The sequence below is a fragment of the Stenella coeruleoalba genome (assembly GCF_951394435.1).
Source record: "Stenella coeruleoalba genome assembly, chromosome: 8".
NCBI lineage: Eukaryota > Metazoa > Chordata > Mammalia > Artiodactyla > Delphinidae > Stenella > Stenella coeruleoalba.
Genome location: NC_137154.1, coordinates 30,100,243 through 30,172,331, shown reverse-complemented (window position 1 = coordinate 30,172,331; position 72,089 = coordinate 30,100,243). Strand labels below are relative to the sequence as shown.

At 42.2% G+C, this 72,089-nt stretch overlaps 1 protein-coding gene across 2 annotated transcripts; it reads right to left on the bottom strand.

Moving 5' to 3' along the window:
• Nucleotides 1–28,350: 28,350 nt before the first annotated feature.
• BDNF (brain derived neurotrophic factor) lies at nucleotides 28,351–63,154 on the bottom strand (the record flags this gene model as incomplete). 2 transcript variants are annotated; one of them, XM_079930220.1, is made up of 2 exons in its annotated part: nucleotides 28,351–29,304; nucleotides 63,089–63,154. In XM_079930220.1, 2 exons carry the CDS (start codon nucleotides 63,152–63,154, stop codon nucleotides 28,537–28,539), a joined length of 834 nt encoding a protein of 277 aa, XP_079786346.1. In that variant the 3' UTR covers nucleotides 28,351–28,536. The 2 variants fall into 2 exon arrangements, with proteins under 2 accessions (XP_079786346.1, XP_079786345.1); XM_079930219.1 differs by lacking the exon at nucleotides 63,089–63,154 and adding an exon at nucleotides 62,271–62,516.
• Nucleotides 63,155–72,089: the final 8,935 nt, after the last annotated feature.

Sequence of the window (72,089 nt, the reverse complement as noted above, 5' to 3'; positions counted from 1 at the left end):
ACATATGCAGCCACAACTTCCTTTTTTCACTCAGTATAGCATGGATATCTTCAACGACGCTGGGTATTGCTCTACTGATGGATATTCAGGTTGCTTCCATTATTCCGTTCTTATAAATAATGCTGTATTATGCACATATATGCATGTCTTTGTTTTATTATTTTTCTGCCATTGCTTCCTAGGAATGAACAGACTGGACTGACCGAATGGTCAATCTATGGTCAAACTATGGGCTCTAGTTGGCTCTGGTGAGTTTATTGGCCACAAGCTGGTTTTAGAGAAGGAGCCCCAGAAATGAATTTCTCAAGTTCCTCATTTTTTTAAGTTTGATAAAGGTGGTGCAGTTGGTGCAAAAATTATTCCAAATAGCTCCTTAGTTTGCCTCCGTGACTGGGATCTCAACATTTGTGTTTGGGCAACAAGAGCCTGGGCTTTACCACAAATCTGCTAAGTGACACAGGCAAGTCACTTCCCACTCTAGGTCTTAGGTCTATTGTTTGCAAAATGGGAATGAGACAAACAGATGATCTCGTAGGGACTTCCTGCAGTGATATCATTTGTATCGTATGTTCTCTGAGTCTATAAACACACGGTCCTAGGGCAGTAACGGACCATCTGTGGGTATATGGCTGTATGGACCCTACTATGCCTCTTCAGTCTCTTACTTGATATTTTAGCAATATTAAATTTATATTAGCTTATGTTTCCCCAGAAGTAGACCCTGGCACAAGGATTCAAGTTTAAGGAGTTTATACTTGGGAAGTTCAGGAAATACCTCTAAAGGGGTACGGAAATTATGCAGTGAAGGCAAGTGGCCGATATAGGGTGTACTAACAGACCAGCTGTCACTGTGGGTGTCTGGAGCTTAATCCCGAAAGAAAGTGCTGGGAAATGGTGTCAAACACATGCCTTAGAGAGCTCTTACCTGAAGGGTAAGGGAGCTGGGGTGTTTATACACCGACTCACACCAACACACCCTAACATGCTAATTCATTAGCTGCACACCTAGCCCACCATGCACAGCAGCGCTGCCTCCCTTGGGTGAGAGAAAAGCCACAAGAGTGCAAGAAGAGTTCTCTGGAACACTACCTCGGGATATGGCCCCAGCACCCACAGCGTCTGCTGCATAACTCTTCTGTGCCTTTGCTCGTGTTCTCCTTTCTTTTTCTGATTCACTTACAACCCTGAGGCTTCCTAGGTTTGCGTCCGGCCTCTGCTACTTACTACCTGTGTGACTTTGGGCAAGTTACTTAAGTTCTCTGTGCTTTACTTTCCTCATTTGTGTGACAGGCAGAGTGATAATCCTTATCTCATAAAACGGTTTTTAGGATTAAATGGTAATGGATGGAAAACACTTAGAGCAGTGCCTACCACATAATGTTTCTTCAGTAAGTGCCAGTTATCATTTTTATTACCCTTCAAAATCCTCTTCAAGTGAAAGTTCCTTGAAGAAATTAGCTCTGAGACCCCAGACGGGGTTAAGGGCTCAGGCCCCTTCTTAACACATTATGGTGGCATTTTCCATATACGAGTGTGTCTTCTCCTATGGACAGAGAGCTCTAGGAGGACACCACGGTAGCTTCCCCAGGCCTGCATCCCCTGCAGCTAGAGCAGGGCTTAGCCTGCCTTTCTGTAAACAGATAATAAACAGAGATTCTGATTTTACTTATTCACAGATAAACTCTTTGCTTTAAGAATCACTCTGGGTAAAATGAAAATTTCACTAAATTGTAGTAGTATGCTTCCTTTATCCTAACACACACCCTCCCACCAGTGCCCCCTTGAAAACACACACACACACACACACACACACACACACACAGACACTGACATGCAAAACACTTTTTAATGTTTCTGAAATCAGGTTGAGTAAGTCTTAACACTGAAATGTTTTATCACGCCATCTACCTTTCTTTCAGAAAATCAGCTGTTACTGAATAAATGGTGGGCTCTCCCATTAAAATTGACGATATTTGTTTTAGGCTTCGAAGCGAAAGCTAACTTTGAAACTTCAGTTCTTCTTCCAGAAGAAAGCAGTTTCTGGAGTGCCTCGCCCAGGCTGTGGCTCTCACACCCCCATCCTTCCCCCAGCACAGCCCCAGGAGCTGATCCGCTGAGCTCACTGAGTTTCAGTCTCACCCTGGACGAGGATGGGCGGGGCAGACTGGGAGGGGGAGGTCCTAAGAGTGGAACCAGCCTTGTTGGAGCCCTGTCGAACAGCAGGATGAGGGTCAAGATGGAGAAGCCAAATCAGATGTCAGGACGAAGGAGCAAGCAACACGGCAGACGGGGGACAAAGTTCAGGAATGGAGAGTAGTAAGGAAGGGGAGAATAAGAACCCAGTGTCGAGGGGCACACCCATCCAGGAAGTCATCCTGTGTGAGGTAACAGCTGCATGGTGTGGGAGTGACTTAGCCTGGGATGGACACCCCAGGACCAAGACCCAGGGTACAGGGGGCACTGGCGGTAGAGGGCCTGGCCCCAGGCACCCAGTGGGTGAAACTGTTTGGGGTGGGGGAGAGGGAGGCATCAATGAACCAAGGGCCTTGGGAAGGTTTAGTCAGGCGCTGAATGTTGCCTCATTCCATTTTGGTTGAAGAGAAAAATGGCTAGAAAAATTTAGCAAATTGGCTTCTAATATCACCAAACCAGAAAAAGAACTTTGTCGAAAAAAACATCAAAAGAAAACCCAAGTGGAGTGAGAGATAAATTAGGAATTTGGGATTAACAGATACACACTACCGTATATAAAATAGATAACCAACGAAGTCCTACTGTATAGCACAGGGAACTATGGTCAATATCTTATAATAACCCATAAGGGAAAATAATCTAAAAAAGAATATATATATATATATATATATATATATATGTGTGTGTGTGTGTGTGTGTGTGTGTGTGTATAACTGGATCATTTTAGCTGTATACCTGAAACACCATAAATCAACTATACTTCAAAAAAAGTTTACAAAGCAAACTCAAATTTCAATCCTGGCTAAAAGAATCTGGGCAAGCAATTCGGACAAGTAATTTCTGTGCACTTAAGTTTTCATCTTGAAATGCAAATAATATCCCTGGGCTGTTGTGAGGAATCACTGAAGTAATAAGATAATGATAGAGATGATTTATTGAATTCTTAATACGTACCAGACCCAGTACAAGGGATTTTCATATACTTTGCCTTATTTCCTATCATAATCCTACAAGATAGATACACTATCATTCTTGTTTTACAGATGCAAATTGAGTCTCAGTATTGCTAAGTAACTTGTGTCATGTCCCATAGCTAGACATTATATATAACCACCATGCATGGAGTACAGTAGATGTTTAACACATGTGAGTTCTCACCTTTCATTCTGCCTGCAATGCTAGCTATAGATGATTTTAAAATCATCTGATTATTAAAGATAAAATCCTTGGAAGAGTGTTCCCCCTCTGCTGGGCTAGGATTTGTTTAACGATCACCATGTCCTTTGTGAATTTGATAACTTCTTAATCTACAGAGGTCACGACCTCATTGTAATGTGTTGAATTCCTCTGCCACCAGTGTCTCTCAAGGGACCTCCATCTGCATTTGTCTGTGGCTGACTCTCAGTGACATTTCCTCCTCCACCTGATTGCCAAGATGATTTGTTTCTCATCTGAGTTTGAGCAGCCTGAGAGAGAATGTCAAAATCCATCAATCCCCTGACAAGCTTGTACATCCAATCCCTCAGGTTTGTGTAAAGGATAATTTCAACTACCCAATTCTTGTGGGAGTGGTGAGGCCACCCAGAAGAGAGCCTGGAGGTTGGAACATTCCTGGAGAGTGCAATCTTGTGCATGGGGGAACATGAGCTCCATGGCATCTGAGTCCTTGTGCTGGAAGATGGGAGCTGAGGAGGTGTCATTCCCCTGGGACTTCCGAAAGCTGCATGTGGGACACAGGAGCCCTTGATCCAATGTGCGTAACCAAGAGCCCCTCTAGGGAGCCCCAGGAACAATCCCTGTGTCAAGTCTTCCTTCCTCCCTCAGTTTGGCCTTCTGTTTGGGGGAAGCCAATGATGCCTGGGGGCTTTGAACTGGTGTCTGAGGTAAGACTCAGTCTGGGATATCAGATTCCTTCTCCTCCCAAGACAAGCCAGCAGCCACGGGCTGAGTGCAGCCTGTTGTGGATTTGCCTTATAATGTATTTGTTGAAAAAAATTGAATTAGTTGCGACATTTAAAATGAGAGACTGCATATGAAACTCCACATTTCTGGCATATCTTGAAAAATCACATCTGATGATCCCAGGCTGGCATTTCCACAGTGAGAGTAGGCTGGATCTAAGCAAGCTTCTTCAGATGGGACAGGCGCTCTCCTACATGCCCTGGTCAGGTCCCCACGTGGCCCTACACACCCTTAGGTTATTTGCCTGGTCCCCTGGGCATTTGGGTTTTGAAAGAGGAAAGGAAAGTAACAATGGGGTTACAAGAGAGTCAGTTTATAACAGGAAAAGTAAAAGGCGCTTTTTAACTATTGCCTTCATACATTGTTATCCCAGTTTTGCAGAAACAGAAACTGGAGATCGGAGAAGTTATTTAACATGGTCAACGTTACGTGGTTGGTAAGTGGTAGAACTGTAATTTGAGGCTGTGTGACCACCAAATCCCACTCTGTCTTTCTACTGCAATGAACTCATTGGGAATCTTCTTCCTACTATGAATAAGATACCTGCACATTCCTGAATCCCCAGGGCACCTGTCAGGCTTCTCAGGGTTAATATTATACCAATGACCATCCTTGATACCAGGAAAATCCAAGTGGGGTCTTGCTTGCCTCCTGACCCAGCTGGCATCCTCTCTGCCCTCTGAATCCCTAATGAGGATGTGTGTAGTGATATTCAAATAGGAGAGGAGAAGCTGCTTTGTAAATCACTGAGGTTACCATTTGCATTAAGGTGAAAAGGTTAAGGTTAAGAAGCTGGATGACTCTCAATCCCACGACTCAGCAGCCGTCTGCACTTCACATCACTGGCCTGAATTTTCAGCCTCATTAAATTCTTTCAGGTCATCTGGTCCCAAACTTTGTGGTTGCCTGAGTGCATATTTATGTCCCAGGAGTGACTGTCATTTCAAACCTAGGCTTTAATGAAGCCCACCTCCCTACCAGCCTTAATTGCTCTTGCAGTACTTCTGGTATTATTTTTAAAAGTCTTCCCTCTCTTAATTATTTCCAAGAGCCCACAGGGGCTGCTGTGTGTGTATCAGACATTTGTCCTTTGGGTTTCTACATGGCATCCGCCTTGTTCTGTCAAAGCTCCTGGGGAGCTACTTTTGCTGGACACCACGGTCTTCCACCTGACACCACGGCCAAGAGGTGTCAAGGTCATATAGGGTTCTGTGCAGTGGTGGTAGAAAAAAATGCCTCTTCTCAAGTTTGGTGTTTTGGTGAGGCTACCAAACTGCCAGTAGCCTCAATTCTTAAAGAGTCTGAGCTTGGTTGGCTTTTATCACAGCGTCCCTCTGTCTCCCTATATACCCTTACGTTGTCTATAGGATCCAGAGGAGATACCCTGGGGAACTAGGCTGGGAGGCATGACACTGAGCTGGGGTCTGCCCCTCTCCTTTGCTGACTAAGACTGTATCGCCAAGACACCAAGACTGTCCGCCTAATGCTGTCTTCCCTTAGACTGAGGTTTATTTTCTTATGCAAACCCTTACTATTATCTTGCCCACACTAGGCATGCCTGGATGTCAGTGATGAATGTGGCTCAGAGTTCAGTTGGAACCCCTGAAATCTTAGGTGGCAGTATTTTATATTATCTCATGTCCTTAGAGCCCAAATCATCTGAAATAGGCTTATCACACAGCCTCAATCCAGACAGAGCTTGGCTTAAGTGTTCCTCTGGGTGCTTGGGTATGCAGTTTCACTGTCCTCTTTCCTAAAGAAGAAATCCTCATGACTCAAAGGAGATTTGGGGTTTGGACTCCCGCACCATGTGAGCTGAGTAACAGGGCTACAGGGCTCCTGTTGCTGCTGTAGTAGGTGGGACTCCTTGATCGAGCTGAGGTGACACGGAGGACGTGGACATGGAACCCAAGGACAGGGTCAGAGCTGGGCCTTAGGAGGGGACTGGGGCAGGAGACCCTCTCACTACTGTCTTCCTCTGCAGACTGGTTTCACCCTCTCTCTATCCACAGACTGCCATCATCCTCAGCTCACAGGAAGGCGTACGGCCATCCCAGAGCTCTCCCGTTTACATGTAATAGCTCTAGAAATAAGCAAAACTTGTCATGTCTTTCCCAATTCCACTTTCAAATTTCCAGAGAGGAGAAGCTGACTCTTTCCACTTAGATCCGTGTTCACCTCTGATCTAGCCAGCTCTGTCCAATCCACGTGTTTGTGTCTATGTGTCAAAGGCAGTCCACCGAGAAGGTCAGTGTGAGCTGGACAGCTATAAACACATCCATTCTACTTGATCATATTTTTTCCATCTCTTACATTCACTTGTATCTTCCTGGAATGGCATGATGGAGGGGAGGAATGGTACTTAAGAGAAGCAGTGAGGTCTAGCAAATAATCTTCGTAGCTAGTAGTTACAGAACATTTCCTGTACACCAGATACCATACTGAGTGTGTCACAGGAATCATCTCACCTAATACATAAAACAAGATCTTATTGGTAGTTACTATCAGCCTCATTGTGTAATGAAGATACCAGGCTTAGGGAGTGAGCTGGACTAAGATCTCTGTGGAGAGCTGGGCTCATACCAAAACTTATGCTTCTAGTCATTTTATTTACTGCCAGGCACACCTGGGTTCAAATCTTGACGTTGCCACTAGCTATGTGATTTTGGACTAATTTCTCTGAGTCTTAGTTTCCTCATCTGTAAATGGACATAAAAATACCTTTCCAATTTAAAATATTTAAGCAAGACCGTCATTCTTTTCCTCCATGTACCTGGGCTTCCCGGCCTCATCCAAGCACACCTGTTCTCTCTTATTCAACCTGATGGTAACCAAAACCTCCAGAGCTTTCCAGCCACTTCCCCGTTCTCCAGGAGACCTCAGATAAAAAACAGTGACAAGACTATTTACAATAGCCAAGACATGGAAACAATGTAAATGTCCATTGATAGATAAATGGATAAAGAAGACGTGGTATATATACCTATATTATATATATATATTATATATATGTATATATATTATATATATGTATATATATACAATGGAATATTACTCAGCCATCAAAAAGAATGAGATAATGTCATTTTCAAGCAACATGGATGGACCTAGAGATAATCATACTAAGCGAAGTAAGTCAGAAAGAGAAAGACAAATACCATATGATATCACTTATATGTGGAACCCAAAATATGACACAAATCAACATATCTACAAAACAAAAACAGACTCACAGATATAGGGAACAGACTTGTGTTGCCAAGGAGGAGGGGAGGTAGGGGAGGTAAGGACTGCGATTATGGGATTAGCAGAGGCAAACTATTATACATAGGATGGACAAACAATAAAGTCCTACTGTATAGCACAGGGAACTATATTCAATATCCTGTGACAAACCATAATAGAAAAAAATATGAAAAACAAATATATATAAAACTGAGTCACTTTGCTGTACAGAAGAAATTAACACAACACTGTAAATCAACTATACTTCAATAAAAGTAAAAAAAGAAAGTGACAAGAAAGCAGTATTTGGAGTCAGAAGGTATGGATTTGAATCTTGTGTCAGCATTATACTAATTTCTTGACTTAAGGCAGGTCTTTTTACAGTGCTGAATCACAGTTTCCCCATCTGTTAAACTAGGAGAATAGAATTCTACACAGATATGGAAGTGGTGGCAGTGATGGTGTGTGTGTCTGTTCTAAGAATTAAATGAAGAAATGCATGTGAAATGTTCTGGAAACTCTAAGCACCACACGCTTGGAAGAGATGATTATTAAGGCAGAAAAATCCTAGAATGACCTTTTGGCCTGTTGCCTGGTTGCTGGGATGTTTCAGGCAGGCCATTGTTTGCCCAATACTTTCATGCTCTTAATTTGTAGCTGGATGTGTTTGCACGTCTTACCTCTTAGGTAGCACAAGGCTTGAGTTTAGGGTGTGTCTTTCAAGTTTCTTTACAGAACTTAGAAATGATGGATGCCTAATAAGTGCTAGCTGTACAGATGGAATTCAGGCTTTCTATGCTTCTGTCTTTCAAGTTTTTGTTGCAGTGTTTTTCAATAGTCTGGAGACTTAACAATGAGGGTGAAAGCCTTTGAAAAATCTCAAAAAGCCCTGTTCAAACGCAAAGGTATTAAATTTGCAGGAGGTGCTATTATTACTAATACCATGCAAATTTATGGATAGTAATGGAAATAATAACTCTACAAGCAAAAAATGCTTTTATTTCTGTTTTGTTCTTTGCATTTGGCAAAAACATCCTATATAGGTCAAATTTATACATTTCTATATCCCCTTAAGGCACATATTGAGATATCAAAGGAAGACAGAAATGTATAACAACACAGAATAGAGCTTAAAATCATTATGTTCAGCCCCAACAATTTACAGATGAGAAGACTATATCTAAGAGACATGAAATGACTTACCTAAGGTCACACAGTGAAAGGTAACCTTGGTATGTCATTATTCTTCCTTGGATGTCCTTGGAAGACATCCTTTGGATGTCTTCAGTATATTGACATTTCCTTGGAAAGAAAACAATTTTTAAAGTGAAATCTTTTCTTCCAAGGGCCAATGCCATGTATCTTAGATTCACCAATGGAGATGGTAGAAATGAGGCAGTGGAGGGAACCTAGAAAAGCCTGTAGGCTCACCACTTGTTTCTCAGTTCACCACAAATACACCATTCAAATAGCCAATCACATTCTAGCCAACAGGCATCTAACCAGGTAACTTTCTTCAAATTAAATATTGAGTCACTTCATTCAAATAATGATTTCTTGAGTATCTCCTTCATGCCAACAGTGTGCTAGGCTCTTTAAGGAAATAAATTTTACTCACAGACAAAAATTGGGAACATTTCTAGAACAGAGGCAATACAGCACAATGGCTGAGAGCATGGGCCATGGAGCTGAATGAGCTACTTACTAGCTATGTGTCCTGGAGCAGGATCCTTAAGCTCTTTGCGTCTCAGGTTCCTCATGTGTAAAGTGGGGCTTAGCTGCTATGAGGTTCCTGAGTTTAATACACAGTAAGTGCTTACAGTGCCTGACATACAGTTAGTGCTATATTAAGTGTAATTTCACATATACTATCTCATTGAGTCTCCTGGCAATTCTATGAAGTAGGTACCATCCACCTTTTACAGAGTAGTAAACTGCAGCTTAGAGGTCAAGTAACCCTCCAAGGTCAAGCAACCCAGAAACTGGGGGCAGAGCCAGGATTCCAACCCAAGTCTGTCTAACAGCTGGGCCTAATCTCATACCCACTGTGCTGTGTGCTGCCCTGAGAAGCAAAACTTGCTCTCAAGAAAGCTGTGTTCAGCTCATACAACTCAACAACAACAACAAAAAACAAACAACCCAACTGAAAAATGGGCAAAAAACAAGAAAAATGGGCAGAGGGTCTAAATAGATATTTCTCCAAAGAAGACATACAGATGGCCAACAGGCACATGAGAAGATGTTCAACATTGCTAATTATTAGAGAAATGCAAATCAAAACTACAATGAGGTACTACCATCATCAAAAAGTCTACAAATAACAGATGCTGAAGAGGGTGTGGAGAAAAGGGAACCCTCCTACACTGTTGGTGGAAATGTAAATTGGTGCAGCCACTATGGAAAACAGTATGGAGGTTCCTTAAAAAACTAAAAATAGAATTACCATATGATCCAGCAATCCCTCTCCTGGGCATATATCCAGACAAAACTCTAATTCAAAAAGATACATGCACCCCTATGTTCATAGCAGCACCATTTGCAATAGCAAAGACGTGGAAGCAACCCAAATGTTCCTCAACAGATGAATGGATAAAGAAGATGGGGTACATATATATATTTTATATATATATATGGAATATTACTCAGCCATAAAAGAGAATGAAATAATGCCGTTTGTAGCAACATGGATGCAACTGGAGATTATCATACTAAGTGAAGTAAGTCAGACAGAGAAGGACAAATACCATATGATATCACTTATATGTGGAATTTAAAATATGACACAAATGAACTTATCTACAAAACGGAAACAGACTCACAATCATAGTGAACAGACCTGTGGTTTCCAAGGGGGAGGAGAGGTGGGGACGGGATGGAGTGGGAGTTTGGGATTAGCAGATGCAAACTATTATATATAGAATGGATAAACAACAAGGTCTTACTGTATAGCCCAGGGAACTTTATTCAATATCCTGTAATAAACCATAATGGAAAAGAATATGGAAAAGGATGTATATATATGTATGACTGTATCACTTTGCTGTACAGTAGGAATTAACATAACATTATAAATCAATTATATTTCAATAAAATAAATTTTTTAAAGAAGAAAGAAAGCTGTGTTCTAGGAGTATAATGGCATGACTGAAAACGCTAAGGGTCCATTGAGGGCTGGAATTAAAGTGGGATGGAGATTTCAGGACAGGGCCTATGGGAGATGGTTTCTAGCTTGGGAAATCAGGAGCAGCGTCAAGGAGGACGTGGCATTGGAGTTGAGTCTTGAAGGATTTATTTATCCAGAGACAGGAGTGAGAAAGGACAAGCAAAGGGCCAGGGGTGGGAAGGGCGATGTATTGGTGGGAACCAGGCAGGCGGGTGTTTCAGGAAAAGTGGATCCTGAGGGCTGTGCAGGAGAGGAGGGAGGCATGGGACCTGAAACCCCAGGTGAGGCCAGATCACCAGGGGCCTCAAGTGTGAAGCTAAAAAGTGTGCTTCTAAAATTGGAGGTCCTTAAAATGGCTCTTGAAAGGACCAAATGAAAAAAAGAACAAAAACAAAAAAATAAGACTCAAGACTTTGAGACTCTGTTATTATTTATCAGTGAGAATTGGCAAAATATGGGCTTACTTATCTAGTTAGCTCTCTTCTGAAAAAAATCACATCAGTTTACAGAAAAAAAAAAGCTTTTTTTTAACCACAAAGGGAGTTGATTTTGCAAACAAATACTTGTTCATGTGAAGAGCTTTCTGTCTGAAACGTGGTACAATTTCCATATTTAAATGAAGATGCTATCGCGGGTATTTTCCCTTGCCTGGATAAAATATACCTAGAACTTAAATTTTATTTGTGAATTCTTTCCCTTCCTCCTTTCCTCCTTTTCTCCCTCCCTTCCTTCTGCTTGCACTGGAGCTTGGCTCACTCCTTTGTCCTGGACAACTGGTATCTTCTCCATCTTTAATTTTGATCTCTCCTTCATGTTTTGAATGTTGTCTTATGTTTAAATTTCACATTCTTTGTGACATGAACTCTCAGCCACTAGCACACCCAACATCCCTGGCATGACCAAGCTGAAAGGGACAGTCAAGAGGATGTAGTCTAACATCAGATTACAGCTGAGAAGACTAAGGCCCAGAGACAGAGCATGTCTTTCTCAAGAACATGGTGCCAGTTCAAGGCAGAGCTGGGCCCTGAGCTTGTCCTCCGTTTCCCATCCAGCGCTCATTTCAGTGCATCATGTGAGCACGTGTGTAAGCAGGGCTCAGGGGGAGAATTTAGTTTCCTAGAAGTGGTTATTTCAGAGTTTCAACAGACTTCTCATGTACCTTTTCAAGACTTAGAAGCCATGGAGTATTTAGAGCTGGAGGGAACTTTAAGATCATCAAATCCAGCATCCTCCTTTTGCAGAGGAGATGACCAAGGCTGAGAGAAGTGAAGGGGGGACTTGCCCAGATCAGGCAGCTGGAGAGGGGCAGAGCAAGGTCAGGGATTCCAATCTGCTGACTCTCAGGCCCATGTTTTCTCTCTGTACATGCTCATCCTTATTTTTCAGAGTCTCCACTTCAAGAACCCATCTCTTGACACTCACATACACTGGAAGGAATTCTGCGGCACAAGGCCTGGAAGAGCTTCAAGTGGAATGTATCCAAACCAGGAGGAAGCCGTTCCTTTGGTTTTCCTCTGATGGTCAGTTCAGGCTGGTGTGTGGTGGGGATGGAGGTGTGGAAAGCTGGCCAGTTCTCCTTTAGCAAGTTCTTCATCCTTTCCTACCCGAAAATGTATCACAGTTATGGACGTCTTTGTGAAACCAGAACCCAAACAAGAGAAAGTGGAATTGGGAACTGGTGAATTAATGCCCAACCCAGTCAAAGCCAAGATTTCATATTTGCATAGCACATCTGCAGCCACCTGGTCCTCACACTCAGGAAGGGAACACGCGGCGAAGGCTCGATGGCTAGACTGAGTTGTGGGTATGGTATGCGCATATGTGTCCACACGTGTGTGAAAGCACTGTGTAAACTATAAAACACATTGTATGAAAAAATGAAAAGAAATCCATAACTCTCCCTCATACCCTATTCTCGCTCCTTTGTTATGGGTTAGACCCAAAGAAGAATGTCAGTCCAAATCTCTAGCAACCACCCATCGTTTTCAACCTTGCCTGCCCAGTAAAAATCACCTGGGAGCTTTGAAAACAATATAGATGCCTGAGCTCCACCCCCAAAGATTCTGATTCACTTGATCTGGGATGGTGTCTAGACTTCATGGGGTTTTTTTATTTGTTTTTTTTAAAAGATGTTGGGGTAGGAGTTTATTAATTAATTTATTTATTTTTGCTGTGTTGGGTCTTCGTTTCTGTGCGAGGGCTTTCTCTAGTTGTGGCAAGCGGGGGCCACTCTTCATCGCAGTGCGCGGGCCTCTCACTATCGCAGCCTCTCTTGTTGTGGAGCACAGGCTCCAGACGCGCAGGCTCAGTAGTTGTGGCTCACGGGCCTAGTTGCTCCGCGGCGTGTGGGATCTTCCCAGACCAGGGCTCGAACCCGTGTCCCCTGCATTAGCAGGCCGATTCTCAACCACTGCGCCACCAGGGAAGCCCAAGACTTCATGGTTTTTTACAAAACTCCCCAGATGTCTAACCTGCAACTAGGATGGAGAATCACTCAGTTGAACTATCCAATAGCTTTCCCTGACTGCTGGGACCCACTCCTTTTTTTGCTGCTAATCTTTTTGTAGTCACTTGGGGCTAAATGCACTTAAAATGTGGTGTTATACTGTGTCATTCAATTTCATAGACACTTGTTGAGTGCTTGATGGCTATATGGACTGCAATGGGTGCATAGATGAATGAAAATGCCCATGGCCCTAGAAAAGCATAGGGTAAAACAAGGGGCTCAGTCACCTAGACACATAACTACTGCCTGGGGAGGTAGCAATTACTTTTTTCTGGGAAAATCCTGAAGGCCTCATAAAATTGAACCTTGAAGATTCTATAACATGTGGGAACAATTTTTATTTTCTTAGTAGATGATTCCTTTGTAGGAAGAGGCCTGATTAATGGAAAGGTTGCTTTGATAAGTCCACCATCTTGTTCAAAAGTGCCTTGGGCCAGTGCCTGGGTTGGGAAGATGGAAGCTTCCCTGTGTAACAGAGAGTGGGAGCTGGGGAGCAGGGCTGAATGCCGTGTAGGGAAGAGGTCAAAGGAACACTTGGCAACTTTTTCACCAAAAACGGAGGCTCAGGGGGCCATTTTTAATAAGATTCTTTTAAGATGAAATGATAGGTATTATGGAACGTAAACCCCACCTTTCATATTTACTAAGAAACATTCAGTAAAATACACATTGTTCACCAATGATTTGGTAAGAATGAATTCTGTATGGAAAACACAAAGAAGTGCTGAATCCGACTTTGAGATGGGCTGAGTAAAATCAGAGGATGCATATGGGTAGAGCAACATCTTATGGGTAGGGCTGCTGGATGTAGCAAACGAAATTCCAAGACACACCGAGTTCAATTAGAATTTAAATAAACACAAATAATATGTTAAGTGGGTCCCATGCAGTATTTCTACATACTTATATTAAACATTATTCATTGTTTATTTGAAATTCAAATTTAACTGGGAATCCTGTATTTTATCTGGCAGTGGGTTATGCTTGGGTGGGGTTTTTACAATCAGGGAATCAGGAAGTGAACAAAGGAATGGTGGAGAGAGAGTGCAGAGTGTACTTGGAGAACAGGGAGGGGTAGGTTGGGAGTGGTCCGAGAAATACAGTAGGAAAATAATCTACAACCACATCCTAGAAGGCTATGAACGCCAGTCTGATTGATTTATGTTCTGTCAACAATGGAAATCCCTTCAATACGTCAAAGGAAGGAAAATCATACTGTCTGTTCATCCATCCATCCATCTGTCCATCCTTCTACATCAATGTATCTGTATTAATAGCACGTTGGAAAGCACATGTCCTCTGAATTTATATAAGGTTCTGCTATGTGCTCACTGAGAGACATTTGGCAAATCACCCAGCCTCTCTCAGCCTCCGTTCCTTGAGAAATGGGCATAATTAGGTCTTTATCCCATACTTCTCATCAGGATAATCACACTGTCATACAATTGCTGAGCAGACAAGGCCATCTTGAATGACTTCTTGAGAACTTTTTTAAAGGTTCCGATACTGTGTGTACCAACTGACACCCTTGTTACCCTAAAACATTCCACTCAGCTGTCTGTTTCATCCTTTTGCAAAAGCACTGGACTTTATCCCTGTGTCCTTACCAGTGAGTAAGGACAGCATCCCTGCCTCCTGCCAAGTCAGTTGATGGGCGTTGCCATTTGTGTACTGTGTTACAAAGCACTTTCACATGATTTCCATCGAATCTTCAGGGAGATCCTTCTGCTATCACGAGAGGATAGATTGTGGTGGGGGTAACAGATTGGAGGTAGAGAACCCACCAGAAGACTATCATGAGAGTCCAGGCAAGAAATAACGAAGACCTGAACTAGAGTAGTGGAAAGGGTGAGGTGAAAATGGAAGGAACGGATGAGAAAAAATGGCACACAAGTAAAAACAAAGGGATGTTCCGACACAGGTATTTGGTCTCTCTAACATTGCTTCCATTTCCTCTAGGGACGTGTCCCGGATAAGGGTGAAATCGGATATTCTTTGGCAGTTTCGGATGACACCACCCCTAACTTTCCACTGGATGAGAGAAGGCTCAAAATAGCTTCTGGTCCCACAGGCTAGTGATTCCAGGGACTCAGATTCCTGTTCTGAAAAACACGGGGAAGAAGCCAGGCGCTTGCCCACTTTTACCCTCCTACCAGCTGACCCTGCTGCCTGCTGACACAGAGCATTCGCCGGTTCCAGTGAGCCCCGTGGCCTGGCTAAGCTGGGCATCTCCTGCACTGCTGCTCAGAGAAGCCCTCCAGGAAGGGGCCGAGAGACATAGAGATGTTTTTTCCTACTAAGTGTCAATCAAACTGACTGCTTGGCAGTTTGAGGTAGGGGTGGGGGGAGACAGAAAAATTAGAAGGGGCAAAAGACAAAGCCAAATGCTAACCTAATGGTCACTCTGAAAACAGAGAAGACATTCCAAACAATCAAATCTTCTTTTTGCTTGAACTTTATAAAGTCCTTTGGAGTCCAGCAGAATAAGACAAGCTTCAGTGAAGTGACGTGTGCAGGCTTGTCTCTGGCTCAGAGCAGCCTGCTCAGAGGTGGGACAGGGGATGACCTGCCTGCCTCCTGGCGAGTGGAGCTTTATTCTCTGCACTGCTGCCACTTGACCCTCACCTGCAGGCTCAGCCCTCCTGTAGAGTTCGTGCCTCTCCTGTTCTTGATCACAGCGAATCTGAAGGAGTTTGAGGACCCTAGTTCGGGATTCAGTGTTTAACTGAGCTATCTGGTCATCCCATCCTGACTCTGAATGTCGATTTTCATATCTAGAATTGTTCTTTGTTCCATGGTAAGTCTTCTACTCTATTTGATTTCCCCTAGGTCTAGGGTCTAGTTGGTTAATCCCCAGACATTAAACTACAATGCCCAAGTCCTAGCCACTGGGTTAGGACCAGAATTCTCTGATATTTCTGACTCATGCTTACCCAGAGGAAGAGGAGTCTAGGGTAGTGGTTCTACCCTGGCTGGTCAACAGAACCACTGGGGAATTTTAATACAGATGCCTGGGTCCCGCTCCCAGAGATTCTGATTTAACTCATCTGGGGTGGGGCCTGGGCATATGTATTTTTAAAACATTCCCTAAGTGATTCAGATGTATAGATCATGATCAAGAGCCACTGGTCTGGTGATTAAGATTGGGGGCCTTGGCATTTGCAACAATGTGGTGGACCATGTGGGTATTATGCTAAGTGAAATAAGTCAGACAGAGAAAGACAAATACTTTATGATCTCATTTATATGTAGAATCTAAAAAAGCTGAACCTTAAGTCATACCAATGTTTTCTTATGTCAGTCTCCCAAGGTAATAGAAACAAAAACAAAAATAAACACATGGGACCTAATCAAACTTACAAGCTTTTGCACAGCAAAAGAAACCATAAACAAAACAAAAAGACAACCTATAGAATGGGAGAAAATACTTGCAAATGATGCAACCAACAAGGGCTTAATTTCCAAAATATACAAACAGCTCGTACAACTCAACAACAAAAAAACAAACAACCCAACTGAAAAATGGTCAGAAGACCTAAATAGATATTTCTCCAAAGAAGACATACATATGGCCAACAGGCACATGAAAAGTTGCTCAACAGCTCTAATTATTAGAGAAATGAAAATCAAAACTACAATGAGGTACCACCTCACACCAGTCAGAATGTCCTTCATTAAACAGCCTACAAATAACAAATGCTGGAGAGGGTGAGGAGAAAAGAGAACCCTCCTATGCTGTTGGTGGGAATGTAAGTTGATGCAGCCACTATGGAAACAGTATGGAGGTACCTCAGAAAACTAAAAATAGAATTACCATATGATCCAGCAATCCCACTCCTGGGCATATATCCAGACGAAATTATAATTCAAAAAGATACATGCACCCGTATGTTCACAGCAGCACCATTTACAATAGCCAAGACATGGAAGCAACCTAAATGTCCATTGACAGATGAATGGATAAAGAAGGTGTGGTACATATATACAATGGAATATTACTTAGCCATAAAAAAGAATGAAATAATGCCATTTGCAGCAACATGGATGCAAGTAGAGATTATCATACTAAGTGATGTAAGTCAGAAAGAGAAATACAAATACCATATGATATCTCTTATATGTGGAATCCAAAATATGACACAAATGAACCTATCTAGGAAACAGAAACAGACTCTGTTTCGGACATAGAGAACAGACTTGTGGTTGCCAAGGGGGAGGGGGTTGGGGGAGGGATGGAGTGGGAGGTTGGGATTAGCAGATGTAAGCCTTTATATATAGAATGGATAAACAACAAGGTCCTACTGTATAGCACAGGGAACTATATTCAATATAGTTGAAAAAGAATATTAAAAAGTATATATATATCTATATATATCTCTTTCTATATATATAACTGAATCACTTTGCTGTACAGCAGAAATTAGCACAACATTTTAAACCAACTATACTTCAATAAAACAATAAAAATTTAAAAAGTGAACTTATAGAAATAGAGACTAGAATGATGGCTATCAGGGGCTGGGGGTGGGGCAAGTGGGGAGATTTTGGTCAAAGGATACAAACTTCAGCTATAAGACGAATACGTTCTGGGGACTCTAATGTACAGCATGGTGCTTATAGTTAACAATACTCTATTGTATACTTGAAAGTTACTAAGAGAATAGCTCTTTAATGGTCTCACCACAAAAAAGAACAGTAATTGTGTGATGTGATGCAGGTGTTAGTTAACATTATGGTGGTAATCATTTTGCAATATATGTGTATCAAAGCAACACATTGTACTTAAACTTACACAACGTTATATGTCAATTATATCTTAATAAAGCTGCGGTGCGGGGGGAGAAAAATGCCAGGGTTATAGTGAGCATGCCAAGAGATTATTAACAGAGGCAACAGCAAACTTATGAAGAATTGTAGGTAACATACGAACAATGAAAGGAAATGAAACAATGCTGATTTGAAAACAATTGGGGGTCTTGAGATTCTATAGATGTGGCTTCAAATCTGACTTTATCATTTATTAACTGTGTGACCTTGGGGCAAGTTATTTAGGCTGTCCGTTGTCAGTTTCCTTGTCTCTAAAGTTATACGTATCACAGAGTTGACGTGTATTTTAAATAGCACGCAAAGGGTCTAGCACGGCATCTGGTACATGGCATCTGGTACAAAATAGGTACAATAGCATGGCATCTGGTACTAATATTATTGCCTATGTCAAACTCTTCCCCATGTTCAATCAGTTCCTAGGGTAATCATTCCTTACTGGGCTTCTCACAGTGGATCATCTGTCTGAAGCCATGGAATTCACTCTCACGTTCACATGTCTGTAGAACATGCTTTGCCCTTTCACACCCAAATTCTGCTCCAACCTGATGGGCATATCCAGTCCTCAGCACCTTGACTTTGCTGCCAGATCGATCCCATCACCTATAGGATCTGATCTTGAGAAACTGGGGGAATCAGGACAGCAAACCGTGTTCGTCTCCTGGGTCAGAGCACAGCCTTAAAGACGGTTCTGAGACTGCAGCTAAGCTCAGCTAGGACTTGTTAGCAATGTCTGCCCTACATGGAAGAGTAGGGGAGAGATGGCTCATGTGCTGCTCTGCTCCTGATGCCAACCCAGCAGGGCCAGGATCACTGCACTTTCTCTCCTCCACCAAGCCCAAACACAAAACAACTTTGTACGTTTTTGACCTAGGGAGGATTGGGCATTCCTGAGTTTAGCAAGTGGTTCCAGAACACTCTGCCTGTCTACCCAATCCTGGCTGCTCACAGGAAGCCCTTCCGAGCTGCTATGAGGTAGACTGGGTGACAGCTGCCTCCTTTCCAGGTATTGGAGACAGCTGACACAAAACTCTAGAACCCCTGCCCTCAGATTGCCCAGCACAGAGTTGCGTCCACTTTTGGAAGGGCCCGCACACAATTTGACCCCCTTGGCACGTTAACCCTTAAAAGAGCAAGCCAGTGTTCTCTCGAAAGCTAAAAACTATAAGCACCACTAGTGCTCCACCTGCTTGATGGAGGTCCAACTCTTCTTAGATACGTAGCTCCCTCCATTTTTTTTGTTTCTGTATTTTCCCAATGCTCTTACACTGTTTCTATTTTGCAGGGGTTAACAGAGTGGCCCCAGATCCAGGCTGCCTGGACTCCAGGTCCTGCTCTGCTACTCACTCGTGATCTTTGGCAACTTAATTGAACTCTCTGTGTCCTAGTGTCCTCATCTCTAAAATGGGAGTCCTAATCCTACCACCTAGTCTGTGGACTCTTGTGAGAATTAAGTGAGCACGTCTGCACGATGTGCCTCGGACACTGCCTGCTCACAGTGAGCACTGGTCATTCTTATTGTGTGAAGGGCTGGACGGCTCAGTGGTGAGGTGGGATCTTCCTGATGGGCCACAGCTATTTTTAGAAGTACGGCTGTGGCGCCTTGTTTTTCTTTCTGACTCTGTGAGTTCATCCATTTCACCCTGGCGTCAGTCTTTTCCATTCAGCTGGGATGGACACTTAAAGGATAATGGGCTTCATTTGGATTGTACAATCTAGAAAGATGCCTTTGATGGTAGTGTATCTCCTTCTCCATTTGCCTAAGTGTGTGTATTGGCCACAGTTTAACTGCCAAGGAGTATATTGCTACGGGATACACAAGAGTTGACTCCCTGAGTCTTCCAGAAAAGACAAGCGGCCTTGGATGCTTGATGAAACACATGAAATAGGATCCTCTCTAGGAGTCAGAGAATATTCGAGAACAGTCTCTGATATCTGCTCTAGGTGAGCCCAGCTCATCTGCAGTCAACAGAGTAAGAGTTTGACACGTCCATGGGACCATCCTTTTTCTAAGTGCTTTATGTGCATGGACCCATTTGCTTTTCACAAAATCCTATGAGGGAACTGGTAGTATTTTTACCTGTCCTTTACAAGTGAGGAAATTGGAGCACAGAGAAGTTAAGTAACTTGCCCACAGACACACAGCTCTAGTGTCAGAGCTGAAATTCAGACCCCCAACCCTCAGGCTCCAAAATCTATGGTCCTGTACTCTGAGGGGTGAGCAGTTGGATCCCAGAATAAATAGAGTCCTGAGGTTGCCAGGAAGGGAAGATCAGCATGAACGAGGAGCAGACATAGATGGCACTAGAAAGAAAATATAGGTTTTCAGAGATTCAGGCCCAAAGGATTCTGGCCCAGGAATAAGCCAAAGTTGGGTAGCTGGAACGAGGAATTCCAGATTCTGCCTAACCAGCGAGGTTTGTCTCCTAAGCTAGCCAAAGTTCTACTCAGAATGACCTTCCCTGAAGGTTTGCTGTGAAGAAGTCTATTGGGTGTGGTGTTGCCATGATTCATCATGTGACACCATTGTCTTCAAGGCTATTGTCTCCAGAAAGAGGCTATACCTAGAGTGCCGGGGGTAGCAGAGGGGCAGGTTGAGAGCTGCATGACCCTGGTGAAGCTATAAACCCAAAGGAACTGAGAGGCAAGTCCCTTCTGCTTTGGAGGGTTCTATAAACAGTGACTTTACAGGATGCAAATCCTGCAGTTTGATCCAGGGTTTCCTGACCTCACCTCAGCAAAACATACCAGATCTCTGTTTGTCGGGCACCATTTCTGTCATGGAGTGACATAAAACACAGGCAAATATTGTCTGGCTTTGAAAGCAAGTATAGAGCCAGGCAGAAAATGTTTGCACCTTGCAGAATATTTGGGCTCCTCTTCCAAGGCATTTTCTGCCTGATTGTCAAACAGTTGGTAACATTTTCATTTTATATATGAAGTGAAAAGCTTCCTTGGGGCATTTCCCCCCTTCCTCAACTCCCATTTTGACACAAGTACCTCCTGATTTCAATCTTGTGTTAAGTGCCAAGCAGTAAGCGTGGAGGGATCCAGGAGATGGGCCGTGAACTTTCATAATGTTCCCCAACCTTTAAGAGCTTCAGAAACCTCTTTTAACCTCTTTTACCACAAATGATGAAGTAGGAAGAATGGAATGATAGACTCTTAGGGCTGGAATTTACCTCCAAGACCATCCAGTTCAGTCTCTTCCTACAATAGATGAGGGCTTGGAGGTCCAGAGACCAGAAATGGCTTTGGTCATCCTAGTTAAAGACTGAACTACCAGGACTCCTGGTTCCTAAGGTAGGCTTGTCAGAATTCAGGTTTCCATGTTGTCCAACAGATGGGTAACATATTTGGACACCCTCCACCCCAGCTCCTAAACAGAGAATCTTCAAATGCAGTTTGCAGTGTCTAACACGTGCAGGAATATGCACACACAGATACACACACACTCACACAGAAGGGGTGGAGGTGCAAATAGATTATTCTCCCGTCCTCCTTTCCAGAAATAGTTCCTACGATCAGGAAAAGGTTTGCCACCGAGGCTGGAGAAGCCCTTTGCATTTGCAATCTGGTCTTTCTGGAGGGGTGAACCTAGGACTCCTCAGCTGGACGTTAATAGCTGATTAATTCAGGAAGCTTATTTAATGTGTGACTAATATAGCTCTGTTTCACAAAGAGGGGGCCATGTTGGCAGATGCAGAGACCAGCTCCCCAGATGGAATAATCTTTTTCTTATTAATTTGCCGCATGTTGCTTCTCATTTCTTGCGGTCATTCCAAATGTGTTACAAACAACTACATGCTCTGGGTCCTGTATCCACTACTGCTATAGCTTTGAAAAAAAAAAAAGAAAAAAAATATTGACTATCAACTGCAGTGAGCTTTCCCAGCACACATCTTCATGCTTGCTTTTTTTTAAATCATTGCAGTCTCCCATCACTGAGCATTGCTCCACCTGGGAGCACCCATTGCTCTTGTGTTTTTTAGGAAATGAAAATCTGGATGGTTTGAATGATGTTTTCAGGGTCCTGGAAAGAGGTGGTGGCATGGCTGGGATTAGAACTCACAGATCCAATTTCTTGGGCTGTGCTGTCTTCCTACTGTCTAGAAGAATATGTGGCAGACTGTCTACTCCCCCTAGTCCAGGGATTCGTGAGTATCACCCAGAGGGCTTGTTAAAAACACTGATTGCGGGCCCCTCCCCCAGAGCATCTGATTCAGTAGGTCTAGGGTGGGGCCTGAGAATGTACATTTCTAACAAGTTCCTGGAGATGCTGTTGCTGCTGACTGGAGAGCACCCCTTGAGGACCACTGCTTAGTCCAATCAGATGCATGGGCAGGTAGTACAATCTCCAAGTAAACGCTCTTGGTACCTTTTGGAGAAGGTCTCTGATGTTTGGAGCGTTTCTATTTTGTTTTGTGTCTTTTTCCTCTTCCCCCCCCTTGATATGCACCAAATTCGGGTTTGGAAACCATTATGATTATTTTTTCATGTTAAGGCTCGATGGAGAATGTAGACTAAATTAATTTGAATGTGTACCTCAGTACTTGATATGGATTTTTCCAAAATGTGAGCACTTAAGCTAGACGAAAATATTTCCCCTGGGTTCAGCCATTCTACACAGAGCAGCTCCTGGTTTCTAAGGAACCATTTGAACAGCATACAGTACCAAAGTGCAGTGCTGCAGAAGCATCCTTGTGATGTTTCTAAATGCAGAACATACACCCCAAGCTCAGTCTTTCAACCAACACTTTTTCTTGTCACTTACAGGCTTATGATTATTAATACCGTCATTAATTACAGTGTTCTGTGTGGGGTATTTTAGGGCAGAAGGGCTTATTTTTGCAAAGGAAAAGTACTTTTGTTTTGCCACATATAAAAAATTAGCAGCTCGCACTCAAATAGACAATGAATGCACAGGTCCTATTTGTTTATTTTGCATGTGTGTTGGGGGTGGGATAAGATTTAATGAATTGGAAGACTAGCTTTTACGAGTCCATGCTACTGACATCACCAAGCATCCAGGGTTGTTGCTTTTCAGAAAAGCAAATGTCAGGTCGGGGAGCTCCTGATCTAGTATTTTGTGCCTAGCAACTAATTCAAGGGATTGAGGTAAAGGCCTATGGAAATCCTGTAGAGACTGTGACATAAATGGCTCTTTTTCTTAATGAGGACTATCACGGGTAAGGCCACAATATTTTTCTACTATTTAAATATATTCTTCAGGCAATTTACTGCTTCTATTCACATATCAAAACGCAAGGAGGTTGCCTTTTTTTTCCCTACAGAGAATGAAAGGGTGGCTAGAATTAAAGGAATAGGGGATAGAGGTGTGGGCCGGGTATTTATTAGCTGGAATGTACGTAAAGCCTGGCTGGTTTGGAGTGGCCGCACCTACTCTAGCCACTGAATTTGGCTCTTAGGTGGGGAGTTCACAGCACCAACCACCAGTCAGCTTATTGTAACCAACAACAGTCAGATTCCCAATTAATTTCTCCCCCCAAACCAACCACCCAACCTTTTTTTTTTTTTTTTTGCGGTATGCAGGCCTCTCACTGTTGTGGCCTTTCCCGTTGCGGCGGAGCACAGGCTCCGGACGCGCAGGCTCAGCAGTCATGGCTGACGGGCCCAGCCGCTCCGTGGCATGTGGGATCTTCCCGGACCGGGGCACGAACCCACGTCCCCTGCATCGGCAGGCGGACCCTCAACCACTGCGCCACCAGGGAAGCCCCCACCCAACCTTTAAAACAAGTTAAAACAACCCGCAGCTAAAAAAAGAATAAAAAAAGAAGCCCAGATTCCATCACTAATTTTGCTGTTCAACATTTTAAGGTTGGATCAAATCTGTGGGTCATTCTTTCCAAGCTAAATAATTTATCTACCTACATTATGTAGATAAATTGTTTCTTATCCCAATTGTCAACATCCTTTACTTAACAATGGCTTACCAAAACATGCAGCCACTTCCACTTTAACTGTCTTATAGAACAGGCTTAATGCGAGAACATGGAGGAGACGTGTGTTTTAATTAGGCCTAAGCCCTAACGCTGCTAGGGTGCTGGCTGAGCTGAGGCCAGGCATGAAGGCTTCTGTTGCAGTGCATAAGGTGTCCGACATTTTATCCAGAGGCTAGTAACCTCTTAAATGAATCAGGGAAAATTTAACACTGATCCATTCTACGAATTAGTTCAGATTCTCACTCAGAACTGTGACAGTATTCACAGAATCGGTACAGCTAATAAAAAGACTTCATAGCCACTGCTAATGACCACAGAGGCTTATGAATAAGGTGAAAAACAATAGCAATGATCTGGCTTATTTCCAGGCATCTTCATAATGAAAGAGGTTTAACCGCTTACCCAATGACTAGAGTACAAATTGACTAGTCCTGTTAAGTTCAAGCTGGTTAATTTAGGAGATGTCTCCATCTTTTGTTTGCTTGTTTCTCTGACCTCATCTTCTGATGAAAACTTCCTGTCATGTTTACCAAACTCCTTTAACTTTAAGGAGCTTGAATGTCACATTGAATTCTCACTTCTTTTTACTCAAGATTCAAAAACCTTTTAGTCTTCCTCGACTGTGAAAATTGGTTAAGTCTGAAGTTTCCTAAAGTTCTAATTCATTGCTGGGCTCGCTGGCTCACTGGCAGCCCATTGCTGTCTTCACTGGCCGTCGGGACTTCTCCTAGGATTTAGAGTACTTTGCAAACTCACTGGACAGATTAGGATGGAGGAATTCCTCTCATTCGATTTGCCCTTCCTTCCATACCCACAAATCTATGTTTGTTATGACTTTCTTGATCCTTATTTATAAGACAATACAAGAGGAAACCATGTGTGTGTATGTTTGAAATAGAAATGATACATTGCACAGATATAGTTCACCACGTTCTGGGATGGGTTGTCAGTGTTCAAATGGGGAGTCTGAAGAGTAGGAACAGATGCTTTTTTTCCTTAATGGCCCTTTCTCTCATTTAAAATCCTTCCATTTATTTCCCTAAGATTTAGCGATAACTTCAAACACTTTAACTAAATTACCCAGCAGCTTGGCAGCCATGAAAGAGGCAAATCTTTTTAGAAATCCTAGCAATCTGTTAGCTCGTGGGTACTGTGATATAAAATCTGCGTGTTCCACGTACAAAAATTAAATCAGTGCAACGGATACGAGCACATAATGCAAACGGCACCATTTCCAAACGGAGGGTACATGACCTGCCTCTAAATATTGAATTTCTATGTTTTTTTCAGTCATTGACTTTCTAAATTTGGACCAATTTATCCTCATTATCCCTAAGTAAACCTACTTTGATTTTTTTTTAACAGTTATTTTATAATCAAATAGAGCCAGCCAGCCCTAATTCACGGATCCTGATGTTGCTAGGATACATGGCTTGGTATTTGATGAAAGTATATCACTTCAAAGGGGAAAACTTTCAAGTGTCCTAGAAAATGACACTCCCGTTTTCCACTGTGGAAGACAGGCCCAATCCTAGAGCTTCTTGAAAGCTCACAGACTGCAGGATTGGTCTCCCATGCTCTGAAATAAGCATCCTCTCTGGAGGGCTGTGCAATTGCTAAAACTAGTCAGGTTGGTCTTAAAGCAAGGAACACACGTATTTATAACAAAACACGTTGTCATGTTTGTTTTACAGTGAAGAGAATAAAACCCAGAACCCCCAGATTTTACGTACTTTGAAAATATATTTAAAAACATTAAAAATTCTATATTTAAAACATATATTATATGTTAATTAGTACACTTAAATAGAACTTGTATTTACAATAGGCTTCTGATGCGATTAAGTTTTAATGCCAATTTTTTCAAGAACATAATTATATAAATATACTAAAATACAATAAATATTTTTTGTTTGTTTTACATGGTGAATAATATCTTTACCATAGAGAGAACAAGGCCACAGACATTTACATTGTCAATGGGAATCACCAGAAAAAAGCAACAGACCTGCTGCCATGCATGAAACACTTCTGCCACAAAGAGACCACAGCAAGACTTTAAAAAAACAAAACCAAACAAAATGGAACAAAAATGAACAGCAACAGAGAAAGATTTTAACAAAATCAACCTTAAGTCAACGTAAACCACCAAGCAGGTGACTGTGATGTAGCTTATTGAATAAGAGACTGCCACCGACCACATGATTGCTGAATGCCTCCTGCTCGGCCACTTAAGAGATCCGGCCTTTACAGTACACTTCGAGACTGTGATGGGGACTTTTTTGTTTTGTTTTAGAATTTTGTCCCTTGAAAGGAGGCTGTGAAAATTGATCAGACAGCAGATATTCCGAGTATTCATTACATGTTAAAGATAATTACAAAGATAGTAGTTTCAAACAGCACAAAACAAACCTATACTACATAAGTTATTCCTTCTTTTAAAGACAGGTATTCAGGATGGTATCGTAAAAGATAGCCTCGTTCTAAATGAAAGACTGAACAAGTAGACATTATTTGCTGATGGTATCTTCATTCCCTGGGTCATGATGGACAGCCTCTTTTGCTTATCCCTCACCCTACTAAGGTGCAGCAAATTTCTTGAGGCTTTCTGATACTCAAGGACCCGGTCCAGGACATTTTCAGGTTTACACAATGGGCTAAATGGGCACTAATTTCCACTGGAATCCATTTTACCTAGGACCACTATTTCAGGCTCCCAACTTGACTTCTCCTAACCCAAGATTGCAGAGGTAAGGCAGGGACCCTCTCCATGAACAGACAGGATGGTCACGAGGTGGCTGCAGCCTTTACCGGAGAGCAAAACTTTGTCAGCTCTGTCCTGGCCTCTTCCACCGAGCATAGCGCCTTCAAGCCTTTAGTGTCCTGGATGGGCAGACACCATCCCAAAGTCTTGTCTCTGGACAAGATTTTCTTTTGGTAGCCATGGTCATCCAACCTGAGTTTTGGGGCCTTTTCCTGTTCCCTTCCCCTTTACCAAAAGTTCTCAAAAGACAAAACCCTGGTTTCCTCAAGTCTAATTTCAAAGCAATAAGTGCTCATGTAACAAACATCTCCCATCTCATCGAATCCATTCCATGATCACAATGCCATCGTGTAGTTCCAAAAATGTTCCAGGCTAATCCAGCTTTATGCAAAATTACTCAGAGGTGGAGGGTGTAAATCGGCTTGAGCGCGCGGTCCTCCAGCGAGAACCTCTTAGCACGGTTAGATAATGTAGGCACTTAAAAGCGCGAGGTCCAAGCAACTTGACGCGTGTCATTCCAGAGCCACCCCTGAGGGTCCTTCAGAGTCCTCCCTTCTGGAATGTCTCAAGTACCCTTCTCCACCCCACCTAGACCTCAGCATGGCCGCTCAGAAATTCCTTCTGCACCACCTGGAAATGATAGGTCAGCTCCACACAGCCTCCAGAAGGCTGTTCAGTCTCATTTCACTGGCAGTGTGGACTCCTGCTCTGATCTAGGTGTTTCTGGGTCTGTACAGAACTCTACCTTTTGCTTGCAAGACAGTTATATGCCTTTCCATGATTTTTTTTTTAAGCCTCACAATGATTGACCCAAATGTTTACCCCTCATCTAAAAGAATTTTTATTTTTGAATTATTTTTTGTTTTTCTCTCATCTAAAAAAAAAAGAAAGAAAGAAAGAAATCACTGTTCTCCATGCTTATATGAGTGCCACGATGTGACAAAACATGTCTACTGATTTGCAGCAGTTGTAAAATATTTCAGAGCGCGCAACTGATTTTTCTCCCTTCGAGAAAACAAAACAAGGAGGGGACCAGAGGGGGTGGGGGGGAAAGAATGTGCTCAGAGTAAATGGAGATCTTTCCAACCAAAGAATCTTCCCCCGACCAAGGCCCAGAGGGTGAGCAGGCGCCTAAGAGGTGCGTCACGGGAAGTGGAGTGAGCACGTCATTCGTTTGCCTTAATTTTTATTCACTTTCCAGTCATCTGATTGATACTGCCGACATCTCTGCAACATACAAATGAATCTTTTATCAACCAGACTCTAGATGGAAGGAATTCTTTCCCCATTCCTACACCCTGTGGGAACTAAAAAAACAAAACAAAACAAAACAAAAAAAAGAAACACAAAACAAACAAAAATATACCCCTCCCATCCCCCATCCCCTAAGCCAGTAAAGCGATGACAACAGCACCTTGACATTGTTTTAATTCCAACGCTATCAGAAGTTAAAAGCAGTAAAACAGATAGAGTACTAACAAGAACGAAGATACTTACTGTCTAAAATGTAAACGGAATGTTTTGGTTCAAATTTTTGTTAGGCTTTTTTTTTTCTTTCTTTCTTTTTTTGTTTGTTTTCTGAAAGAGGACAGTTTGTTATCAATTCACAATTAAAGCAGCATGCAATTTATTAGTAGTATTTTTTAAACTTTTTTTTTTTTTTAACGTTTTTCAATTCTTGGCAACGGCAACAAACCACAACATTATCGAGGAATGTAATGCAGACTTTTTTAAAGTTGTGCGCAGAAAATGACTGTTTCCCTTCTGGTCATGGAAATGTCCAATAAATAGATCGTAGAACCACTGTACTGTATAAACTTCATTTATACATGCAGTTCATAAAATTATTTTTTTCTTAACTGAATAATTTACCCTGTTATGTATATATACAAATAGATCATTTTTGTCTCAATATAATCTATACAACATAAAGCCACTATCTTCCCCTCTTAATGGTCAATGTACATACACAGGAAGTGTCTATCCGTATGAACCGCCAGCCAATGCGCTTTTTGCTATCCATGGTGAGGGCCCGAACGTACGACTGGGTAGTTCGGCACTGGGAGTTCCAATGCCTCTTGTCTATGCCCCTGCAGCCCTCCTTTGTGTAACCCATGGGATTGCACTTGGTCTCGTAGAAGTACTGCTTCAGTTGGCCTTTCGAGACGGGGACTTTTTCGAGGACCGTGACTGTCCCGCCTGACATGTCCACTGCAGTCTTTTTATCCGCCGCCGTCACCCACTCGCTGATGCTGTCGCACACGCTCAGCTCCCCGCGGCGGGCAGGGTCCGAGTGGCGCCGGACCCTCATGGACATGTTCGCGGCATCCAGGTAATTTTTGTATTCCTCGAGCAGGAAGAGGAGAGGAGGCTCCAAAGGCACTTGACTGCTGAGCATCACCCGGGACGTGTACATGTCCGCGTCCTTATTGTTTTCCTCACTGGGCCGAACTTTCTGGTCCTCGTCCAAGAGCTCTTCGATCACGTGTTCAACGGTGTCAGCCAACGACGACGTCAGGCCTCTCGAACCCGCCTTGGGCCCATTCACGCTCTCCAGAGTCCCATGGGTCCGCATACCTGGGTAGGCCAAGCTGCCTTGTCCTCGGACGTTGGCTTCTTTCATGGGGGCAGCCTTCATGCAACTGAAGTATGAAATAACCATAGTAAGGAAAAGGATGGTCATCACTCTTCTCACCTGGTGGAACTGTAGGGAGAAAGCAGAAACAGGACACAAGACTGTTTAGGGCTTTCTTTTGCTGGGATACAAAGCAGCCATCTGATTGTAATTCCAGGCCATTCTGCACGGTCAAGGTTTCTGCTGTATTGGTGATAAACTCCAGCTGCACCAGACACAGGTTAATGTCAGTAGTGTGCTCGATGGGCCTTAATACAGACCAGAGCTGTGCAGCCTTGGCCCCAAGGTTTAGCATGTAAACCCGAGATTAGGTGGCTCCTGAGCAAGTGAAAAGAAACTGTGGCTTCGAGTTTGCCTCTTTCCTCCCACTTGAGCAGCTCTGTAAGTTTAATTTTTAATGATCTCTGCTCGGGCTGTCACAGGAAACACAACAGCAGAAATGTTACCAAGCAACAACGGCGAGGGTAATAGTAATCTTTTTTTTCCCCTCAAGCCAGCAGCGTGGCCCTATGGCAGGAACGTGTGACAGGACCAGTAGTGGCTTGTGGGGTCTGAGGGGGCCTTTCTAGCTAGGGGCTATCCAGGCATGAACAAGAAAACAAGTCAGGGAGCTACAAGGAGGCTCCCCATTGACTCTTTCCTCCCATGGAGATAATCCATTAGAAGAAAGGAGGGAGTTCCTTGGTGGTCTAGTGGTTAGGATTCAGCACTTTCACCGCTCTGGCCCGGGTGTGATCCCTGGTCAGGGAACTGAGATCCGGCAAGCCATGCGGTGCGGCCAAAAACCAACCAACAAACAAAAACAAAGGAGAAAGATCATTTCGTCAGATCATCCAGTTCTACCGATAAGAAAACCAAAGGCCATGGAGGACTTGCCTCCCGTCACGAAGAAAGTTTCTATTAGAACTCGGGGCTCCCAAGTCCAGCTTCAACGTTTTTCTACTACACCTTGGGTGGTCGTAACGAAAATAAGCTTTGCTCGTTCCCAAACAGAAATCATTTTCTACACGTTGATTTTAATGACGCGCCTCTGCCTGGGGCTGATATCATGAAAGCAACGTGTCTGCCTGAGAGAGAACTGGGGCTTCCCTGGTGGCGCAGTGGTTGAGAGTCCGCCTGCCGATGCAGGGGACACGGGTTCGTGCCCTGGTCCGGGAAGATCCCACGTGCCGCGGAGCGGCTGGGCCCGTGGGCCATGGCCGCTAAGCCCACGCGTCCAGAGCCTGCGCTCCGCAACGGGAGAGGCCACAACAGTGAGAGGCCCGCGTACCGGAAAAAAGAGAGAACTGAAGAAGGTGGCATCAAAAAGCTCGAAGGCAATTTCAAGTGCCTGCCACATGCGCATCGACGTGTATCTCCACTAACTCCCTCAGCCCCTCACCCCTCGGCTTTTCTGGCTCTTGTGCAGACTCATCTAAGAGAGTTCAGCCTCTCTTTTTATTGGAACGTGACCTGTGCGCACATGTGTGCGTGAGCTCTGAGTCGATCGTACCTTTAAAAAGCCGGGCGGCACTGTGCACATTTTGGTACAGGCAGCTGAGCTGGTGCTTCTTTCTGGGCTTTTGAAGGTTTCTGGGAAGTCCCTTAACAGCACACTACAAAATTAATCTTTTCCTGTTTGCCAGAGAGTAGCTATACTCTAAATTTGGCTCTCCAGCTACAAGCATGCTCTGGGAAGCCAATTAGAATGAGTGAAGAGCGAGGTGAAAACATACCTACAGACACAAGGTTCCCGTCGGATGGTGAAGGACTTGAGGATCACTTACCTGAGGCATCGCGTCCCTGAGTAGCAATGGGAAGCATTCCCCCGCCCGAGCCCAACATTCTAACTTTATTCCTACTTCTGGGTTCTGGAGCAAGGGCTTACAAAAAGACACGCACGTGCCACAGCTGTTACGCTGTGCCAGTCGGTAGGAAAGGGGACTGCTTTTCTGTCCATGAGGTGTCACTTGCCAGGAAGGTAACCTACCTCCTCCAGTCAGTAGGTCATACTGCAGAAAGAGCTGAAACTCCGGGAGCGAGAACCCAATGTTTCCGTCCTCCAATTTTATCAGAGATCACATTTTCTACTACTACAAGACTTCATTACCGTCCCCAAACACCAACCAACTTCCTTGCAGATTCACTCTTGCTTCTGCATGAGTAGCAAGCATGCTCAGAACTGCTTGGAGTACACAGTCTCAGATTAGGAGGGCACACTGGTTTGAATAAAACACAGATATCCAGTCTGCTAATACCTGAACTTTTGTGAAGGTTCTGGATTCCACACCATCAAAGAAATGGATCCTCCAAGGAGCTTTCTATTCCTGGCAGCTGTCTTTACACCACTGAATGAAAATCCTTTCTCCTAGTGTTTCTGGTCCAAATTAAAACAACCCAAGGGGCACCTCAAATGCAGGCCGATGAAAAAAGTCAAATTTAGAATATTTTACTCCTCCCCTCTATCACACTGGTAGACATTTGCTGTGATTAGCTATCTTTTAATACCATACTTCATGAAATCTAAGATACTATCCTTCTGAAGTACACCATTTTAGGTACCACTAGGATATCAAAAACGCAGCCAGTTAAACTATTGCTTTCTTTACCACTTAGAATGGAAAAGAGTTCTTTTAGACTTATTTGGACATATTTTATCATAGATAACTTCTGTGCATATGTAAAAAAGAAAATGAAGCAAAATAAATTGGTTAAGGCAATGACAACTATGTTGCAACTGCTACACAGCCAACGACAATAAAATGACATCAACTGTAACCCAATTTCAGAGACGTTAAAAAAATGAATAAGAAAATGTGAATCTTTGAATTAATGAAAAAGTTTAGTAAGTATTTACTAAGTGCCCACACTCACTGCTTAAAATGGCCCAAGGCACTGAGGCATCTTAAACTACAGAGTGGGAAAATTATTTTATTATTATCATAGTAATGAGTCTTTTAATGATCCTTTTTTCTATACTTGGACTTAAAGAAGTTGACCCTGTAAAGTTACTGCTTTTCACTTGTCGCATTTATCTTTCTATTAATAACTTTTCGGTTATAAAAATAGTTAGCACTTTAAGTATCATTTCCTCATCAGTTCCACAAGCAAATTTTTCAAAGGAACAAATGGCATCTGAGTAAATATTACTTGGCTTTCATCCTGAAGCCCAAACATGGGCATCCCTCAAAGCAGAACATCTGCAGACATTCAGTAATTAAACTACCTGGTGATAAAGCCCAACCCCAAGCCACGGCCCCACCCAACTGAGTGACTTTCTACAGTGCTAACTGCCTACTGGCTTATAAGGCCAATACTTTTTGTTGGAACAATGTCACTTCCTAACTTTTCTGTTTCTGACAATGGTTTCTTTTTTTTTTAACATCTTTATTGGAGTATAATTGCTTTACAATGGTGTGTTAGTTTCTGCTTTATAACAAAGTGCATCAGTTATACATATACATATGTTCCCATATCTCTTCCCTCTTGCGTCTCCCTCCCTCCCACCCTCCCTATCCCACCCCTCCAGGAGGTCACAAAGCACCGAACTGATCTCCCTGTGCTATGCGGCTGCTTCCCACTAGCTATCTACCTTACGTTTGGTAGTGTATAAATGTCCATGCCTCTCTCTTGCTTTGTCACAGCTTACCCTTGACAATGGTTTCTTGATACTTTGGACCACCCAGGCTGCAGGATAGAAATCTTGGAATCAATTCTGCCAATGTATTTCTTGTAGAGCTTTTAAATCCGGTCAGTGAAGAAGTCCTGCTCATTTTTCCTTTAAAATACTTCTCCTGTCCATCCTGTTTCTCCATTCCACTGCCACTGTCTCAGCTCAGCCCTTGCCATCTCATTTTCACTATAATGCCCCCAGCGCTACCCACCTCCCCACGCCCCCCCGCCCAATGGATATGACATCCTTTCTGCTCCATTTAACTCTGATGACCTGCTAACCTCTCATCTTATGCTCCTATACAAAGACTTGCAATGACTTTTTTATTCCACCAGATCAAATCTAACCTCTTTTGCCCGGTATTCAACACCCTTCAAAATCTGGCGTCACCTTACTTAGCTAACTTTCTCATGTCAACTCAGTGCTTCATCACCTCTCCTCTGAGCAGGCCAGAGTCCTTGGAGCCCCAAATGTATCAGTGCCTGTAAGTGACTTGTTCCTTTCTTCTGGAAAATTCTCTTTTCTCTATCTGACTAAATCTTGCTTATCCTTCATGACCCAGTTCAACCATCAAATCACACATGTCACCTTCTTTAAACTACTCCAGCGCACACTGCCCTCCTTTGCCTCTAAAATTCCACATAACATGTACCTCATTCCCTACTCACTGGTTAATTGGTAACAGTGCTTGCTAATTATGGTCAGTCTTCAATTGGATGATAAGCTCGCTGGATCATGGGTGATTCCCCCATAATGCTTAACACAGAATAATGTAGCAGTAGACTCAGTCAAAACTTACTGATGGGTTTATTAAACCATGAGAAAACAGTGCTGATGTCATTTTCACAGGAAGCCTTTCCATATGGCAAGCACCAGTGAACTCACTGAAATTATTAGGTCAAATACAGGCTGTACTAAACCCAAATTACAAGCTCTAAAGTATTTGATAGATGGTAATTATCAGCCATGAGGAATCGCTTGAGTTTCTCTAATAGGGTATAACTTACCTTGAGTAATAATTTTTTAAACGCAAATAACACTACAACACACTAACTGCCCCTACTACTTCCTTTGTTGCTCTGTTTCTAATAGAAGACTTGGAAAGGGGGCAGTAATAATAATTATAGCAAAATTTGGAACTTTCAGTCTTTTAATGTTCTTTGTCCTATTTACCTCTTCAATGAGTAATTTTATACCCTGTATTAGGAAATCAGGAAAGGTTAAGAACCTCCATGACAATTTTCTTATATGACAGTTTCTTCAGGTGAGTGTTACACAAGAGATAAAGAGGCTATGCAAAATTGCTAAGTAGCTTGTTAGTCTATATATCTATTTATACATTACAAAATTCACTGCTGTTAATTCTGTTCCAAGCCTTACAACAATCAACTCAACCACATGTATAAAATGCTAGGAAGGTTGTTTTTAGCCCCATTCTCAAAAAATTAAATATAGTGCACAGAGCTAAAAAGAAAATCAACGAAATAGAAATAAGGTTTACTTTTAAGCATGACTCACAAGTCTTAAACATTCAACCAAATGAATATCCATGACAGCAGGCTGTAGTAATAACTTATATTTGTCTAAAAGACTGCAGAACATTCACAAGCATCGTCTAATTTGATTGCCACAAGGAGATAGATAGGACAGGTATTATTATCCACATTATACAGATGAGACAATTACTGTTCAGATATCATAAAGCTAAAAGGTTCCCCGTCTCACTGTCCACATTTTTACCATCAGGCCATGTTCTAAATATATATATTTTTAAATTTAAAATATTTAACCACAGGGAGGAGAGAAGTGATGCTATGAACGGTGGTCAAAGAAGCGGCTTATAAAGTATGGACACAGTTTTCTGCAGTTGTGTGTATCTTAGAGCCCAACTTCCTAAAGGCAGCACCATTAAGATGATATTCTGACCTTCAAGACCCTTCAACTTTATGGCTTGATTGCTTCAGCAGATGGAATTTCAGACAATTCAGTCCTCCTCTAAAAGCAAGCTTTGCAAAAATTTAGGCATGTTAGAGCCAAGTTTCCATGGCCAGAGCTAAGAAGGGGAACCAAACAATAATATGGATAATTTGGGCATACAGGCGGAAAAATACAAGGCTTTGTTTTTTCCCAGTCCCTTTGGGTTTTGTCTATGAGCATGTAGTCAAAGGAAACACAGTTTAAAGATATAGTTGCTCACGTTAGACAGTCCTATAAGCAACAGGGATAATGCTAATGTTGGCAAAATTATCAATTAATATTTAATTCCTAACATACCTGATGCAAAAATCTATTAAGAGCCCAATTTAATGAAATCTTGCAAGTCCAGGCTTATTTTTGGTTGTTCATTCATCAGACATGGATCTGTTTTCAAGCCTTCCAGTCTAGGAGGGAGGTAGGACATATATGTAAAGTAACTAAAATATAAAGGTAGAAACGACCCAGAAAAGTATAGGTACAATTCTATAAAGAGAAAGAGGCTACTTCCACTTAGAGAAAGAAGAATGCTTTGTGAAGACCATAGCAAAGGATAGAAAGGATTTTAATGTATCCAGAAAAGACCCCAGTGGATGGACGGCAGCTTGGTTAAAGGCACGGAGTACATTTCTGGACAGAAGAGTAGTGAGGAATAAGAGTGAACGACTGTTAAGTTTTGAAAGGCTCTGAGGGTGATGCTGAAGAGTCTGGACCCTGCTGTACAAGCACGGAAGAATCAACTAGAGTTTCTGAGTGGGAGGAATGCTTCAAGAAGCCCAGTTTATCACAATGTGTAGGAGAACCTGAAAGAATGATACATTGGAAGAGACACGTCAATTAATTGACTTTATTCTTAGCGGCTGTTGAGCTTTGAAAGTAAATACTAAGGAGTTACGTAAGTGTGGAGTTGGGGTTAAGGGGCCTGGACATAATTTTTAACTTATTCTATGTATGTATGTATGTGCGTATGTATGTATTTTTAGGCTTAATTAAGTTGCCAAAAGCAAAGGGTTTAGAGAGACGTGTGCAGAGCTGGGTGGTAACCATGAACCGTGTCTGTCTGGTCCAAAGGAACAGAACGGAGGGAGGTGGAGGGAAGGCGGCCATATAAACTCTCATTCCAATTATGATTACACCGAACTTGGATTCTACTGCTCAGCACTTTTAATTCGAAGATCTCCAAACGCTTTGCAAATATTAATTAAGACTCATAGGCCCCTAGAGGTGCAGGTAACTATAATTATCCCCATGTCATACAGGAGGAAAGAGGACCAAAGTTTTTAATCAACTCATCCACTTCCCCTGGTTCCCCTGAAAGAACAAGGTTAGAACCTCGGATTCCAAAGGAAAACTAGGCCTTCACCTACAGGGACTAGTTTCTTCCATCCCTCTTCATTATTTCTGTATTGTTTTCCCATTAGGTATATATTGTTTAGCCAAGAAGACTTAAAAGAGAAACACCTCACATCCCTCAAAGAAAATAATGGGTAGTTGGAATCCACAAATACAACGGGGGGAAGAAAAGCTCATGATCGTTACAGATGCTCACCTACTCACCTGAAAGACCAGTCAACTGAAACTAATAAATATTTTAGTAAATGATATCTGATAATGCATATGTTCCAAAGCTTTGAAGGAAGTTCCTTTAAAGATGTAGTTTTTAACCATAACGTAGTTTATGTCCAAGAGTATCTGATTACACTTCTTATAAAACACAGTCCTTCCTACTACTCTCTGACCCCTGAGTACGCTCATGGTGTTGAGTGACACTTGGATACATTACTTAGCCTAAGAACGCCAGAGAAATTGCTGGTTCTTAGTTCAAACCTGGAGTGACACATACATGCAAGTACCATGAAAAAAAGGTGTATTTCCCTGAATCATAAATTTGATAGACAAAAGTACATACATCTTTGATAGAAAGCCCTATAGCTCTGGCCCTCTATTCACTCCTTCTATTCCGGCCCCCCCCCCACCGCATTTCTGAAAAAGGATTTTTTCTATTGGTTGGAGACCTACCTTATCCAGGAGTAAAACCAGACCGTAATCTCCATTAGGAGAGGGATTGGGCATTCTCTGAATTACCACAATTTGTACAGTACCTTGCACAAACTAGGTTCCCACACACATTAAATGACTCAGTTCCCCTCTGTACTGGTAATATTTGCCTAGTATTTAGGGAGGTGCAATGAAAGTAAGAGCAGTAAGTCTTAAAGTGAGCTATAATGATGGAATGAATTTTGGAATAAGAGATAGGAAATGCCTGGCACAAGGACCAGGCCTGGGCAAAGAACACACTCCACCTGGCATTCCAACCCCAGGCACAGCTGCCACCATGCAAAGGTCTACAAGTGCTTCCATCATTACTGCTCTGGGAAACCTGCTGTTCTACGGGAACCAAGGCAGCATTCCAGAAAGCCAGAGGCACCCAGAGCTGGCAGTCTTATCCATTTATCCATACTCTGCCCCCTTCCTCCACCTCCTCTACACAGAGAAATACTGCCCCAACAGTGTACATCTCCAGTCCCTCCTAAAGAAGTCTCAAGCATACACAGGTCACTTGACCATCAAATAAGGAGACTGTCTAAAAATGCTTTTTAAAGTATTGTTTTAAACTGCCAGTTGTTAGATTACAAGAACGAAATGGCAGTTAACATTCAATTAAAAAGCCTAACCTCTTTAATTAGGATTCTGTTTCCTTTAGAATTTCAGGTGGAGTTTGTCATAATGAGCTGAAGTTCATATTTAACAATGTTCTGACTATTAAATTGCCAAAAAGCAAGGTATTATTTATTAAATTTCCACACAGGGTAGACAGTAACATTAATTAAGAAGACACTGTCTACCTGGTTCTGTGAAGTTTCAGTGACCCACTGCGTAAGGAAGGGCCTGAAAAAATTATCAAGTATCCATCACATTTAATGCTAGGTGTTGATCTCTACAAGTCCTGTGAAATCATGGGGAAAAATTTCCCGTAAAGGGAAAATGACTCTGGAAATAGTAAATAAGGAGATATAAACATCATTGTAACACAGGCATTTAAGTTACATTTAAACACATGGACTTTGAATTTATAGAAAAAATTTAAGTACAAAATTCATTTCATGCAACCTAAATCTCCAACTTCAGATAATTTTTTGAGTGTTACATCTATAAATTAAGTGTATTAATGCAATTCCAATTTGTTACTAAGAATACTACAACAGAAGGAGAAACTTGTGGAGCCTGAAACAAGTTTTAGGAAATGTAGGTATGGGATAAGTGTCCATGGGTGGAAATTAAATGAAGCCTTGCTTCTCAAAGTGGGATCCATGGGCCAGTAGCATTAGCAAAACCTGGGAGCTAATAAGAAAAGCAGAATCTCAGCTTCCCCTCCTCCAAACCATCACAGCATCCACTCAATCAGAATCTGCATTTCAACAAGACTCATAAACTTCAAGCTGATTCATATACTTACTAAAGTTCAGAAGCACCGGACTAAGTGATAAAACCAAATGGCGGTTAACATTCAATTAAAAAGCGGTGTCTACTTAAGACACGGAAAACGGCAGGGTTAACATCAACTTAAGTAACCTCCTTGGTTCAACTTGCTTTATTGGGACATTTATTATGCAGCAAAATAGTTCTGCTTTTGAAATGTTAAGTAAAATCTGGGTTCCCTTTATGTCAACTGGCTTTTCCACTGTTGTGTTCATACCATAAAGTGCAGGATACCTATAAACGTGACAGGCTGAATGAGAATTTACAGAGTACTACTGATCTAAATCTGGACTTCCACTCAATCATTAAATTTTATCTCAATGCTACAAGGCAAGTACAAGCATAACTGGCCTCCCTGATCATTAGAACCCTAACATCACTCACTTGATCAGAATGATACTGGAAATGATGTGATCAGTTAGAGCAGCGAGTAGATTTCCAGGCACATTAATATTACTTTCAGCCGGATGTCTCTGATCCTCCTGAGTTCTTTCTGTTGTGAAATGGTGAAACAGAGGCAGAAAGAACTGACTCACCCACTTAATGGAGATTTCTTATTTCTACGCTTGTCCTAAAACTAACAGATCGAGCTACCTCCTACCAAGTACTAGGAAGTTAAAACAGAAAACAAAAAACTCACAAAATAAAACAGCAATGGGGAAATTCCCTGGTGGTCCAGAGGTTAGGACTCCACGCTTTCACTGCTGAGGACACGGATTCGATCCCTGGTCGGGGAACTAAGATCCTGCAAGCCCCACGGCACACCCAAAAGAAACAAAAACAAAAACAAGACAAAACAAACAAAGAACAACAACAGCAGCAAACAACCAAACCCTAAAGTATATTAGCGTACGTACCAAGCATCAAAATCCCCTCTCCAACCCAAATCTGTCTCTCTTTCAATAAGGTACCCAGCAGCAACCCAATTTCTCAGTTGAGTTCCAACATCTGGGATCATTTGCTTCAAGACTGAAGCACCCAAAATGGTTTTTAAAAAATGTTAGATTTCCAAAGAAAAGTAAAAACTTTGAGTTGAACATCATTATCAGGGAGTCGGTGGGGTAGGGTAATTTCATAAACAGAACTGCTAGAGACTGGTCCACTCTTTAGGCTTTTTACAAAGGACTAAAAAAGATGGCTAGTTACCAAACCCCAAGAAGTCACCAAGTTCACCAGTACAAATGCAAGTGACTCGCACTGGGAACCCTGATATCGTGGGTTACATCATTGTTACATCATTGGCAAATGGGTGGGTGAGATGAGGCTGAGATGCCACAAAACCCTATTTTCCCAGGCAGTATCCACCTTGAGCCCCACCCAGTACAGATGTCAACAAAGCTAAGGGACTGCCTCTCCAAATCACAAACAAGGTGCACCTACTGACAGGCGCTGTTGTGAAAGCACAGTAGAACATGGTCTTCCAAGTTCCTGGATCCAGGAAGGAGCATGCTCTGTCTAAAAAAAATGCAAGGGTGACACAACTGCATTCTTTGTCCCTAAGGGGAGAACATGCACTAATTCAAACCAGAGGATAAAGAAAATCCACCTTTAAGAAGTCGGCCACAATGTGGAGACTGGGAATATGCCAGAACAATTACAATCGGAAAAAAAAAAAAGGCAAAGGAAGAAAGTTAAGACCGTCTGTCCTATTTCAGTCTCTTCTTTCAGAACCAGCAATGTCAAATCGACAGGTTGCTTTCAGAGTGCTGCTGGACACTCTTGAGTTCCTGCCAGGAGGTGCCGTGGGGATTCTGACAGCTGTGAGCCAACACCCACCAGACACCGTCCCCATACAAACACACTCTTAATGGACCCCAAAGCTGTGGTAGAGGTATACCTTTCTCAGTGTTTCCACAGATGGTGCTCCTGAAAATTTCCATAGCCAATGTATGCCTGTGGTTAATTAGTTATCTGAGCAATTTCCATAAAGAAAGAATATCTGTACATAATTAGACCCATCTTAGGTCCAAACTGGAAAACTTCAATGTCATTAAATCAGAAGGGGTACAAAGAGAATGGGATGGGTAATTCTCACCTGATGAAGAGACCTCTCTCTAGATTAGACCCTATCCTCAGAAGTAACACAGAACTTTAATTTTTAAAAAAGCAAGGAAAAAAAAAAAAAAAAAGCAAGAGAGGTGAAAACAGGTGGGGGAAGAACCTGAACGGAGGATAAGTTGCCTCTAGAATCAAAAGAATAACATTCCTTTAAAAGCTACTACCAAGAAATACTAGGGGAAAGATAAAATTAGCAAGAGAAGGCCAGCAGCTCTGTTGCTCACCTTTATGAGACCATTTTCAGGAATCGGTTTGTTAAATTCCACTGAAGCACAAATGCACACACCACAGCCCTTCTTCTGGGATGCACAGTCATACCATACAGAAGCGTGTGGGTAGAGGCCAAACATGTGTGGACACGCAACCCTTTCTGTAGCAACGCAGTGTTCTGTGCATTCTCTAGGATTAACCTTCTCCACACATGGAGAAAACTGGCGGTTCCACACATCGAGTTGTCCTTCAGGTTATTTTTGCATCCACCTCTATAATTTCTTTTAATTGCTTATTGTAAAACACAGGAAAGTGCTCATTATTTGTAGCTTAATGCAGGAGCAAAACTAATTGCGTTGCCCCGCCCACTGCCCTACCCCAGCCCTCAACTCTTCTGTGTGTCACCGTTCATCTGAACAGCACAGGAAGCCGGTTTCTGGGCCCTGCACATAATGAGCCAGGTGCACCCTATTCCAGAAACTGGCTGTGCTCCAGAGCTACTATAAAATACAAGGAAAATATTAACATCTCAGATGACAAAAGATCCATATGGCTGGTCAGAAAATATCTACATCATAGAATGTACCTATACGGAAACATTCAGTTCTGTGGTTTCGTGAGTATCAGGACTGTGAGAACGTTTGTTTAGCTCCAACCCTTTTCACTCCACACTGATTCCTACAGAAGTCATGCAAACTCTAACATCAAAACATTTAATCTAAACAAGGGGATGAGGGCTGTGTTTCTACATAGTACCATAAATAAATACAGTATTGGTAATGCTGTATATGGGGGGGGTGAGTTGTGGAAGATGCTCTAGGGAGCTGGTTAAATAAGTAACATCAAACTTCTCTTCATATTAAAAAGCGATTTAAAATAACAGCTAACATTTACTAGCTATGAGGTAAATAACCTAATTATTGACAGTTTACAGCTGAGAAAACTGAGGCTCAGAGAGATTTTGTAAATTGCCTAAGACCATATGCCTGGCATGTGGTGGAAATGGAAATCTGAACCTGGGCTAGCTTGCATGCCTCTTTCCACATGGGGTCAGAGGTGAACGTGGCGTCATATTTTGAGGGCGGTCTATTCCACCAACTGCTTATTTATTTAAGCAAAGCCGCATGTGATCATTCCTGATAAGTAGTTTGTTTACACGCTAATTCCACAGAGGTTGAACATCATCTTAATGTTTCTTCTTCACTACCCTCTTCCCAATATTGAATTATTCCCTCAAGGTACCAACCATACATGCATACTTAATAGGGCAGAGTGTCAAAACTCTGCAGGAAGGTAATTTGTTTGAAATGGCAGGACATTTTCCCCTGAGAAGATTTCTTCGGGCACTGGAACAAAACCACATGCTTTTCAGACCAGGAACTATAACTGCCAAATATATGTGTCAACTCCACTTGAGTAAGAATACAGTAAGTCCCCTACATACGAACCTTCAAGTTGCGAACTTTCAAAGATGCAAACGTGCATTCACATGTCCAATCACATAAGTTAGTTGATGTGTCTGGCGTACACTGTCACGTGCATGCACCCTCTACAAGTGGTTGTGCTTTTGTGTACTTTACAGGACTGTTGCTGTGCAACACGAGGCACTTACTAATGAAGACCTGATGGAATTGGAGGCCCAGAGAAAGGACGAAGAGAGACAAGAAGAAGAAGAAGGAACTGAAGAACCGAAGAGATTCATGCTTCAGGAAATGGCAAGGGGATTTTCTTTATCTGAGGAGGCACTGTTAGCTTTTGAGGCACAGGACCCGAACGTAGAACAGTACACGAAGGTTGCAGCAGCCGTTCAGAACGCAATCCAGTGCTACCGTGTCATCTATCGTGAGAAAAGAAGAGCTACTACCCAGACATCACTGGATCGTTTTTTCAAGAGGGTAGATAGAATTGAATCCAGCGAGGAACCAGAGCCTGTGCCATCAGCGTCAGGCGTGAGTGAAATTGCAGCTCGCCCTCCGTCTCCTATTGCTGAGGATCCCTCAGCTCTACCATCTCCCACCTCCTCTCCCTCCTCCAGTCAGTAACTCTCTTCTTGCCTGTTCACTCGCTGCCAGCCCCTGTATGCCAGCTGTTGTACTGTACTACTGTACTTTTCAAGGTACTGTGCTGTAAGATTAAAAATGTTTTATTTTTTTGTGTTTGTTTTCTATGTATTTTTTGTGTAAAAAGTATTAAAACCTATTACAGTACAGTACTAGATAGCCGGTTGTGTTAGTTGGGTACCTAGGCTAACTTTGTTAGACTTACGAACAAACTGGACTTATGAACGCACTCTCAGAACAGAACTCTTCAGTACGTAGGGGACTTACTGTAATTTCAATCAAGACCCAAGTGCCCATGTGTCTTAAAAAAAACAAAAAAACAAAAAAAACAAAAAAACCTTCTCACATAAAAACCTTTCTTTTCAGCATCTCAACCTCATCCCCTCCAAGTCTGGAGCCTGGTAGCCTAGGTTACCCCACTTCTGACCCATGAGGTTTGTCCTGTTACTCAAGAAAAGAGCTGAGGGGCTGAGATGGGAGTGAAAAGTATGGCAAGACAGTGTCAAATATATGCCTGGGGAGCAGTTCAGACACCTAGTTAGGACCACAAAGACAGGAGAACAGGTGGCCCAGCATGGACAGAGCAGCGGACTGTGCAAATAGAAGCCATTGAGTCAAAAAAGTCAAAGGAACAAGGGTGATGGAGCTCAGATCTCACGCACGTTCTCTGCCACCAAACTGATAGCCAGAGGCCCTCCGCGTGAACGACTAAGGCAAAATGGACCCCACAGCTACACGGAGCTGATGCAGAACATATCCCTGGGATGACATCCTGAACGTGTGTGGTGGGTTAGATGATAGCATAAAAGAACACCACGCTTCTGGCCTTAGTCAGCCCTCGGCAGAGAGCAGCCTTCAAGAAGCAGCTGCGAGGAGCCTGACAACAAAACTGGAAATGCCTGTTGTGAAGCCTTGACAGGTATTAACAAAAGAAAATGGGTATCTGCATTTGTCAGTGGTGTGTCAGCTAGCTTCTGGCAGTCCACCCTTATACCCAGGAATTATTTTGTGTTTCTTGTGTAGGGCAGATACAGTCATCAATTAACTCCCCAAGTGCAACTAGTCCACATAGGAGAGAGGAGTGGCTTTCCCTTTTTTTTTTTTTGCAGTACGCGGGCCTCTCACTGTTGTGGCCTCTCCTGTTGCGGAGCACAGGCTCTGGACGCGAGTCTCAGCGGCCATGGCTCACGGGCCCAGCTGCTCCGCAGCATGTGGGATCCTCCCAGACCGGGGCACGAACCCATGTCCCCTGCATCGGCCGGTGGACTCTCAACCACTGTGCCACCAGGGAAGCCCTGGTTTTCCTCTTTTAAGTGGCCCCTTCAAAAATTCTATGAAAGAGAAGAATGTTTGTTTGGATTGAATGACCATTCGGCCAGGCTCATTTAGCACACTTCTCTGTGCAGTGGAATTAAAGTGAGTTTTTTCTGAACGGAGCACACTGTCCTCAGAGAAGAATAAGACGGAGAATCAATCTTACCAGTGGGAATGGCAGAGTCGTGCGAGGATGATGTGTAATATATGGTCTTCAACATGTGGAGATGTTCTCTAGGCTATAAATCTTATGTTCTCACAGGATGCCCTATTTGTAACATGCAGAAAACTACCCGACAACTTTAATGGGGAAGTCTAGCAATACTGCAACATTGTATCCCATAGTTTTACTTTACTTTAATTACAAATGTTGGGGTAAGTGCAAAATTATTTCTCAAAAGAGCACCCCCTTGGGTATGAAAGCTCCAAATGTAGCAAGACTTCCTCTGTGATTTGGGATCTCTCTCTTGAACTCAGCCCCTAGAAATAAGGTTAGCAGCTGGGAAACAAGCATTGAAAGCCTGGTACGCAGGGCGCTGCAGTGGAACAATTTCCTTTTCTAGTCCAGTAAACACTGTTGTGCTCTTTAGACCCAGTATTGCTAGCTGGGTGAATAATGAATGCATGCTCAACTTTCCACTGCAGGAAATTCTGCAAGTGGCAATGTGGGTCCATTCCATGTGTGTCACTAGAGCTGGCGTAAGCCCACGCCATGGTGAGGCATTATTTCCATTGGAACTGATGCCGGCACCAGCTCTCGGAACTGGGCAGTATTCCCGCTGCAAACCAGGGGACTCGGAAGAGACTGAGACCTCACTTAGAAGGTCGCCTCCCGTTTCTCATCTTTCAGACTGACATGCACTCTGTTGGTGAGGCTGTAGTGAAACAGGCATTCTCATTTACTGATGGTGGGTGTACAAAGAGTTCAAGACCTTTTTGCAGGACAAAAAGGCAATACCTATCAAAATTTTAAATGAATTTTCCTGCTAATCCAGCAATTCCACTTCTGAGAATAAATGTACAGCAACAGGTAGGTGCATACGTACAAAATGATGCATACACAAGGTTATTAATTGCAACAAGGCATAGAATAGCAAAAATGCTAGAAGGAGTCCCATTTCTAGCTAAAGGAAAGTATATAAACTATAGTGCATACTTACAATGAATTTGTGCAACTGTAAACAAGTTAGCTCCCATACACTGAAATGGAAAGCTCTCTGAAATATATTGGTAAGTGATAAAAGCAAGATACCAATCGGCAGATGTATACATATACATACTATCTTTTAAAACTGGGGGAATATAACAATATTCATATTTACTGTATTTCCATAAAACACACTGTATTCACATGAGACGAATACAAACGACCACCCACAGATGGTATGTGTCGGGTGGGGATACAGGTGGGCATGGCACAGGTGGGGCAGGAATTCTCAATGTAGCCTCTTTTTTTTAATATATATCTTTGTCGGAGTATAATTGCTTTACAATGGTGTGTTAGTTTCCGCTGTACAGCAAAGTGAACCAGCTCTATGTATACATGTATCCCCACATCTCCTCCCTCTTAAGGCTCCCTCCCACCCTCCCTATCCCACTCCTCTAGGTGGTCACAAAGCATAAAGCTGATCTCCCTGTGCTATGCCGCTGCTTCCCACTAGCTATCTAGTTTACATTTGCTAGTGTATATATGTCAATGCCACTCTCTCACTTCGTCCCAGCTTTCCCTCCCCCCTCTGTGTCCTCAAGTCTGTTCTCTATGTCTGCATCTTTATTCCTGCCCTGTCACTAGGTTCATCAGTACCGTTTTTTTTTTAGATTCCATATATGTGCATTAGCATATGGTTTTAGTTTTTCTTTCTGACTTAACTTCACTCTGTATGACACACCCTAGGTCTATCCACCTCATTACAAATAACTCAATTTTGTTCCTTTTTATGGCTGAGTAATATTCCATTGTATATATGTGCCACATGGGTATCTTCTTTACCCATTCATCTGTTGATGGACACTTAGGTTGCTTCCATGTCCTGGCTATTGTAAATAGAGCTGCAATGAACATTTTGGTACATGTCTCTTTTTGAATTATGGTTTTCTCAGGGTATATGCCCTGTAGTGGGATTGCTGGGTCGTATGGCAGTTCTATTGTTAGTTTTTTTAAGGAACCTCCATACTGTTCTCCATAGTGCCTGTATCAATTTACATTCCCACCAACAGTGCAGGAGGGTCCCCGTTTCTCCACACCCTCTCCAGCATTTACTGTTTGTAGATTTTTTGATCATGGCCATTCTGACCGGTGTGAGGTGATACCTAATTGTGGTTTTCATGTGCATTTCTCTAATGATTAGTGGTGTTGAGCTCAACGTAGACTTTCTAATACTATTTTGATTTTTGAATCATGTAAATAAATTATCAAAAACTTAAATTAAAAATAACCAATTAAAAAAATGTTTAACCCAGTGGCTTTGCTTTCGGCACCAAAGAATCTCCCACACTGCTCTGAGGCAACAGACACTCAAGAGATTTAACCAGTTCTAGGTCCTGGTGGTGACTAAAACCAAAAGTCTTTGGGGGAACCATCTCAATTTCTGGGACATTTCTCTGGAAACCAATCTAACGTGGGACACTTGGATATAAAGGGCTGTCTCTGGGGCTGGGGACTGAAGACCTGAGTTCTGGTCCGCCTTTCCCACCTGCTATTAAGTTGACCCTATAAAATGGCTGAGAACTGGCCATATTTTTACCAACAAATTGGGCAAATTCATGCGTGAACCTTCATGGGTGAGCCAATTCAAGGACTCTGCTGCCTCAGCTCTGTGACAGAAGGAGGATTAGAGTTCTCACCCTGCCTGTCACAGCATCCTGCCAAGGGTCATCAACACGTAGAAAAGGGCTCTATAAACTCTAAAGGGCAACCCTATAAACAACCTTTGTAAAGCACAACACCAAGCTGAGGGGTGACCATGGCCAGACACAGAAGGAGAACGAGACCCATTCCCAAACGTCTCTGAGACACTTAGATGGTGGGGAGGAAATAAAACTCCCAAAAGATGGAATCTAAATGTAAACAGAACACAAGAGCAGGCTGACAAAGAAACACTTTGAAGATTAAGACATGTGGTTAAATGACTCCATATGCGGTCATCTGCAATTGAATATACTGCAAATTCTAGAAGGCTTAACAGGAAATTCGGGAAACATATATGGAGCAAACTTAAAGGGTACAGACCTGAATACAGATGCAAGATCAATGTCAAATGAATGATCCAAAAGGATGGCCCTTATCCTTGCGAGCAGTGTAGTTGTTGGAGCCATGTGCCCGTCACACATAGGCAGGCCTCCAACCTTCCTCCAAAATAAAATGCAAACTTCAAACACTTTTGAAAATGCTCCCTAGGAGACCACCTTTTACCCCAAATTTAGAAATGGTAAGAAAAACACTCTCTAAAAAGGCAAAAAGGAAAAAAACCTTCTCAAAAAACAAACAAAAAAAAGAAAGAAAGAAAACCTTCTCTTCTCCATATTTATGGTCATTTGGAAAGCAGATCTCCCTTTAAACGGATGGTCAAAGCTGGACCACAATGTTAAACTCATCGTGAAAACCCAAAGGTTGCTTCTCTCACCTTCTTGAAGTGAAACATTCCATTCTAAGAGGTAGGAAATAACCACAGGAGGAAGTTCACTGTTGGTGCCCTAACTTGGTACTGCTATCTAGACACCTGGTCTGGAAACCAGAAGTCTCTTTGGAACTCAGAAGAAAGCGAAGAACTCCTTTCTTTTTTTCTTTTTTTTTTTTGCGGTACGCGGGCCTCTCACCGTCGTGGCTTCTCCCGTTGCGGAGCACAGGCTCTGGACGCGCAGGCCCAGCAGCCATGGCTCACAGGCCCAGCCGCTCCGCGGCATGTGGCATCTTCCCAGACCGGGGCACGAACCCGTGTCCCCTGCATCGGCAGGCAGACTCTCAACCACTGTGCCACCAGGGAAGCCCAAGAACTCCTTTCTACTTCAGTTAAGGAAGGTCCTTGTGCAAGGTGCCTGGTTCCAACTAGGTCTAAGTGGTCTAAACCGTACAATGCATTGAGACCACCACTTAATGACTTTGATGGACCTTGCTAAGAATTTCCCAGGCCACTTTGGGTCAAATGCAATGTCCTCTCACTTTCAGCTTCATGTTTCAGTTGACCATGCTTCCTTACAGAGATTTCCCTAGGAGGCTTACTATCCTATATTATTTCCAGTCAGAGTCTCCTTTTGCACAAGAGGCTTAAACTAACTCTGATTAAGAATCAGAATATGCTCTGTTTTAGTTAAGGATTCATTTATTCATTCAGCACAGGTTATTAAGAACTTACCAAGTTTAGATGTGCTTTGCTTTAAGAAAATCATTTTCAAGGAAGCTTCATGTAAAGCAGGAATAATTAACCTGGTAACTCTTAATGGATTCTTCAAGTGGCTGAATCCTGAGTTTAAATCCTCACTGATTTTCAAATACAACAAGAAAATCAATTATGGAGGTGGGCACACTCCCAGCTAACTGTCAATAGCTTTCAAGGGAGGTGTTTCAATGTCGCTCCAAATGGTCAATATCACATGGTTAATCATTTAGTTAGAGATTCACAAGATCAAAAACAATTCTTAAAAAAATGTTTACAGGCACACAGGGACAATGAGTTAACACCTCCAAGGTGTATGTCAGTGTCAAGGATACAAGCTCATGTTTCATAAGCAGAGCTCTGGTCACTTGATTGAAGTTGAAGGTCATAACCGGCTATGTTTCTGTCATTTCCTCATGTGAAGAAAAGTAAGTTGTAGCCCATGTTTATTCCACGAGGAAAAAAAAACCCCACAAATGTTTTTAAAGCTCATTTTGGCCTCTTCTCCCACCAGAGCTACAAAGGTTGCCCATCGTTCCATGGCTGGGTTATGTGTGAAGGCCTTGTTTGGATATCAACTTGTCAAACTTATTGCTTAGAATGACTATGACTTAGTGTTCTCCTAAAATTGACTTTTTAACTTTTTGTTCACTTAATAGACATACTCTGAGCACAGATACTGGGGACACCAAAATGAATGAGAGAATCCCTGCCTTTGGAACTTCACTGTTAAAGGGGGCGGGGGATGCAGAACAGTTTAGACACGTGAGCCAACGATTACAGCTCAATGTAGAACACGTTGTAAGCATCCTAAGCAGGATACTCTAGAAAGTTTTTCTCGACTAAGACATCACATCCACAGCTCCTAGCAGAGAACCTGATACAGAGAAGACACCCAATAATGTTTTAATAGTTGTGCAATTATTGCTTATATGATTAACTATTAAATTGTAAGATAGAGACCATGGATGACCCAGGAATCCAGATAGAACAGGTTTCTCTTGGGCAGAAGTCTTTCTAGAGGAAGTCAAATTCGAGCTGGGTCTTAAAGAATGAGTAGGACTCAGATGGATGAAAGGAAGAGCAAGTCAATGAGTAAACAAATTAGCCTCCAAAGATTACAACAAAAGAGTTCTGGTCTTGTCACCGTTGGTACCAGGTGAAGCAGATTTAGGCGTGGAGCATGCTGATACAGTTTTTAATTGTCTTGACAATAAGTCATAAAAGGTACTCTTTTAGGGCTGGAAAGTGCCAGTAATAACAACAGTGGCTGAAATTCATTAAGCATTTACTATGCCAAGCACTGTCCTGAGGACTTTACATGTATGAACACACTTGATCCCTACCATGACCCTGTTAGGAGGTTGAGGCACAGAGATGGGAAGTAGTTTGTACAAGGGCCTAGACCTCGTAAGTAAGTGGTGGCCTTGGAATCCAATTCGACGCTTGGGCCCAGGAATGTTGTGCCAGGCCTTCTGCTCTCACATGGAAGTCTGCAGTTACGCACTATCTTTCAAGTCAGAAGAATATCTTCAGCAGGCCTCTGACCTCAAAGCTCCTGAATTTCTGATTATTTACAAGACTGCAAACCCCTTCTAAGCATGCTCAAATCCAAGTATTTGGATGATGAAGTAAATGATGTCTTTTAAAATTTATTTGGTTTCTAGTTCAGCAATTCTTAAACCTCCTGCACACCTGAACCACCTGTGGAAGTTTCTAAACATAACATATGGCCAGGCTCTGGCCCAAACCCACGAATCTCAGGGATTAGGACCTGATAGCTGTATTTTTTTTTAAGTTTCAAAGGTAATTCTGATGATCACCGTCTTTAAGAACCACTGCTCCATGGTATGCTTTCCAACAGTTCACTTACAGGACCCTCAGCTTTAAGCAAAATTATAACTAAGAAGCTCAAGGAACAAGTTGAGCTTCTTTTTCTCTTTTTTCAAGAGTTTTTTGTTTTTTTTAAAAAAAGGAAACTAAATTTAAAAACTCCTTAGAGAAAACATTTCTTACCTTCCCATCATCATCTTCTTCCTTGGCACACAGAAGGTTGCCAATCTCTTCTCTAGAGAGTGGACACTAGGCCAGGGTGACAACACTGGTCTCCATCTGTGCTGGGCACCCACATTAAAGCATCAAGGGTGAAATACGGTTTCTAACCTGACTTCTGCAGTTCACGGTTGTAGACAACCAGCATGACGGTCAGAGGGCTGGATCAGGAGGAGTCACGGAGCTGTAATCCTTGCTCTGGTTCTACAGCTGTACATCTTGGATCAAGTTATTTAACTACTCTGAGCTTCAGTTTCCTCAACTGTTATATAGGAATAATGTCTGCCCAATGGTTTTCAAAGGGTTATTTATAGGATCAAGTGGAATGAGACGTGTGGATGCATCTTCTTAATGTATGGAGCACTACACCTCTGGACAAGGTTATTACCGAGGTGTGCAATCCTACCTACATGTGACAATAAAATCATGTAGGAACGTTAGTGATGGGATTTTTGGTCCCAGTACCAATGTCTACTGGGGCACTGCACTAGGGCAAGTCGTCAAAACCTCTGATACTGGGGCTTCCCTGGTGGCACAGTGGTTAAGAATACACCTGCCAATGCAGGGGACATGGGTTCAAGCCCTGGCCCGGGAAGATCCCACATGCCGCGGAGCAACTAAGCCTGTGCGCCACAACTACTGAGCCTGCACTCAAGAGCCCGCGAGCCACAACTACTGAAGCCTGCGTGCCTAGAGCCCGTGCTCCGCAACAAGAGAAGCCACCGCAATGAGAAGCCCACGCACCGCAATGAAGGGTAGCTCCCGATCACTGTAGCTAGAGAAAGCCCATGCACAGCAATGACGACCCAACACAGCCAAAAATAAAAACAAACAAATAAATAAATTTATATATATATATATATATATAAAATCTCCGATACTGCATGGAACAGTGATGGCGAGGGTTCCCCTAAATTCTTAGATGAGACTAACTCTGAAGAACAATCAGATGCTCTGGAATAATAGACACTTCAAAGTTTTAAGAAAATCATTGCCAGGGATGTGAAAACCAGAAAAATATACTGGTATTTTAGGAAGAACATTTTAAAATAAATTTTATTAATGGTGATAAATTTCAATGATTAATAAAATCTTTAAGGTAAGGTCACCTTACCGTTTTTTTCTCAGCCGTTACACGTCTATGATTATTTCTAAAAGTTATGCAGTGGGGAAAATGTCACATACCCGTATCTATGTTACCAAGTTACCATCCATGAATAATTTAAACAAGCGGATGAACACAACTCTCAATGCGAGAGAATGGCCACAGGAACGGGCAGGGGGACAGTGATTTTCGTGAAGAAGGAAGGAAGATTTAAGACTTTGGGATTTCCACTTATTGATTTTTCTCTAGAACAACAGTTTTCCAACTGGGTTTTGCAGACAAGAGTGTCGAGAGGCTTCTTGCAAGGGGCTAAATCGAGGTCAAGGAGACAGGACACTGATGTTCCCACCTGCAGTTCAACTAACTCAGCCCTGCTTATTTTTGTTTTACACATTGGGATTTTAAGTTAAGGCTGTATTACAGGAAAAAAAAAAAAAAAGTCCTACAATGTACTTATTTACATTTATACCACTAATTTGGAGGTTAGAGGACCTGTGTCTAACCCTCTGATTTTGTCTCAAAGAACAAAGAATGAATGGAATAGTCCTGGCACTATTTATTTATGGCTTATTCTTTCTTTATTTATGGATTTATGGTTTATTCTGATTGCCCTGCTCAGGAGTGAAGGAGAAGGTTAGAAATGTGGCTATAGGTTTGGTATTAGAAGGAAAATGGGAGGCATTACCACTTCCTGATCCTGTGATTTTTTTTTTTTTTGAGATTCACAAGAGAATATGAAAATTTGCTTCCTTGTTCAGTATATCAAGAAGCTAAACATTTCTGAGTTGATGGTACCAAACTGTGCTCTAGTTCCATTGACATATTTACATGATCCACAAACACTACATACGGATTCTTATTTATTCCATGTATTTGAGCAAAAACGCCTCCTGACTTCACAGTGACAGGAGACCAACCCAATGGATTGAAAAGTGGTTTTAGGAAACTCTTAAAAAAATTACCATTTAAGCATGTTATTGACTAACGTTTAAAGGCAATATAGTATTTACTACACTGATTTTTCCTTCTTTTTCTTACTCAGCATAATCATGAAACCAGCTTCTAGTAAATGGAAGCATTTTCACATTTTTAGTTTCTTTAGGGAGGAAACACACAGGGTTTATAAACACTGCAAAATAAAAGACACACTCCTGAATACTAAAAGGCCCAAACATGTCCTTGTAAGTACAGAAAAAATCCATCATAACATCAGTGGAAATGAACAGCATCTTTAGTCCAGAAGTTCTCCTTCTACTGTGGCTTCTACCAGCATCATTACAAGAGTTCCTCTTGAGGGCTTCCCTAGTGGCGCAGTGGTTAAGAATCCACCTGCCAATGCAGGGGACATGGGTTCAAGCCCTGGTCCGGGAAGATCCCACATGACGCGGAGCAACTAAGCCAGTGCGCCACAACTACTGAGCCTGCGCTCTAGAGCCTGCAAGCCACAACTACTGAAGCCCGCACACCTAGAGCCCACGCTCTGCAACAAGAGAAGCCACCGCAATGAGAAGCCCACGCACCGCAGCAAAGAGTAGCCCCCACTCGCCACAACTAGAGAAAGCCTACGTGCAGCAACGAAAACACAACACAGCCCAAAAATAAATAAATAAATAAGAGTTCCTCTTGAAATATCCTCAAATAATAGCAAAATGTTTAAGACACTAACAAGCATTTTTGTTGCCTTAATTTGAACATGAAATGATACCTGATTGTTATATATATAAAAAAAGATTAATCTCTTAAAAGTGACATAAATTCTTCCAAAATATTACAATCTATGACTGAAAATACAGGGTGGGCAGGAAGTTCTGAAATGACTCAGAGAATTTGTTCAATAGATTTTTAAAATACTCTTTTGAAGTGAGTATATGAAGAGGTAATGGAAGACTTACCTGGCAGAATCAATGGAGTTCCTTATCCAGGGGCATCTGAAGATGGATGGATCCATCTAGCCCAGTGCCTGGCACCCACTGGGCACTCAATTAACACTTGATGAATTAATAAATAAAAGAATCATTCCCTGCACGTAATGCTTTTACTTTTTTTTAAAGAAAAGCTTTGAAACAGGAGAAAACATACATGTAGCAACATGAACTATATATAAAATATGTGATGCTCTAAGGGGGATGTAAACGGTAAACTGCTTGCTTTGATGACTGACAATATGAATATTTGAAAGCAGTATTAGAGACCATGAAGAATAAATATTCATGAGTACTAGGAGTGAGCCATGCAACCTAGGGTCTAAACTTGCATTTTAATGACATCTCCATGTTGGTTAATCTCCAAATGATCTACAGAAGAGCAAAATAAGTTACAAAAAAAAAAGTTAACTCCATCCACGTTGGAGCCTGAAGGGGTTGGGGGAGGGGTCCACTGTTTTGACAGTTTACATTTAAAAAAAGAAACTCTTTGGAAAGCTGAGGATTCTGCAGTTCCCAGAAGGGGAAGGTGAATGTTGAGGGTTTTTTTCAGTTCAGTTGCTGAACTCTCTAAAAAATCTAATGTCAAAAGCTAATTTCTTAAGCAATTTGGGCATCTGAATCTGATCAGGACTCTTTTTTTAAACATTCCATTCTGTCTGATCCAAAGGAAAAATAATTACTTTTGTAAGCATGAAAAAAGTAAAAGCCCAGCACTTTGCAAAGAAATGAGAAGGATTTCTGATGCTCAGTTCATGATACGGCCCCTATCTCAGGTAGAGGATCCAAAGACAGAAACATATGATCGTCATTAGGATTGTATATGAACTCAAAATAAGGAGCGTACCTATGATATGATCAATATATTTGAAAAACTTAGGAGTACAAAGGTACTTCAGAATATCCCTAACTCTGACCTCCCATGTTAATAGCTGTCCTTTCTGAATGGGTTTCAGCCTCAGCTTAAACATCTATAACAGGAAACTGATCATATTCCAAAGAAGCTTCTTTTTTTCTTTGTTAGATCATAATTCCCTCAACACAGTGCTTTGTATGCAGTGAGCCTGCAATATCTGCTTAATTAAATGGAACTGAAAGTTCTTCTAGATACTACGTACAGTGCCTAAATTATATCACTGGTCCTAGACCTGCTGTCTGGGGCAACATAAAAAAAAAACCCTCTCCCTCCTCCATGTGCCAGTTCTTTACACTCGTGAAGACTGTCCTCTAAATTAGGACGTCAAAAACATGTCACACATGCTGCCACTCTACCCATGGCGGGCAGAAACAGAACATTCTCATTGAGCCTGGACAGCTCCAGAATTCTTCTTAACCCAGCCTTCCAGGTACCTCCCATCATGTGATTTAGACTACCTAAGGGAGAAAGAATACATTCACCATTGCAGCCTAAGTTTCCTTGTCCCCAAGCCACCCATTCCAAGTTCCCTCAGCCATTCCTCACTTGCCAATGGTTTCCAACTTCCTATACATCATGATCATAATGATCTCAATATACACCAATTTGTCAATGCTGTACCTAAAGCAACCTATTTCAGTTCCTTAAACTGAAGATATTCCATACAGTCTACTTTAGAAATGGGGGGAAATTATTAGTTTCTCCATTTGCGTGTTAGGCTTCTACTAGTACAGACCAAAACCGCAATAGCTTCGTCCAAAGCCCCCCACCGCACACCAACACACACACACACACACACAGACACACCACTGGCTCCCACTGAACCTGCAGTTATTTAAAACGTCTGAGTTTCCTTTGTACAGTCTAAGTCAGCGCCCAAAACCTTGTCTCAACTCCATATTCTCTCTATTTATACAGTTGACTTTTAACCTAACCACAGTATTTTACATTTAAGTAACTGTAAATGATCCAGGTTCTTTCATCCAACAGAATGCCTGCTGGCTTTATGTTTCAGAATGATAAGCCCATCATCTGTGACTTCAGATACATTATCAGACAGTGTGTGAATGCTGGATGTGCTCTCCCCATGTTGCGTAAGAGACAACACCTTCACCAGTCTGCTCTAGGAATGTGGCCTGGGACTCCACCAAGCATCTCTGCCCGCAGCATGAAGCAAATTTCTCGGCCTTCAGATTCCGCGTGATGTAAAAGAAATTTATCTGTGTTTAAGAACACTCCCCATGATTCAAGAAACAGATGAACATGTGAAAAGATAGAAAAACTTGTTTCAATCTGAGCACAGGTTCCGTTTTCAAAAGCAGAAAGCAAGTATCAGAAAAGGCAGCAAATGCTGATGGTAACAGCTCCAAACCAAGAGCGATTAGACCAAATCCCATGTGGCAAAAATGTTATTCAAGGAGTTTCCGTCCATCTCTCTCTCTCCCTCTCCCACCGCACCCCCATCTCTCTCTATGTACGCATAAGCTATAGATATACAGCTTTTTTTTTTAGTAATTTTTTTCCTGAAAAGTAAAGTTTTCTGCACCTGATTGCTTCTACGCATGACACAGACAATATAATGACTTTCTTTGGTTAACTGCTTACCAGAAATTGGAACCAACTTAACATATACCATTTTCCATTCCCTGAAGCACAAGGACTGGCATCGCCCACCAGTACCCCAAGACTGAAAACATTTAAACGAAAATCCACCAGTAGCTTTTTTTTTTTTTTTTTTGCGGTACGCGGGCCTCTCACTGTTATGGCCTCCCCCGTTGCGGAGCACAGACTCCGGACGCGCAGGCTCAGCGGCCATGGCTCACGGACCCAGCCGCTCCGTGGCATGTGGGGTCTTCCCGGACCGGGGCACGAACCCGCGTCCCCTGCATCGGCAGGCAGACTCTCAACCACTGCGCCACCAGGGAAGCCCCCACCAGTAGCTTTATAGTTGCTACTGTCTAAATCAGCTTTAACATTTCATATGGTCCAAACATGACAACTTTACGAGTGAGCCAAATTGTACATAAGAAATTTCAGAATTAAGCCAACTAAAGGACAGTTATAATACATACTAGAAAAACAAAACTATTATTACATTTATTTCTTCCAATTTCTGCCTCTCTGCCAGCAAAACAAATACACATTTTTCTATAATTATAGAGTTTCTTCATTGCCCACATTGCTAGTCAGAATCTGAGGCAACTATTAGTCAATCTATTTGTTCGTTCAACAATATTTGCCTAAGTGCCTCTTCTGCTACCAGAATCATTTTGGATACTATTGTGGAAGCATGCAAAAATGAATGAAATGCAGATTTTGTCATCAAAGAATTTTAAGCTAATTTGTAATTATTGGCTCCTGGCTCTGTTACCGGTTTTGGTGCTGGCTCAGATGTACATCTTTATTTATTCTAAGGTTGAGGCAACTCTTAAAATTGCCTTCTCCTTGTCCTTTCCCCGCCCCTTACTTTTTTGGTGTTTAAAGTCTTGCCACATACATGACCCTTTATTTTACTCTTAATTCTTCTCAAGTCATTAAAGTTAAAATGAGATCATCACAGATCAAAGACATTTTTAAGGTCTCTCTACTCTATTTATTTGGTGTTATTATATCTCAGAAAGGGCAATGAATTGCCTGTAGCAAGTAAATAAAATCAGAACCTTTGTACTCAATGCTTCAGCATATATCCTTGAAAATAATAAATGTTAAAAAGGAGGCCAGCCTTTATTCCCGGCAGGTTATTCTACATCTGGCTAATATTAAAATGTTAAAGGGACTTAGTGTAGGTATTGAGGTATGGGTATGGATCTGGCTGTTTTAAAATCTCATCTACAATCCGAAGTGCATCCTAAGCCATCCCCTCCCTGCCCCCCCCCCCCACCCCGCACATACACTCACCAAATCCGAATAGGGTGCCAAGGCAATCCTAGTAACTGTAGTCTTAGAAAATGGCTCATATGGCAAATGAGCTGTTTGGCTGGTAAAGCTGGTGATTTTGTTCTCTAGGTGGCGCTATTACTTCAACTTTTGATGAGTTGCTTAAATTCCTTGAAACTGTCCGTTTATCTTCTTTCCATTTCCATCACATAAATCTTAATTGTATACATACTAGTTGTAATTAAAGGAAAGATTGCCTTCTAGTTTGATTTTAATAAGCCACTTGAAGTTAAGTGATTTTTCTACCATATGATTTTACAGATTTCCTAGTTATGCTGTCTTAGATTTAAAGAATCTTCCTTTGCCTGCCTCATCCCTTTAAAATGCAGGGGCATGTCAAAAACACAGAGGGTCGTCTTAAAGCTTCAGTCAGACCAAAGGAACCAAGATGAAAGCACATTTAAGAGCTACTAGGTTCTGTGAGGTTTCAAAATCAAGACATTACTACCGTGACAACCAATGAAAAGTTCTTTCAAGTGAACCTCTGGGGAAAACTGCATAACATTCATTATTCTCTGGGCTCTTTGGAAATAAACTTTTATTTTATTATGGCTGTCACTGAAGCTTGTGAATTGACTTTGCTTCCCCCCAGTCACTCTCCTGTTCTACACCCAGTCCCCAATTCATCTAATGGAACCATGCTCAAACTTTAGGCAACGTATAGATGAGATATCAAGGCAATGAGTCACTTCTTAGCATCCAGTATTATTGGGTCAGATTTATTTCACCAAGAGTATAAGTGTCCCAGAGTTTGTACTTGAATTTGAGTACTTTCATTTAAATACTTCTTATTCATGTTTTTCTTACAGAAATAAGAATACCTTCCAGTTCACTTAGAAAACATGCCCATTTGCCACTCCCTCACCCCCAAAAAGGTTTTCCAAAGTCCATATATTAGTGAGCTCCATTGTTTCGTGTCTATCATCAATAATGATTCCATATATTTAATAAATGGGTCCATGACTTTTCTAAGCCTTTAGTATAAGTATTCTGGAAAGTCAGAGATGCATTTAAAGTATAAAATGATTTAGGATTAAGTAATTCTATGCCTTAAGTGGAAGTTTAAGGAGACTTTGAGGACGCTTGTCTAAGCTTAAAAATACCAATGCCTTCCTCTGTCTCCTAGGGTTAAACCCCACATACAAATGACATACGGATTTCACGTGCCAACATCAATTATTGTTTGGCATTACTCCATCCTAAACAGAGTAAACGGATGCAGAGTGTAACCAAGAAGTTCACTCATTCACTTTCTAAATGCTGATCTGGGCATGTTATTCATCCTGACAAAGAAAATTTATCACAATGCAACTTAACGTTCAAATGACTTCTTCCTCCATTGAACAACAGCCAGTTGTTTTAAACCTAGAATTCCCCGGAATTCTCTCCTCCTTTCCTCTATTAAAATGCAATTCACAGCCTGAGATTACAGAGGCTGCCAGTGGCTGAAAGGCTGCACTAGATGGTTGAAGAGTCCTTCAATTAAGCAGCAATTTTGCAATTAGTGGAAACTGCTGTGCTCCATAACAATTGTTTGACAACAAGTTGAGACAAGTTAGCAATTACCCTATTATTGAAGGGAGATATTCACATGCTTTGGGCTAGGCTAGGCTAGCCCCCTCACACAAACAAATCTTCTACACAGGGAGATGAAAGTTGAAAATTATGTTTCAACCATTAAAATAAATTCAGCATTATGGACATCTGAAATAGCAGTGCTTCTCATTTTAAAATGTATTCAGAGTTGAGCTTTCATATATTCAATACTTCTCCATGCTGTTTTCATTCAACCAGTCTAAAATCATTCTTCTGTCTACTCTGGGACTAACCTCCAAAACCTAAAATGTTAATCAACTACTAGTATATGACCTTTCCATTGTGTACATCTTCAATATTCTTGAAGCTCAGTAGAAGATTAAGTCTATGGTTGAGACCCAAAGCTGCTGGCTGCTACATTCCACAAATTCACTACCTGCATGTAGGGGCTGTGGATGGATGTGTGTGACCCAAGTTGGGTGGTGGCGGAGGTGTTGGATACTTACGGAAGATTCTGAAGACAAATGTACAAAAACATAAACAAGCTCTTTGCTGTACTATCAGGTGGGTGTGCTCAGCTTGCTGTGTGTGTTTAAGTTACAAACCAGAGCTATTTATGTTGCAAAGAAATGAGATTATCAATCATATGCCTTTTGACTACTGAAAAGCTGGGACTCTTAACCATTCCAGGAAGAAGAGAATAACTTACATTCTAATGGTGCCCCCTATTAAACAGGAAACTCAAGGACTTTGAGCCGGGATTTTAGAAATTTGCATTATTTACAGGACTTCCCTCTCTCCTGGTGAATCAAAATGAACCAGCAATATTCCAGCACCTTCCCACCCTTCTGTGGCCATTTTGAGATTTAGGCAATTGACTCACATAGTATAAATGAATCATTCGAGGAGACCATTGCATTTTAGGCAAATGATCACTTTCTTAGTTCCTTCTGTTTGCAAGTTACACTTATTGAAAAGACATCCTAAAACAGAGTTCCTAAATGCTTTATTTTCTGGATATTCAAATGTTGACCTGCTATAAATCTCAAAAGACCTTAAATATCATCTTAAAATAAACAAGATTTCCAGTTACTAATTCAGCTCTGAATAGGCAATGAAAGGCTCCAAAGGTATGTGAAAAATTACTCTGTTATTTTCCTTAAAAAAAAAATGTGATGTCTAAGTGTGTCTGCAATGTTCTAATGCTTCAAAACATGTACGTAAGTCTTGTTTATCTGGAAATCATTTCTTTCTGCTTATATCATTCACAAACAGAAAACGTTCTGTAATGACTTAAAATAGCTCTACATACACAGTGCTTCTCCTGTCATAATACTTAGTACCGGTCTATATTTACCAACATTTATCACATTTTGCAAAATAAAGTGGAAGAAAAAAAAAGACAACGACTTTATGGCCCTGGAATTCCAGTAAGGGTAACCAATGTGTTTTAAATTCCAGTAAAGGTATGGTTACATTTCAACAAGTGTCTCTTTCCTTTCTCTTACCTCTGCTGCAAGTCCAGCAGTAAACTTACAAAAGAAGAATCTTAAGCAAGGTATTTGCAAAATCAAGGAACAGGAGTTAGAGGCTGTTTTAAAGGGGTGTGGTTCCCAGGGTCAAAACTTTGTGATCTATTACTTATAATAATAATAATTTGAAGTGCTACATGCCATAATCTCAGAACCCTTCAACCTAAAAAATAATGTAAACATCGAGGGGTCCCATGTTTAGATGAATTAAATCTGTAACTATACCTCAATAAATTAAAATGCAAAAAATATAAGTATATACAAATATACTTTTAAATATACTTTTAAGCCTCTGACTTTATAACGAACATATAAAGAGTAGATTTGTGGGGGATAAAATTAAAGGAGAAGGGGTATTTTCCCAAAAGTCAAGCCAATTTGAAGGTCTCATTTAATAACATTATATCCTATTAGAAATCAATATGCAGTCTTATATGCAGTGAAAAATCAACGTTCCCAATTACATATGGCTTTGCTTTAAAAGATAACTGTACTAGAATTAATAAACACTCAGCAATATGCTTTTCTTTGCTTCTGGCCAAGAACATTCCTGCATTCTTGTCAGAAAACGTTCGCTGTTTACTGCTGACGTAGAGAAGTAAGCGTTAAGATCCCTGAAGGACACTAAAATGAGATCCAGGAATCCCTAACACACCACTAACCGTAGCCTGTCAAAGCTCCCCCAGCTCAAGGAAAACTTTTTGCATTGGAGCCAAAGAGGCGCAACCAGTCGAAATTCATCCGAGTCGGGAGTCAGAAGCGTCATTCAACAAGTCCCTCCTACCAGCTACTGAAGGGATTCCGCAAAGCCGTCTCTTACCACTTCCCCACCCCCAGCAGCTGCTCGGGGCAGCTTGGCCGGCAGAGGGCACCCTCTACCTTCCCTAGAGCCTTTCTCCCCACCCCACCCCCCACCTCCTTCGGGCCCCTCGAACCGAGTCCCTCCACCCCGCTCCACCCGCTCCACACAAACACAGCATCCTCCAACAGTGACTCTAGCTCACCCCAGCAGCCCCAAGGCTTTTCTTTCCTAGGGGTGCCACCGGTCTGCAATTCCCCTTCTCTGCCCGTCGAGCAAAAAGCCTCCAACCCTCAGCTATTTCTTTCCAGGCACGGCTCACTCACCCATTTACTCTTCCCGGCTCTGCATCCCCAGAGACCTACCCGAGTCACAACCTGTCCCCCCCCAATACACACACACATCCTTCCCAGCCCCCGAAAGTCAAAACTTTTTACTTTCCTGTAAGGTGCCTCAAGGGAGGGGCACGGGATGGAGAGAGGTGTGGGCACAACTAGCCCCGGAGTCCCGCAGCCCCTTTCACGTCCGAGCTGCAGCAGTGTCTCAGGTTTCCTGAGATAAACTGGTACTGGACCTGGATAAGTCCGCTTTGATCTCAACTCTTGGGGAGCAGGTGACAGTGTGCAGCCCGGCTGGAGGCCCGGACGGGGATGCGGGCTGAGGGAGCAAGGGGCCCCCCGAAATCTGCGCGGGGACCTCCCAGCCCATGGGAAAGATTCCCATCTCAGCCCCAAGCCCGTCACCTCAGTCGGGGCCCCCGACAGCTGGCGCCCTAAATCGCTCTCACGGCCTCTGGGGAAGGGTTTCGGGGGACACCGGGGCGCCGTCTTCTCCCATCGCGCAGCTCTGCTTCTCCTCTTGGCTTTCTCTCCCCCACTTCGGGGCTTCCTGGCGTCCCTCTCCCTCGGGGGTCCTGGCTGCCCCTCTGGATCGTGGGGTGGGAGGAGAAAGCTCCGAAGGAGCAACTCAAAGTCCCCCCTTCTCGGGACTCGTGCAAGGGAGGAAAGGAGGAGTTCTGGCCTCTTCCCATAACTTCAGGACCCCCCGCCCCCAGCCAACTTTCGCCGGAGGACCGGCGGCTCCCGCGCCAAGACCCACGCCCGATGCTCGCCTACCTCGGGGTTCACACAAAGCTCACGGGTCCCCGGCGGCGGAGTCACATCGTTGGCCCGCTCCTGGCCCCTGCGCCCAGCCCCGGTCCCCGTCGCGGAGCCGCTCGCCGCCGGCCCCACAGCAGCGGGTGGCAGCTGCAGTTCAAGCGTCTCATCAAAGCTTCTCAAGGAGGAGGTGGGGGGCGCGCCGGGCCGGTTCCTCGGCCCCGCCCCGGAGCCCGTGGCGCGACGGGGTGCGCGGGACGGTGAGCGGGCGGGTGCGCCCCGGCGCGGCGGCGACGGGGACCCAGAGCTCCAGCCTGCGCCTCGAGCTCGGGTCAGACATTATTTAGCTCTTCGGTTGAGCTTCGATTGGTCAAACGGCGCCGCCCCCCGCCCCCCCCCCACCCCCGAGCTCGCCCGCGCCACCGAGACCTGTGCGGGGCGGCCGCTTAAAGGGGACGCCGCGCCTTTCCCTTGCCCCCGCTCGGCCTCCGGGACTCCCCGGGCTTCCGGAGCTCCCCGGGCCCGCGCGCCCCGTTCCGCCAGTCGCTGGGGGCCCGCGACGTGGCCCCGCAAGCCCTGCGCCCGTCCCTGGGGCGACCCAACTGGACCCGCGCGCCACGCCCGCGGCTCTGAGAGGCGACCTAGCCCCCGCCCCGGGGAACCCCGCGTCCCGCGCCCTCCGCGTAAACCCAGGCTGTGCGCGCCGGGGCGGGAGCTAGCGAGCGCGAATCCAGAGCCCCCAGGGTCTTGCTCCCCTCCTCGGCAACTCCCTCCGCCCCATCCCGGCACCCAAGTTCTGAGGGAGAGGGCGTACGTTTCCCGGGCCATGGACACACCTTCCCGCACCTTCCCGCACGACGGAGCTTGAAAACGCTAGCACACAATGAAATCGCATGGAGCATGGGGGCTACTGGTTTACTCCGCTACCTTAAACACGCCGCGGCTTAAACAGAGTTCGTGCACTGACCTCTCCGGAGTTTGCCTAATAGGAATTCAATCAAGATAATAACGGCATTTTTTATTAATGAACGCCCCCAGATAACGTTACACCAAGTTACTTGCTCCAGCCAGGAAGCCGAGGCAATGACAGACCTCACTCAAGCCATACGCTTTCTAGCCGACCAGAGAAAAACGGCAAGAGAAAGAAAGAAAAGAAACCCACCTTATTAGTCACTACTTGTCAAAGTAAACATCAAGGCAGCTGCTCTGGAGAAGACTTCGGCACCGAAACTCCCAGACTCTTTTTTTCACGTTCCCTTTGGTTAAAAAGAAGTGGTAGGGGGGAGTCTTTGGTGCCCGGTATGTACTCCTTCTGTTCTGCACCAAAGAAGTTAAATTATTGATAGTGGAAATTGCATGGCGGAGGTAATACTCGCACCCCCTGAGCGAAGAGCTCCATTTGATCTCGGCAGCAGGGAGATTTCATGCTAGCTCGCCTGGGGGAGCGGCTGCGCGAGCAGCACTCTCCGGGTGAATGGGAAAGTGGGTGGGAGTCCACGAGAGGGCTCCACGGTGCCTTGACGTGCGCTGTCATATGATACCTCCGCTGCCTCGAAATAGACACTCTAGTGCACGAATTACCAGAATCAAAATTCAGCGCATTTAAAATGATACATCTTTTATTAGAAGAGTTCCGTTAAAGGGCATTGCATGGTTCTGCAGATGTTTTCAGTTCCCTCCCTAGCAAACTTACACACATAAAACAACCCTTTTAATAAAGAACCTGGGCAGCAAAGATAAATAAAAAGCCTCTGTTTTAACGTGTGTGTGTGTGTGTGTGTGTGTGTGTGTGTAGGGGATGGGCAGTTGGCTCAATTAATCCTCACCTCGCGCCCCTCCCCCCGCAGCAGAAGAGCAGTCTTTCGGATTCTTAGTTGCAGGTAGCCGAGACCCTTGGAGAGAATTTAAGTGGCCAGGGTCCAGAGGACCATTTTCATTTTGCCATTGGACGAACGTTTTCAAACGTCTACCTAGGTTCCTGCTTTAAAGCTGAATTTTCTTCCCATTAGTTCGACCGATTCGTAAGCACTAGGACAGAACTTAAAATTTAGAATAAGGAACGGAACAAGACCCCAGCATTTAACTTGGAGTCCTTGGACCTCCTCCGAGCATAAAAAACCACCTGGGTTGCCTATTAAAATGCAGATTTCTCCTCCTGAAATTGTGATTTAGTAAGGGTGGGGCAGCGTCCAGAAATTAGCATTTTAACAAGCACCTCTAGCAAATGGGAAGCAGAAAATCTGAGGTTACACTTTGAGAAACACTCTTTCTTAAGAGATGCATAAATGAGTGTCATAGCAATCTCCCATTCCCCCCAAATTTGGTAGGCAGTTCTATGTGTATGTGCATTTTTTTCTGTAATCTCAAAGGGGTTTGACCTAATAATTGCTAAGACTCACTGCTTTAAAAATTTGTCTAAACAGTCCAACGTTAATTTGGGGAAAGGGAAAGATTTATAAACAGTTTCCTTTCCTGGACCCTCCTGTGGTTATCAAGAGTGTGCTGTTGCACTGAGTATATAATATCATTATATACTCAGTTCAGTTTACCTAAGGGTTTACAGTTTAAAAAATGAGTGCACTTATATTAGCTGTTTTAGAGCTCCTAAAGACCAGTCACAGAAATTATTATTCCTATTTTATAAATGAAAACCTGAGGCTCAGTGCCACCAAATAATTTGCCCAAGTTCACACAGCTAAATGCCAGAGATAAGACTTTAATAAATCAGGAACTCTAGATAGAAATATCCCTGCCTCTCTCTCCACCCCCAATAAAGGGAAGCTGTCTGTTTCTTGGAAGTGTTATCAGGATGTGTGATCTTACAGAGCCTCTTTGCAAACTGTTGGACTGAATAGTCAAATTATTCAAATACATGCATATTCTTAGAGTGTCATACATTTAGCTTTGCACCTCTATCAACTTGAGGGTATACATGACCAATACAAACTACCATACAGCACAGATGGTGAAGTATATTGTGGAATATTTAATGTAAGTGAAATAGACTGGCTAGTTGGAAGCAATGAAGGACAGAGGCCAAGAAGCCCAGCCTGGCCACCTCAAAGAACCTCTGAATTGACTCCCAGGGGTGTAGGCTGAATGCAGACACAATTTCTTTTAATATGGCAAAACAATTTGAGAGGCTAGATTATCAATTTAAAAAAACAAAACATGTACTGATTTATAAAGTACTGGAGGAGCCCTACCCTAAGATTTTTTTAAAATAATTTTATGCTAACTTCAAACCAATGCTTACTTTCCAACTTTAAATTTGCTTGAAAATGAATTACTTCCTCAGGTTTTTAAGCTCATTTGTAATTTAGTTCCTTCCTGAAAAATACCTAGCCAGTGCGTATCAAGAATCTTAGCATTCTCAGTGCTGTTGAGTGAGAAGTTATGGCAAATCTATATGCTAAATTCACGTCGCCACGTCAGCATTTCTTCTGAAGGAAGGAGTGTCCTTATTTCTGAGACTCTGATTGTATCTATGGCCAGTCTTCTTACTCCTACTCTCCCTTGATGTTATACAGATGCATATATCTTTACTTTCCAGTGTGTGGTGCAGTTTTACTGAGGAAAAGACAGATGAATAGAAATGTCAGGAATATTTAGAAATAAAAGAAGATCAAATGCCAATTCAGATAAACCCTCTAATGAATCAGACCTCTGGACACTTCTGAGCATTTCCAAACTTTCTGATTTGTAATTATGGTGTTACCAAAACAATAAAAGCCCATACTTAAACACTTGCCTATTTGCCTTAAAAATACATCTTACAGGGCTTGCCTGGTGGCGCAGTGGTTGAGAGTCCGCCTGCCGATGCAGGGGACACAGGTTCGTGCCCCGGTCCGGGAAGATCCCTCATGTCGCGGAGCGGCTAGGACCATGAGCCATGGCCGCTGAGCCTGTGCTCCGCAACGGGAGAGGCCACAACAGTGAGAGGTCCGCGTACCGCAAAAAAAAAAAAAAAAAAAAAAAAAATACATCTTACATTTAAAAACGACACCAAGGTAAATTAAAGTTGTACCAGTGTCTTGAATGGAATTCTGAATAATTTTTTAATTCAGGTAGCATATAGAGATAGTGTTAGAGGTCTGATCTAAGATCAAACTTTTTACAAAATCATTTTCCTATTGTGATCACGGGTGATGCTGAAAATATAGAGCACGTATTTCTGACTCTTCTTAAAGATTGGTCTCTGACATGATTGCTGTGTTAGGAGCAAAGATTCCAAGTTTGTGATCTGAATATTTCCTCAATCACCAAAAGGAGGAAAAACTTCACTGCTTGAAAAGAAAATGCTCCCTATTTCACTTACAAAATTAATTTTGAATTAGTCAAAATCCCTATTTTTGGTTTTGGTCTAATACTATCCTAACACAATGTTCTAGAAGGACAAAGGTAAGGGAGAAATTCCCATCTATTCTTGTCAGGAAATGTGAACTAATCCTCATTACCCAAGTGGGAACAAAGGCAGTAAGCTCAGATTTGACATTGACATATTTTTTCTATTAATAATTTTAATTGGCTGAGGTCAATTCTACTATCACTATAAGCATTTTATGTTTAATTATGTTTACTTAAGTTTCCTAGTTACTCCTGCCTTCAGTCTTCCTTGCAAAAAAAAAAGGCGTTCAGAATCAAATGAATTGACCTCAAAAACTGCTGAAAATTGGAGTAATTAGCATAGGGAAAATAATAAGTAAACAGAAAACTCTCCCGCTGAGCAGAGTGGCAAAGATGTCAAATTCATGATTTCAAAGCCCCAATCTAATGCCAAACTGTCACTCACAATCCTCCAAATTATTGAGTAAGGCCCGTCCTGAGAAAAATCTTAAGGGAGGAATAATATCCCTATTCATTAGATGGTACCTTAATATGAGGTGTACTTCTTGTCTGTAAGCTTCTCATAAACCATAAGAATAGCTGTGTGCCATATTCAAATGTGTCCAAATTGGTTAACACCTGTTACAGGAATTACGTAACCAGGCATGGCCATTAGTGGCAAAGGAAAGAAAGGAACCATAGTAAGAAAATGTTAGAAGGGCCAAGATTAGGAGAGTAGCACAAGAAGGTCAAAAACTGATCCCAACTGGAAATAATATTTAATTGGATCAAAAAAGAAAGGATAAAAACCATTATGAAACAACTAACTCCCAGACATATAAGAGTCTTCAACTTGTAGCCCTCCGAGTTACCAGATTTTCCCTGAGAACATTTAAAAAATAATAGTGAGGAATAAATTGGTTTACTTGTTATAATGTTTCTGTAAGCATAGTCAGAAGGGATGTGATTGAGGGCTTAGGACAAAAGTTAGAACTGACAATGGTAGCTGACTCTTTGCTGGTTTTGCTGGGAGAAGAGCCAGGAGATTTAGCAAGTTTAAACCAAAGGGTTTCAGGACATTGAATCAGATTGTAAGGAGTGGATTATATTTTTGAGACCCAACTATTTAGGCTGTGTGGTGATTGGGGTGAGAGATTCCCTACTGCTAAATTTTATATTCTTCATGGAGAAAGTTAGCAACATATGCAAAAATATAATTTAGAAAAAAATAATTACTGAACTTCCTAAAGTCATGTTTTAAAAATCACACTAAGAATTTGGCCTATTTTTCCATGATTCTGAATCTACACGGTGCCTATGGTGAATTTTTTTTGGAGGAAGGACCCAAGCAGCTTGTGATGCCTTGTCCAAGTCCTCTGGATAGCCCAGGCCTGGTGGGAATAAAGTCCTCAATGGCACACATGTGGCAGCAAGGATTAGGCTTTAGACTTGTCTCACATGTGGAATCATTTGGAAACCTCTAACACTCTTGACCTTTCTCAACTTCAGTTAACTACCTTCACTTCTTAGTTCCATTCATTCAATTGATAAAAACTTGCTGAGCACCTACTGCCAGCCAATGCTCTGTGGACTAGAATCAAGGCGATGAGTAAAACACATTTCAGCCCTTTAGCTGCTCAAATTCTAGACATAATGTTTGTCTTTTAATCCATTGGGCCACTTGTGAGTTAGTTAGAAGTAGGAAATTATGCTTTGTTTGGTTTTGTTTTCCCTTGTCAGAGGTTTAGTTTATAGAAGAATGACCATCAGCATGACCCTAGTGGCCAAGGGGTAGCAGTGATGGACAAGAAACTTGTTCCCAAAGCTGGAGGGACAGGGACTTCCCTGGTGGTCCAGTGGTAAAGAATCTGCCTTCCAATGCAGGGGACATGGGTTCGATTCCTGGTCAGGGCACTAAGATCCCACATGCCGTGAGGCAACTAAGCCCCCGTGCCACGACTACTGAGCTGGCACACCTCAGCTAGAGAGCCCATGTGCCGCGAACTACAGAGACCATGAGTTCTGGAACCCACACGTCACAACTACAGAGCCCATGCACCCTGAAGCTCGCGTGTCACAACTAGAGAGAGAAAACCTGCAAGAGAAGCCAGCATGCCACAATGAAAGATCCCGCGTGCCTCAATTAAGACCCAATGCCGCCAAAAATAAAATAAATAAATAATTAACTAATTAAAAAAAAAAAGCTGGAGGGGCAGCTAGCAGCTGGGGAGGGCCCTCCCCCCCATGGTTGATCAGTGCCCTAGCCATTTTTGGTTAGCAGTGTTTTACAGAAGGTGGACAAAGGATAAGGGATCAGGGGTGGAGGTAGTGGTAGGGAGAAAATGAGACATAGTTCAGGAAAATAATTTTTCTAAATATGGTTAGGTAGACTTATAGAAAGATAGATCCAGAAGGGATCTTATGAGATTATCTCATCTTCCTCACTACTCATAGGCCTATCACCGCAGACCAGGGAAATAGACTACTCATCCTTCTTCTGAGGACCTAAGAATCCAGCCATTCTAATGCTTAGAAGTTCCCACTTGTAACACATTTTTGTTCTTGTTGCAATTTATATTTTATTTCATTTCATCCAACCTTAGTGAAGATGGAGAACAGCTGCTTCCTAACCTTCTTGTGCTATTAAGTCACCCCTCAGCCTTTTCTCATAGCGAGAAATCAGATCTCACAAACTCTCTTCATAAACTCCAACTTCCAATCCATTAATCATGTCCCTTGGTCTACCCTGGATCTCCTCCAAGATCTCCATATTCTTCTGAAAATATGGAGGCCCGTATTAGACATGTCTGTGAAATTATCCAGGGCTCAGGAAACACTGGAGTCATGAATTATCTGAACACAGCTGTTGGGAAAAACTAAAGGGAAGATTCAATCAGAATGACAAATCCCTCCCTTGCAACTTGGAGACAGAAGTGATTGTTTCATAAATGATGAGCCCTTATGTCAAAGCTATATATTCTATCCTTAGTTTTCAGATGAAGCATTTTTCAAAAGAAACAGATCTTTAATAAGACATTTGTTTTTACTTCTCAACAAAATTTTTTAAGAACAATTTTTCTGTTCTCCACTTAATGTCCAAAGTTGTACACATTTACCTGATAAATTAGGAGAGTGCTTTCATCTTCTCAAGTAATTTCTCTCAGAAGGTAAGGTCTACACAACACTACATGACTTTTGAAGTTTGAACTTTCTCCTAAATTGGACCATTTCTTTTCATTTTGTCTGCATTCAAAACCTAATTAGAATACAGTATAACTAAGTTGAAGTCCATAAAAGAGAATCATGTTAACCTACGTGATTCCTAGAATCAAGTTTAACTGATGATTTCACTTGTCAGGTATATCTCAATTATGATTTCACAATCCAATGTGACCAAATATTTGGGGCCTTCTAATTCTTGATAGCCCGGCTGAAGAGCATGGGATCAGCTGAAATAGCATTCCTACTACTCACAGTTGTCTGTTTAGGGCATGTTGAAGGAATTCAGTGGTAACTGCAAAATCAATCCAGCAATCCCAAGAAGAAATTAAGCCAGACAGGGAATGAAATCAACACTCTAAAAAGAAACTGAGTAGAAAAAGGGAACATTTACTTCCCCTTCATAATATCATTTTGAGAAACTGTCAAGGGACTCTGTGATCAAAAGATTACTAAGAGTGTTTGCTGTTAAGTAGGAACTTCTGAAACCTTAGTCTACCAAGAAGGGTAACAAGAAGTGCAGAATCTAGTTGAACCTAAGGAAGGGTGATGTTGATACAGATGGATAGGACAAATATAATAGTTCGAAAAACGTGAGGGCAGAGAGATGTGGTAGAATGGGAAACGAATGGGGGAAAGCAGAGCCACACATTTAAATCCCAAGACCCATTAATTAATTAATTATCATTTTAGTTATTTTTACATATGTACTCAGGGAAATTCATTTTTCTCTGCTTGGACAGTAGTCATGACCTGGGAGAGAGGCTGATGTGTGTGAGGTGGGGGAAAATAGGGCTAGATATCCAATTTTGGAAGTCAGATTTTGAGTCCGTAATACAAATTAAATATATTTCTGGGATGCAAATTCAGCCCATGGTCAGCTTTCCTTAAGGCAGGCTCCATACTAACTTAGAAAAATGAAGACCCAACACTTCCTTTCTTACCAAATTTTATGCTTCTCCCAAATGCAGTAAAATGTTTAGCACTGAGGAGCTTATATTTCATAGACATGTTTTCCAGGAGGCTTTGGGAAGAATGAGCCAATGCTATCATATATTCTGGCCTTTTTAGCAAAAAAAAAAAAAAAAAAAAAAAAAAATTCCCAGGATAAATAACTGAAATTAACTTGCATTGCTCATTGCTTTATGTCTATACTGAATGCCAACTTGAATTACCATTCTCACATAATAAACATATTTTTATGATATTACAACCAGATTGTGGATGTAGATCATCTTAGAACTACTTTGCAAGCCAAATTTCCATTGCCTTCCATTTTATCTGCACACAAAAACTAATTAAAGTGAGTAAAAATAAGTTGAATTCCATAAAAAAGGATCATGCTAACCTACATGATGCCAATTTATCTCAAAAAAATATGTCAAAGTTTGACATATTCTTGACTATTTGCTTGACTAATTAACATTTTTTCTAATTTTACTTTTTGTTACTGTGCTTTTAATAAGTCAGATTGTTATTTATTGATATGATTTTGCCCTGCATTCCTAGGAAGAATTTATAAAATTCTAATTTACCCTTCAATGAATTGATAAGAGCACAACTTCAGAATAGTATTTAATAATAGAAATTAATCTCAAAAGCAGAATTATATGTATAGATGTCATATGAAGAACAAAGGAACAGTCTTAAAGAGTATTTCTTTGGAAAATGACATGAGTTAAAAAATCTAAAGTTTAAATTAGTAAACATTTCCTAACATTTTTAAGACAAGGGATTTTAAGAAAATTTAGAATTTCATCCTTATTTCTTGATTGTTTTAAGAAAAATAAATCAATTTTTTGTTTTCCTAGGTTGAGAGGGGAGGAAGCTATAAGAATAATAAATAAAGCTATTGTCAAATCTCAGATAAAAATCTAGAACCAACTGAAAACACTGGGAATAATATAGGAATGAATGAAAATTTGAGGTTTCAATTCATCTTGTCTTAGCGTCTCAATAATCGTAAATTAACTGTGGAGTGTTGAAGAAATTTAAAATACTATTATTAGTTTTGTGCTGCCAATTTGAAATTAGTAATATCATATTGGAATGGTATTAACATTTTGTTAAGTATGTTTATATTTAAGCAATTAATCTAAGCTATATACAAAAAAGCTTTACTTTGAAAATCAAGATAATTAAAATCTTGCAAGGCTATTCATTGTTTTCTTTTTTAAAATTTTTATTTATTATTTTTTTGGCTGTGTTGGGTCTTTGTTGCTGAGTGCGGGCTTTCTCTAGCTGCTGCGAGCGGGGACTACTCTTGCAGTGCGCGGGCTTCTCATTGTGGTG